Genomic DNA, 59928 nt, shown 5'->3' with positions numbered 1-59928 from the left:
GTGGCAGCTCCATTATTTTAGAAGCTAAAAGGAAATTGGCACTGAGATGCTTTGTTTGTTTGTTTGGTTTTTTTTTTTCTTAATTTGGAGTATTCTTTTGGGGTAGATTGCGAGCGTTTCATGTTCCTATTCAGACCAATTCTGCCAGTTGGGTATGATGGGAGTCGCCTGAGGCGCGTCTGTCTGTGCACGCTGCGGGCTGGGAACCGAGCACACAGGATCCCGAGTGGAAATGGGATAAATGTTACTTAGATGCGAGGAAAAACGCAGCAGCAGATAAACTCCTGTAAAAGTGTACTCGTAAAATTCTCTAGTCGCATTTGGGGCTCTGAGGGGTTACACAGGAGAAGAGGCTTTTCCTTTCTTATACTCTGTATAGATATGTAAATATCCAATGCCTGTATATTCTAGGGTTATATATATATATGTATATAGAGGAATCATATATCTATTATATATAAATAGTTGGTAGACACATACATATAAGACATATTTACATTTTTATAAACCTGAAATATTACTTTTTCCTTATTTTGAGGTTATTTACCAAGGTTTTTGTAGTAACTCATTAATAGTTGTATGAACGTACGAACACCTTTCAGTACTGTACACGTGGCGCTCTTGGTAATCTTGCTCCAGAAACTTGCTCTGCTTGTGAACGTCACTAATATCCATGGATTTAAAACAGCTGTACTTTTGTATTTTTATATATTTTTATTAATACTTGCAGATGTGGTGTTAGAACTGACAGCCTGTTTGAGAGCCGGCTGCTGGATGGGCTCAGGAAAGGCGGCAGCAGCAGCACAGGATTCCTGCATCCATGTGCTCCCCTGCCGGCTTCCCTCGAGTGACTCCTGACTGCGGGACCTTTCCGTTCTCAGTCTCCCAGCAGCTGGTGCCGATAGGGAATAGCGGTGGTTGTGTTGCTCCGGAGGAGCTGGACTGACACCGGCAGCTCCCTCCCAGTGGGGGTTATTAATCATTCTTGCATAGCGAAGGATCCTGGCGGCTGCTGCTCAGCTGGGTTGTGTTTGGATCGGGAAGGCGAAGCTCAATCTGTCATTCCTCTTCTCTTTGTTCTCATAAAGGCAGGCATCTTTAATTTTTATTTTTTTTTTTAAAACTGATATTGTATTACGACAGTCGCTATCTAGAAAACTCTCTCCTTGAAAGCTGGTGAAAGCTCTCCTTGGTTTCTGGCTGTGAGGAACCCTGCCCCAACTTGTACTGATTTCTTACAGATTCCGTGAGAATCACAGAATGATACGGGGTTGGAAGGAACCTCTGGAGATCATCTAGTCCAACCCTCCTGCCAAAGTAGGTCCACCCAGAGTAGGTTGCGCAGGAACGTGTCCAGGTGGGTTTTGAATTAAATTCTCTTAACAGAAATCCAGATCATAAAATCAATACCACGTGTGTTGTCCTCCATGGCCCTTCATGTCAAATCAGGTGTGTTCCACTGCAACTTGATACGAGGTTGATTGATAGACGTTATTGCCCTGGAACAGACTTTATCAGAGCACCTCCGCCAAAGCAAACGTCCGTATTTCTTCTCTGTGAGCCATCAGTTTGCAGGTCTGTTCCCAGAGATCTGGAATTTTTGCTGTTACAGTTCGTGAAATTGCCTCGTAACATTCAAGGGTATCGGGACAAGGCGGGGGGGAATCTGAGGATTTCCCTCCTTGCTGGGGGTCACTCACCGACACTCTTTCGCAGGTGCTTGGTCAGACTCCATAACTCCGACGCCCAGCAGCCGCCCGCTGTAAAATATTCCAGTTGTTTGCATTTGCTCCAGGACTCAGGTTAGCAAAGGGTCCCTGTGTTCAGATCACGTAAATGGCCGTCGCTTCTTTTTAGTCCCTGGAGCTGCCCCTCTGTGAGTGGGAAAGGTTTGGCCCAAGTGTCCCTTGTGCCAAGCGGGTCCTCCGTTATCCCCGGAGGTCAGGATAAGGGTGCTCGCTCAGGGGGAAGCTCCCCTTTGAAAGTAGAGTGTGGTACTTGTGGGTGTTGCAAAACTGGGAACAAGTTCCAGTATCCTGCTTAGAAATCCACAGTATTCCCAAAGCTTTTTTTTTTTTCTTTTTTTTTTTTTTTTCATTCTGGATGCTATTTGCAATGAGGCGATTTGAAATCTTTACATTTGAGCTCATTATTAATGAGTAAGCTCCAAAAAAAAAAAAAAAAAAAAGTCAGAGCAGAGCTTTCTACCTCTGTCACGAGCTGCATCTTTGAGTGGTTTTACCCGCCTTTCTGCCATGCGTTCCTGGGGCGCGCCGATCGACCGCTGAGCTGCCTCTTCCACTGTCCTGCAACGTGAAAGTAGCACCAGATATTCCTTTGTGCATTTCTGTGTATATGGCTTTCGTAGTTGGGATTTTCAAAGCACTGATTCCCGGTGTTTTCAGTTTGTTCTATGAGGGGATATTTCATTTGCATCTATGTTTTTAGCTATCCTGTGATAACTTGTTGAATATTAAAAAAATAAAAATATTTTGCTTCTATTGGGACATTTGTATACTCGCAACTATATTTCTGTAAACAGCTGCAGTCAAGAATAAAACAATGAAAGTTTTCATTTTGCAGTGTAAAGTCTTGTTGTGTTTTTTTCAAGGGCATCTCCCCTCTGCCAGGAGAAAGTGTCCATTCTTCGGTACGGAGTAAACCCATCTGGGAACCATATGGCGCTCGGGTCAGGAAATCCTGGGAAGGCAGGAGCCCGTGATGATTTGTGCCTGTGGTGTATCCCGCTGGAGTGGTTGCGTAAGAAAAGGCACTGTGTCATTGTGTGCACTTCTAAAAAAAAAATAATACTGCATTCTTTCTGATTTTGTGGTGTTAAGTCCAAAGTAACCATCTTTATCATCTTTACCACCCAAACCCCAGCCTGCAAATTACAGAGCGTTCCAAGAAATTGTTTTCATAGTCCATCAAAAGCAGGGCTCTGTCCGTGAGGGACCGGGGGCTGACGCAGAGCTCTCTGCCAGGTGGTCTGGGGGCTGTGAGGCCGGAAATCCTAATTAACTGCCTCTCCAGAATTAACACAGTCCCAATTCATCTGCCTCTTTGGTGCGCTTATGCCAACATGCTACAAGATGCCATAGGGGTTGCTGAGGTTCAGGTGCGTGTCCCCCTTCCTGCTGCCCTCCTGTGGGGCTGTAACCTCCCATAGGACCATGGGGCAATTCTGTAATACTGAAAAAATACAACAGGGCTAAGAAGAAACGCTGAGAGCTGGGCAGGGCGCTGTGCTGTGAAAGGCTTGAGCAGATTGATCCCTACGGCTTTCCTCTGGTGCTGCCCCACTGCCTCCCCCCCTCCAGCCCTGTGCCCGCTGCCAGGCTCAGACATGGCCGTGCTGCAGGGGGGGGCAAATGCAACCCCCCTGCTGCTGGCTCTTGCCCCTCCAGAGCTGCCAGCCCTACTGCAGGCATTCATTAGCCACCCTCCTCGTTAGTGCCATGGTGCACAAGAAAACACCCCGAGAAACCCTCCTAAGCCGCCTCCTCCTCTCGAGGCTCAGAGGAAGGCACACCCCAGCCTGCGAGCCTGGCACAGGGAGCTACAGAAAAAAGACTGAGCCATGGGGCTACGGGTTTTTGTGTTTATTAGCAATGTAGCCACTGCGTGTGGCATCCTGGGGGGTGAGCAGGGAAGCCACTGTCTCACCCACCTCCCCCCTCATTCTGGCAGTCCCGATGACTGTCACCCCCAGTCACTGGGCACTCCTCAGGCACCAGAAAAGCACAGAAAGAAAGGCCCTGCCCAGGCAGCTGCCTTCAGAAGGGTGCTGGGAGAGGCCTCGCCCTCCCAGAGCCACGAAGCCTCGGGCAGCAATGTGCAAGGCCCGGGCAGATGGTCCTTCCCTCGCAGCAGCGGCTGCCAGGGGCCCCATCCCGCCCTTCACCTCCTCTTCACAAACTTCTTTGTCACGGCGTTGGGGTTCAGGCGCCTCCTGCCAGCGCCCAGGGCGGCGTCCCGGATTTGCAGATTGGCCGCCCGGCTGTAGATGTCGTTTTCCGCAAAGGGCGAGATCCCAGCGATGTAGTCGGGGTCAAAGACATTGGTCTTCTGCCTGGCCTTGCGGGACAGTCGCTGCTGGGGGAAGGGCTGATCTTCCACCAGGTGAGGGTTATTCGCATGCTTCCCTCCTTTCGGGGCTGGCAGCGGGTACTGCCAAGAGAAAAGTGGTTAAAACCCACTTTAGGGGTGACTTTTTCTCAAAGGGACTTCAAGGTGACCGCAGCCCTCTAGAGAAGAGCTGAGCAAATGAAGAACTGACCACAGGCCGGGCCCTTGACCCAGCAGCAGCTGCCCAGCACGCGGTGCACAGCTACTCACCCTCAGCCCTCGGGGGTTCAGGACCTTGGGGTTGCGGGAGAAATGCATGTGGAGGCTCCCGTCATCGCTGACGCTCACTGCGACCTTCTTCAGGGTCTTGTTGCCGCAGTGGGGACAGAAAACCTTGGTCATATCTGACGTGGTCCTGCAAGACAGGAACGGGGCGGGGGGTTACTGCTCCCTGGGCTGTGAACACAAGCTCAGCCCAGGAGCACGATCACCCGCGCGCCCAGCTGAGGGCAGCGCCGCTCTGTGCCCACACGCTCACTTGAAGCAGCCGTGGCAGCGGAGGATGTAGCTCCTGGCCTGGCGGATCAGCATGCCATTCACCGCCAGCACGTGGAGGCCCATCTGAAGCAGCACGTTCTGCAACGAGAAGGGAGAAACCGGGACACCGTGAGCTGGGACTTTAAGCTGGGTCTGCCAGCCCAGGCAGCGAGAGGCCGACAGAAGCAACCCCAATGGGCTTCACAGAGGTCTCTGCCAGGGACAGAACTGGCTGTTTTTAAGATAAAAGGAGCTGTCGCAAAGCTGGTCTCATCCCGCCCCAGGGGACTCGGCAGTGCGCTCCTCTGTCTTGGTCTGCTGGTTTAATCAGCCTGGAGGTTTGGAGCCCACCCTGCCAGCCCCCTGTACGGGCAGAGGAGATACAGCACCCACGTGGCATCAGCTGAGCCCAAGGCTGGAGCCCGTCCCCTGCAGGGCAGCAGCCAGCACCCACCTGCATGGCAAAGTCAGTGGTGACACAGCCGACCTGGACGCCAACGGGAGCGGTGTCAAAGTGGCCCGTGTCTTGCTGGGCCTGCTTGAGGTTGCTGGGTGTTATCCAACCCTCATCATCGCTCTCCTCTTCATCCCCCTCTTCCTCAGCGCTGGCCCCATCCTCAGAGCTCTGGTGCTCCTCAGTGGACTCTGGGCTAATGGAGATGGCTTGAGCTTTCTGGGGTGGAGAAGACAGTCAGCTACGGCACATGCAGCACTCCTGGTGCAGTCCAGCGCTGTGCAGAGAAGTCAGGAAAAGCCATCCAGAAACCAGGATAGCAAGGACAGCGAGGAGATGAGGCTCCAGGTCTCACCAGCAGCTCCTGCAGCTCATCCTCAATGCTGGGCAGGGGTGCTCGCCAGTAGAGAAAGGAACTGAATTCGTCACCCTCACATGGGACCGTGCTCCTCTCAGGGCTGGGCTGACGCTGGCCTTTCCCCGGGTGCTTGTGCTGTGGGGGGACACAGGACAGGGGGTCCCTCACCCTCTGCTGCCTGTGGGCTCTGCGGGGCTGCATCCCCGTCCTCAGGGCCTTACCTCGGGGTGCTGTGTCCCCGTCCCTTACCTTCGTGGGCAGGTGGAAGCCGGCGAGGTGCAGGGGGGCCTCAGGGTGCCGCGGGGTGGAGCTGAGCTGCACCTGGTGGAGGCAGCACAGGGGGTCGGCAGGGCGCCCTGGGGAAGTATCCCCATCCCCGGAGGGGGTGGCCCTTACCTTGTCCTGGGGTTCCCAGCGGAGGCAGCCGAGGCCGTCAGTCTCTGCCTGCAGCTGGCAGGTGAGGGCGAGCACCTGCAGGTCTGCCGCCGAGAGGCTGGGGTAGTCCCCGGTTTTCTTGGAGAAGTCGGTGACTGCGGGGGGGAAGGAAGGGGAAAGAGGAAACGGGAAGGGGAAAGGCAAGGGAGAAAGAAGCCGTCGGGCCGGGCCAGGCCGCAGGGAGCCGGGCAGGCCGGGCCTCCCCGAGGTGTAGGATGCCGGTCCGGGCCGCAGGGCCCCGGTGGGCCGTTCCGTGACTCACCGAGGCGCAGGAGGTCGGGCCGCGGCCGGCGGAGATGCAGCTGGCAGGGCAGGGCGGCCAGGCGGCGGCGCGTCGGCCTGTCGCGGATCTCGGCCAGCACCTCGGGCACGGTGTAGAGGTTCTGCGCGATGTCCTGCGGGCAGCGTCGTCACAACGGCCCCTGTCCTTCCTCTCCCGGTCCCCTCGCCCCCAACCCCCGGTTCCCCCCCGGTACCTGCAGCGGGGCGGCGCTGAGGAAGGCGCCGGTGTCGGCCACGACGTGCGCCACACGCGCCATGTCCGCCCGCCCCATTGTCCCCCGCCGGCCACCGTCCCTGCCGCGCTGCCCGCCGGGAGGTGTAGTCTGCGCGGGGCAGGCCGGGAACGGCAGCCCCGCGTGACCGCTTCCGGGCGGCGAGGTCAGGTGACGGGCTCGGTGTCACATGACGGCGGGCGCCGGAGCCGGAAGCGGGAGTGGAGCGGTCGCCGGTAACTCGGGTGGCGGGAGGGGATAGGACGGGATGGGTGTGGGGAGGCCGGGGTTTCCCGGTACGGTCCGTCCGGTGCCCCGGGTACTGCTCGGCCGTGGGCTCTGCCCACCCCGCGGCGGGACCGGCCCGGTGAGGTGAGGCCTGGCCCGGTGCGGGGCGGTAGGGCTCGCGGGAAGGGCTGTCCTGGCCGCTCCCTCCCCTTCGCGGAGCCTCTCTGGTGGCCGTCGGTGCCCGGCCCGGTTCTGTGCGGGGGCGAACCGGCACCCGGCTTCAGCTGCGGGACAGGAGCCCGATACCTGCGGTGTCGGTGGGCGGGGGGTGCCCGGTTCCCGGGACCGCCACCCCGGCTCCCACCTAGCCGGCTTCCCCGGGGGACCCTGGAGAGGGGAGGCCTTGGCCCTGTGGAGCGGGAAAGCTGCGCCCAGAGGGGTTTCCCGATGGCCGAGAGGTGTTTAAGGTGGCCAGGGGAGTTAACGTAAGCGATAGTGAAAACGGGGTAGAATCGTGAAAAGAGAAAACGGGAGAAAGAGTCAAAGACGGCTGGAGAAGAGCAAAAGCAGCGGCAGGGAGTGTGAGGGAGACCGAGGGTCCAGAGACCCCGGCTGCGGTGGGTCTTACACGGTGACTTTGTGGGTGCGGGTCACTCACGTTACTGTGGGAGGCCCCGAAGGACAAGCTGGCTGGTGGGACTGGCCCAGGGGCTGGGCACGGGCTGGCGCAGGAGGGACATGCGTGCCTGACTGTTTTTTGTGGGCCTGCTTAATGGCGCTAATGAAGTAAGTGGCGGTGCGGAGCTGGGGAGTCATAATAAACACGAGGAATAACAATATCCTAAGGGAAGGCCGGGGCGATCTGTGGGCCGGGTTAATTGGAGTAGGAGTAACTGTAGTAATAGCGAGTGCATTTAGTCTCGTGAAAGACCTCCCTACATAAGTCAGCTCTCCCCCACTGGTGAGGGGGAGGAGATGGGCATGTGTTAGTGAGCCTCCAGCCGCCATCCGATAGAACCGAGACAGCGGCAACTCTGGTACCAAACGAGGTTTTCCAGGCAGAGGTGGGGATTGTACGAGGCACTGGCCAGGTCTTGGCTGAGCACGGAGTGCTGGGAGGGGTTGTCATGGTGTGGGGGGGGTGAGGTCGAATGGGGCTGGCATGGAGAAGGGGGTGGGGAGGGGAGAGGGGCTCGCGAGAGGGGATTTTAAAAGGAACCTGGGTTTGGGATGGAGGTTGGTATGGTCTAATGAGGGTGGGGGGAGAGGGCAGGGAAGAGAGACACACACCCCTGTATGAGAGGAGAGGTGGCAGGGGCTGGAGCTGCTGGAGCTGCTCTTCTCCCCTTTTCATACTTCCCTCCCCTGATCCAGGGGCAGGAGGGAGAGGTTGGCAGGGACAGGCAGGAGGGAGAGGTTGGCAGGGACAGGCAGGAGGGGTGTGGTAGCCTGGGAGGGCGATCAGGTTTGACCACATCTGAGCCTTCACCCCAGGTTACAGGATTGAGGCTCCTCTTTGTTCCTGCCAGGGGGTGGGCAGCAAATGCCTCCATGTGCCCTGCTGTGTTGGGGGCTTGTGCAGGCAGGGGCCCTCTGATCTGTGACCTTGACACCTACTGCGGGCATCCACACTCAGCGTATCCTCTCCCTGGGAAGTGTGGAGAGGAGGACTGCTGCCTGCGGGCTCAGGAGGATGGCATGAGTCAATAGCTGACTCTGTGGTCCCAGACCGAGCACCTCGTGCTTCTGCGTGATACATGACCTCATCCTTCTACTTTGCGGTCGGTTGTTTCGGCAGAGGCACCCAGCCACGTGTACTGCCAGCATCCCGGGGCGTTACAGCCTGTGCCCTTCCTGCCTGCTCCCTGTCCCGGTGGGTGACTCCTGGGGAAAGCTGCAGCAGAAGGGGCAGAGAGAAGCGTTGTGCCTGCGGTGACAGTGACGTGGCGCTGGAGAGCGAGGAAGTGGTGAGCGCTTGGGGAAGCGGAGGTCTGGGCTTGTAGCCTGCTCCGTTGCGTGATCCTTCTCTGTGTTCAGGGCAGCTGCAGTCCCCGTCCCCTTCACAGTGTGTTAGAGTAGATGGGACTGATTTTTCTGTGGGATTTTGCTGCCAAGAAGAGACCCGGGCTGTCCTTGAGGGATGTGGCTGCTTCCCCATACTGTGACCGGACCTTCCTCTCTTTTGCCAGTGTCACTGCCTCGTCCTTTCCAAGAGATGCCTTGTGCGGTGGCCACACAGGATGCTCCTGAGCTGGTGCTGCTGCTCAGCAGCACGGAGCAGGGCGTGAGACTGCATCTGCTGAAGGCTTTGGAGGCTGCTCTGTCCTTGTGCTGGCTGTGATCAGCCCTGATCTTTGGGTCAGGGTGAGCTGCAGCTGCCCAAATGAGGGCTGAGCACTGCCCAGCTTGGCTCAGCTCGGCTCTCTTCAGGCCATGGTGATGCTGTTGAAGAGGGGGTGTTTCTCCCTAGGGCACAGTGTTGCCATTGCCTGTGGTGCGGGGTTGGTTTATCAGGAGTGAGAGGGAACCTGTGTTTGCCAGGCATGTGCCCGTCCGTTGCCAAGTCTCCTTGCCATGTGGGTCACTTCCACTAATGTCTGGGCTGCGTTTGGGCCCAGAGGGGCTGACCCAGGAGCCTGCTGCAGCCCCAGCTTTCTCCGTATGGTGGGAGCGGTGCTGAGGTGTCTCCTCTCTCTCTGCTTCCAGCCAGGGGTGATGCCATGGCCGCTGCGAGCTCCAGCAGGGCCAGGGCCGGGCCGCCCTGTGAGAAGTCTCAGCTCTCTGTGAAAGGTGGGTCATGCGGCCGGGAGCCCTGCGGTGGGGAATGTGGATTTTGGGTGCGTCTGGTCCAGGAGTGTGCTCTGCCTGCACCCCGGCCTGGGAGACCTTCTTGTGGGGAGCAGGGACTGGGGAAGGCCAGCACTGCTCCATGTCTCATGGGCGCCTAGGGATGTGGAGCAGCCATCGGCTGGGCTCCGCTGCCCCCTCTCCCTGGCTGCTGGGACGTGGCTCCGTGGCCGCGAGATGGCTCCCAACGCGCGGAGCTACTTCCCCTGGAGCTGCGTCCCCGGGGCAGCCCTGGTGCAGGACATCACTGGCCTGGGGGGCGGCTGAGCCTTGCCTGGTGGGTACCTCTGCCCAGCGGCTCCAGCAGAGCCCCTTTGCCCCCACCTTGCCCACAAGCCCTGGGGTAGGGCGGTGTCTGTGGGGACCGTGACACTCCTGCAGCCTTTGGGTATGGGTGAAGCTGGGGACAGGCAGTGATCACGGGATGGTGACGGGAGCACCTGAATCCAGCCATTGCTGCCATCAGGAGAGTCACTTCTTGCCCCCCCTCTCCCAAAAGCAGTTTGACTCTGTGGTGAGTTGTGGTACTCCAAGCTGGCAGGGATGGGGGGCGTGTAGGGGGGGCAGGGGTGAGGGACTCCCCTGCAGCTGCCTGACCCTCTGCCTCTCCCCCCTGCTCAGTCGTGTCTGTGAAGCCCAAGGTGCACAGCCGCCCGTCGCGGATGAACTGCTACGTGGAGGTGGCAGGTGATGGGCTGCCCAGTGAGACCAAGAAGACGGGGAAGCAGATCGGGAGCTCTGAGCTGCTGTGGAACGAGATCCTCATCCTGTAAGTCTCCATGACTCCCCGGTGTGAGGCTGGTACTGGGGCTGGCACCATGCTCCCCGGTGTACCCCTCTGTGCCATCGGCTGGGGCTGCTCAGATGTCAGATCTCTTTGCTCCCCCCAGATGAGGACGCTGCCAGGGACGGCCAGGCTGGGAGGGCAGCAGGAGGGGGTGGTCTCCCATTGCCCCATGGCCCTGCCCACTTCTTTCTGTTCCCTGGCTTTGGCAGGCCTGGCACTGCCTGCTCCCTGAGCAGGGACAAGGCTACAGTGATGGCCCCCTTCTCTGGTCTCTGCAGGAACGTCACGGCTCAGAGCCACTTGGACCTGAAGGTGTGGAGCTGCCATACTCTGAGAAACGAGCTGCTGGGCACCGCCTCCGTCAGCCTTGGCAACCTGCTGAAGGGCGGTGGGAAACGTACGTACGAGCCGGTCCCCACGGGGGTCCCTCTCCCTCTGCCCTGGCTGGGTGCCCCGCGCTCCACAGGGTCCTGCCACCTCGCCTGCCCTGTAGGTGTGCAGCGGGGAGGAAAGATGGTGGCCACAGCAGCTCCCATGCAGTCCCCCGCCCCAGAAGGAAACAAGGTGCCATTGTGTGCCCTGGGCCGCCTGTCAGGGCTGGGGTGCCGGGGTGTGACGGAAGCCATACCTCTGTTAGCCAGGGTGCCGCAGCCTGCATGGAAACACAAACCCCTCAGCTATTTGTTGCCATTTGTGGTCGCCAGAGTGTGGCTCGTGATAGCAGCTACTGCATAAAGGTGGCCATTCAGGGCTTGGGCCGCGCAAGCGGCTGCGCGGGGCTGGAAAAGGCTCGCTCTGTCTTTTCCAAGCAAAGCTCTGCCGCTCGCAAGAGACAGACCTGGTATTGAGTGGGGAGAGGGGCCTCCTGTGCCCTGAGGGGGGATATGGGGCTGGTTCAGACTTTCCCCCGTGCCAGGGGCTGGGGTGGGTTCCTTACCCTGGCACTGCCAGCTGCAGGCTACGAAACCGCAACGGTGTCCCTGCTGTGCTCCCTGTGGTGGGCAGGCTACCGTGCCCCAGGGTGGCATCTTGTCCTGCCGGGGCAGCGAGGGCCAACGCAGGCAGCTGTGCTGCTACTGCCACCGTCACCTCACAAAGCCTGTGAGGACCTGAACATCTACCCTGGGTAGCTGCAGGACTGCTTGCCTGTTGCTTGGGCTGCTGTTGTCAGGCAGCCTGCAGTGGAGGTCTCTGCTCCAGGGCACACTCCTCTGCAGCTCTTTCTTCCTGACCTGTGCTAATACCCTGCCGTGCTGGGCTCCTGGAGCCGCTGCTGCTCCCGTCCTACCTGCCTGCTTCTCTGCAGGGGCACAATCAGCTCTTTCATTAGCAGGCGTCCCAGGGGGCTGTGTGGAAAATGAATGGAAAAGGCAACTGGCTGTTCTAGCTTGTCCGTGAACATCCACCAGAAAAAACGTGTCAGATTTTTCCTTGACACCGTGAGCCGGGAGGGGAGGACTCTTAAAGCTGCAGAGCCTGCCCTGCTGGGAAGGTGCTGCCGTGGGCTGGGGGCAGTTGTCACTGCCTGGGTGAGCCATGTGCTCTTGTCTGCCTGTCTTGTCTAGCTTGTCATCTGCTCCCTCCTCTTCTCTGCAGACTCGGTGCTTGGTCTTTGGGCTTTTCTGCAGCTCTGAGTGGGCCAGAGACTGCTGCCGGTTCCCCAGAGGTCCCATGGGAGCCTGAGTGCCTGGGAGACACCTTCTTTAAGAGGGCTCCTTGCCTGCAGAGAGGAGGGGAGCTCATTCCCTCTGCTTGCCAGTGTGGGGAAGGGGCCAGGTCACACAAGGGCATGCAAATGGCATTTGGGATTTCAAATTTCTAATCATCCTGAGTTGGACAAGTAACGTCCTCATGCAACCCGTGACCCCCTGCCTGGGGCGGGTACCGAAACACATGTGCACTCTGCCTCTGGTGGGGCCCCTGCCGTCTTCTCCCCTTCCTGGGAAGCATGCAGGAGGAGTGTGCCTTCCCCAAAGGGGGCTCCTGCCAGGCAGCAGCCCCACTTTCTAGCTTAGTTGGGTTTGTTATAGTTTTGGTGAGGTTTTTAGTAAGTTACTGATATGTGAGTGTAGCTGTGGCTTTTGGTTTGTGTTCCTGTAGTTATTCTACGTGGTGCGGAAGGATTGTTCTGGTTGCTCTGCTTTTGGGCAGGGGTGGTGTTCTCGCCCCCGCTAATGTCCATGGCAGCACTCCTGCCTGCCAGGAAGACGCCAAAGCTCCCCCTTTTCTTTCTGTCCACCCTCATGCCAAGCACGCCTTGCTTCAGGTGGAAGAGTCTCAGCTCTAAGGCCTGGAAAAAGAGCTCGGTGATGAGCCTGGTCAGGCCTGAGCTCCCGGGAAGATGGGGAGAGCCTGCTGGAGCTAACAGCCCAAGCTGTTGGACAGGAGCTTCTGCTCTGGGCTGGTCCAGCCTTGCTTTCGGGCTTGCTGCACTTCCCACCGCCTTGGCAGGCGCCTCTGGGGCCTCTCCTCTGGCAGGCAGCGCCCTCCTGCTTTCGGAGGGGATTGGCTGGGGAGATGGAGAGGTGGGTAAGAATGGGCTCAATCACAGAAAATGAGCTGGAGCCTTCCACGGAGCTGCTCCCAGGGCTCCAGTAAAACAGCTAATTTGCAATGGCACAGCCCCCTGCCCCGGCCCCCGAGCTGCTGCCTGCTCAGAGGCACCTCTTTGTCCCAGGCTCCGGGAGCTCCTCTCCCGCTCCTCCCGAGAGGCCTGAGGAATGTCCCCAGCCGGCCTCGCACTAGCGTCTGCCACTGGAAGACGATAACTGGGTCTCGCTGGTTTTTGGTGGTCCCCCTGTGCGCCGAGCAGTGGATGTCTGTGCAGGCGCTGGAGTGAGCCAGGCTGCAGCTCACAAATGAAAGCACTCGCTTTTGTTGCTCGCTGCTCGCATTGCAAGTTACATCAACAGGCTCCTGTTTCTTGAGTGGCACCACATGCCAGGGTTTTACAGATCCTGCAGAGCCTTTTCTTTCCCTGCTGCTGCTGCGCCCCAGGCAGAGCTGCTGGAGCTGTGGCCTCACGGGACCCTCCAGGAAGCTAGCAGTAAACTCCCAAACCTTTGGAAAGCTGCAGCTGCCTCCATGCCACGGATACACTGTCAAAGGAGCTCCGGTGCATGGCCCGGCAGCAAAGGCTCTTAGCGAGGAGTGTGAGGGCAAATGCGCAGACTGGCTGAGGTGACTGTTCAGTGAGCAGCTGGCTCTGCAGCAGCTGGGCAACAGTCCCGTAAAACTGGTTGTCCAAGCCAGTAAGTGACAGTGGGGGTCGGACCGTGCCTACCCTGTGTCACCTTTCATGTGTCGTGTCCTGAATGTCCTACAGAACTGATGGGGCTGTGACCACCAGCACTGTCCCTGTTCCCTGGCTGCCTCCAGGTTCTATTTGGATGGGAGACTGCTCTCTGTGCCCAAGGCAGCGAGTCGACAGGGTCCCTGGCTCCTGTCCTGCCATGCTCTGGCCAGGCTGTTTTGCAGACAGCCAGCTGCCCCCGGTCAGAGATAGCAGGCTCTTTGACTCTCTTCCCATCTTGCCTTCCTTCCCAGGCCTGTGATGGTTCAGAGGAAAGAAGCAGAAGTCTGAGGTCCTTCTAGTTATACCTGGCAGATAAATAGAGTGGGACGCAGTTGTCTCTAAGCTGTGGTGACTCAGACTGGGTCAGCAGCAGGAGCAAAGCTTCCCATTTTTACTTTTTACCTGGGACAGTAAAGATTATTCCTTCCCCTAAACCCTGGGTTCCTCCTTGGTTTAGGGATGGCTGTGGAACATCTAACTTCCCCCTGTAGCCACAGCACGGGGTCATTCCTTCAGCTGCAGGCATGCACAAAGGTTAAGCTGGTCTTAACTGGCCAAGCACCAGGGAGGTGGGTGCTGCCAGCCTGGCAGCCCTGAGCTCTGGGGTAGCCCTGGGGCAGCTCTGGGGCCTCAAGACCCAGGGGAAGCCAGCATGGCTCAGTGCTCCCACTGGGGCTGAGAGTGGCCCCGCTGATGTTATTTTCTGCTCTGTTTTTTCTGTCTAGTGCCAGGGTGCTTTCAGGGCAGGGTTCTGGCTCTGGGATTTGATTCTTCGGTGGATTGGTGGAGGACAAGTAGGTTGCTGGCTGGAGTGCGTGGTTTTGAGGGTAGCCCAGAGGATCTGCTTATCTTCTATTTGCAAAAGTGGCAGCTGCTCTGCAGGGGGCTGCTCTTGAGAGGTGATGATGGATACGGCTTTGATCACCTGGAGCCATTTGGGTGGAAACTGGCCTTTGCATCCAGTGGAACTGAGCGAAGAGAGTTTGGGGAGCTGAGAGGGTGGGAAGCACCATCCATCTGTCTGTCTGGAAGTCTTCCTGGCTGCGTGTGTGAAGACAGAGCCACGCAACCCAGGGAAGAGGCAGAGGGGCTGCCCGCTCCCACACGTCAGCGCTCTGGCGCTTGTGCCCATGGGCGTCAGAGGCGTGTGGTCCCTGGAGGTCCCGGAGGGCTTGGGCTCGGGCTCAGCCCGGGGCCGTTATCGGGCTGGCTGCTCCCAGCCTCGCTTCGTGGAACCGTAAATCCGCTTAATGGGCTGGGTGGGAATTCCAGCTCACCTCCGCTAAATGGGAGCTCTGATGCTGCGTGCGGGGCACTGGAAGTAGCTGAACTGAGACCTTATTCAGGACCAAATCACCCCCCGACCCCCTCCCAAAATAATAATAATCCCTCTGACATTCTGGCTGCTGACGGGACACAGGCAGCCTTTGTGCTCAGCCGTTCAGGGGACCCTCTGTTGGTGCAACAGTAATGTCCCTTTGTGCGTCCCGCGTGCTGGACTGGGACAGTGAATGGAAGGTTCTGCTAGTGTTTATTTTCTTTAAAAAAGCTGAAGGGGGTGGAGAGGGGGAGAAGGAAGCCGGCTGGGAGGTTCATGTTCACATCCTCCACTTGGAGACACCTTGTCTTTGCTCCTGCGCTGCCGCCCCCTCGGCTGGCCGCCTGCACAATGAGGGCTTGTGCAGCTCCGGCGGGGAGAGCAGCGTGCTTGGCTGCCGGGCGCTCGCAGAGGGGGATGGAGGGGACCCCCGGAGCGTGCAGGCACAACTTCCGCAGGGCTTAGAGAAAATGCAAATTCCTATGGCTTGGAGCAGCCAGGGAGAAACAGGGTCTGGATTTGTCCTGGTTTTTGGCTGCACTCAGTAGCATCTTCTGTCTCGGGCTCTTAAAACTGTCTGTGAGATTGTTTCCCCTTGGAAGCAAACTGAGGACAACTCCTGGTCTTACCCATCTGCCTAAAGGCTTAGCAGAATCCCTTGTCTGATGATGGGCAGGTAACAAGCGACAGAATTGGGCTCCAACCTCTGTGCTGTGTCCCCACGAGCATGTGCTCCTGCCACACTTGGACCCTGAAGGGACACCTGCCTCCTTGGCACTAAAAACCTCAGATGCTTTCACAAGATCCCTGAGTGCAGCCTGTCCAGCAGACCCTGTGGCGCTTCCAGCTTCAGGATGCCTGTTGAGAGCCCAGTGGGGCAGCAGCCACTCAGAGCTGGGCTCCTTGTTGCGGTGCTGGTTGGCTTGGAGGATGGATGGCTACCAGCCATGGGCTGGCATATGTGATGCGAGTGCTGTGCCAGACCCTTCTCTGTCCCCTTTGTGTCCCTTCCCAGTTGTGTGAGGCCAACAGGCGTCCTATGGGGAGGAGCAGCTCCGCACGGGGAAGGATGGCAGAAGGCACTTTCTGGGCTGGTGCGAGAGGTGTGTGGCTGCTTCTGGCCCTGGCAATGGCCAGGCCAGTGCGTAGGGGCACCATGAGCTCTGCACCTTCAGCCCTGGTCCTGTGCAGGGGCTGGTCTGGCAGCTGGGAGCTGTAGGTGCTGTTTGGGTGGCAGTTGCACACCCTGGGGCCCTGCCAGCATGTCTCAGCCTGGAGCTGGAGATGGAATGAGGTGTCCGTGGGGAGCGTGCTTCCGTCCTCCTGCTCCCGCTGACAGGTACCGCGCCCCGTCCCCACGGCAGACCAGGACAAAGCAGGATGCTAAAAAATGGTGCTGTTGTGTCATGAGCAATCTGTGTATAATAAAAATATTATTTGAGTAAATGAGTCAGGAAGCATCTGGGCCAGTGTCCCAGGCTGGTGCAGCCAAATTTTTCTGGCCTTGTGTGGCGGAGCTGGGTGTTTCGGTCCTGCTGGCTCCAGCAGGCATCACTGCGATGGTGTGAGAGCCCTGCCTGCCCGTGGGCGCTGAGGGTTGTGTTCTCTCGTTACTTGTGGGGACACAGCTCTGCAGTAGGTGGTTTGGTGTGAGCGGCTGGAGGAGGTTGTGGGAGGCATGCAGGCAGCCCTTTCACACTGTGCCTTGTTCCAGCAGTGCTGGTGGCTTCCAGGGGCACCTCTTGCTGCTGTCCGTGTGCAGTAGGGAGCTGTCAGGAGGCCTCAGAGGAGCTGGAAGGGTGGCGGATGTCCTGAGGTGCAGGGAACCAGAAAGCTGTGGCTGCCGATGTGTATTGGTGAGACAGGGCAGGTGCTGGTTCTTGGTGTGGCACGGTGCAGCTTGTTGGCTCCTCGTCCCTGCCACCCCTCGCTCTGTGCCCAAGGGGAAAGCGGTGAGCGGTGTTCCCGGGGCTGTTACAGCTCAGCAAAGCCACCGTGTCCAGCTGTGCCTGGAGCTGTGACTGACATAGTCTCATTAAGCTGCTGCATCCAAATTGGCTCACGAGGGGGGGGAGTGGAGCTGGCAGCTGTCTCCAGGAGCCTCCCAGCCCATGCCACCCACTCCAGAAGCTTCTGCGAAGGCGGTCTGATGCCACGGCAGAGCATTTCTGTGTGTTTGGAGGTTGTCTTCAGTGGAACTGATACACGGGGATGAGAATAAAGGGATGCGCCTGGAGTTTTCCTTTGCTGCTTACCTGAGTTTTCTAGGTGGTATGAGGATACCCCCGATTCTGAAAGATGCTGCTTGCTCCTCTGCATCAGGCCAGGGCTTCAGGCACTGTTGGGCATCTAGCTATCAATCTGCTTTGTGTCCCAGATGCCTGCTGGTGATCACACTCATGCAGGACCCTTCTTTCCCCATGTGTCGTGTCAAACCAGCCAAATCCCTCAGCTTTCCTGTTGTGATCTCCCCTACAGCCCCAGTTTCTGGATCTATGAGCGATGGTGGTCTTGGCTGTATTGCTGCCAGGGGCCCTGGGGCAGCTCCACCCCCATGGAGCCATCCCACTTGGCGAGCAATGGCTGGTGAAGGAGGGTCTTCTCAGGAGCTGGTGGTGGGGCTGGCTGGATGTCCTCTGCCGATGCTGGTAGCTACGTATAGGTTTGGTGCCAATGTTAGTGGTGCTCGCTCGGACAATTGGCCCTGAGGGAGTGGGCACATTGTCCTTTAGGGGTGAGGGGAGGCCTGGAGGGGACCAGGAGTCTGATGTCCTATCCCATGGGGGAGCCAGGGTGGTAGAGCCATCATGGCTGGCATCCTTAGTGGTGACTACTTGGTCTCTTTCTCCATGTCCCCTCGTCTTCCACAGTGGAGAACAGGCAGCTGACCCTGGACCTCCAGACAGAGAACAAAGGCAGCGTTGTCTCCGGCGGAGAGCTGACGATTTTCCTGGACGGGCCTGCTGTTGATCTGGGAAGCCTGCCTAATGGCAGTGCCGTGACAGAGGGTGAGTGCCGCCCCTCTCCGCATGCGTGCGGTGGCTCTGAGCACGAGGCGGTGGGGAGAGGAGTGGGGCTGAGAAGCACGGCCCCCGCCACCTCTGAGCCAGCGTCCGAGTGCCAGCAGCCACCTCCTCTCCCAGGTAAGGCTCCGGCCCCTGTCCGCCCCGACCCCGGGGCTTATGCACGGGCTCCCACGGGAGCGAGCGTGTGGTGGGACGGGAGCGTCGACAGCCTCACGCCCTGCCTCCCCGACGGCGTGAGAGGAGCAGCCCTTCTCCAGGCCCCCCGCCAGCCGCCCGTGCGGCTCGGCCCCTTCCTGCGCTCTCCTGTGTGGGCTGGGGAAACGGCTTCTGTATTTAATGAACCGCTCCGAAAAGGGCTGCCTGTGGTGGAGGGTGTACGGAGACACGGACGGATGTCTGACCTGTCGGGGCTGCCAGGGGAGCCAGCAGAGCTTGTGCTGGAGAGGGGCATTGCTTTCCCTCGCAGGGAGACGAAGCCTGTGGAATCTGGAAGCCTTAAATACAGCTGCTCTCCTGGTGCTGCCGGTTCCACAGAGTCCTGCATTTACCTTCCCTAGTGCTGCGGTCAGAGCCATGGGGTGCTGTGGGGACAGGCTGTGCCATTGCACAGCGGTGGGAGAGGAGAGCACCAGCATAAGGGCAGGATGTCCTTGTGTGCTGGTAGGTCTGTCCTGTTGAGCTTTTGGGTCTCCTATCCGGAAGGAGGGAGGAAAGGAAGGAAGGAAGGTAGAACTGGTAGGTGCCTTTGTCATTTTCTTCACCTGCTTTTTCTTTACCCATTCAGGGTCCCAGGTGCCTGGACGGGACCCCAGCAGCACGACTGCAGCCACGGAGAGCAGGCACCAGCTTCCCAGTACAAACTGCTTTGGAAGCAGACCAAGGTAAGGGTCCTGTGCTGGCAGCACCTGTCAGGCTGTTCCTGGGTGGTTGCTGCAGTCGTGAGGCAGCTGAGAAGTGTCTAGATCAAGCTTGTGCAGTGGACCCCGCTCTGGATCTCCCAGTGAGCCTCCAGCAAAGCAGCCCGTAGGAGGTGTGGAGCAGAAGTGGGCTGGCCAACCTGGATGACAGTATAGCTGGGAGGTGGCCATACAGCTGGGGTGTGGCTGACTCAGGCCTCTCTTTAAAGTATTTGTTTCTTGAGGGGTGTCAGGTCTGTGATGACCCAGAGAGTTTCCACCAGTAGCTCTACTGGCACCTGAGGACATGGTCTACCAGAGAGGTGTGGGGCAGGCTATGACCAAAGGGCTGGTCTGCAGGGGTCCCTTCAAATGGGGATTATGGGGACCCCAGCTCTTGCCTCAACCCTGGCCAGGCGCTGGGCCAGGCTGGGAAGTGCAATCCCCCTCCGGGGAGTGGTCATAGGGGGACGCTTCCGAAGGTCCAGGGAGAGCAGGAGAAGCAGAGCTGCAGGGAAATAACAGCTGCTTCCAAAGGAAGTGAGATGCTTGGGCACCAGGCCATCCTGTGCCTGGCGCGGTGCCCTTCCTTGCCTTCTCGCTGGGCTGGAGTGGCTCAGCGCTGCTCCTTTTGGAGCTGTGGTTATTGAGAGACGTGTCACACTGTCAACATGGAGTTGAATTTAACACCTATTTATATTTCCAGAGCATGGCAGTGTCCCAGCAGCCTATACAGATGTTCTGGTTAGAAGCATGCCTGTAGAAAGGGCACTTGCAGCCTGCCCAATAAGAGGTTCTGCGTGCCCTCGGGGTTAGGGGCACTCTCAGCAACAAGCCCCACACCTCAATTTTCTGCTCCTTCTTCATCTGCTGGGCACATAGAAGAGATAACCAGAGGGGAGACGTGTTTTTGGGTCTAAAAAGTGCCCGTGTCCTTGCATATCGTGTGCTCATCTCCCACCTGAGGAGGGAGTGGGATGGGAAATTGGGAGCGGGTTGTTGAATACAGTCTGTGCCCTTCTGTTTTGGCCGCTCCTCTTGATTCCTACTGTCCAGGTGTTAAAGGCCCCTAAGGGGTGAGAGAGCGCTCAGTGTCCTGAGAAGGAGCTGGGCTTTGCAGCCACTTAGCAGCTATCAGTAGGTGCTAGAAAGCCTGCAAAAAAAGTTCTGGTTTGGAAGGCTCAGCCTGGTAACTGCTTACTTTTGATTCCTGACTGCTTTCCGATTGCTTGAAGTCTTTCTGATTCTGCTTTTGGTGTCCTCTTCACCTATGAGCATGCGAGGGAAGTGTGGTGAGGTCCAGCCAGTACTTCTACAGGGGACATTCAGAGACCTTCCAGGTGTGCTTCCAGTCATTAAAAATTCCATGGCTGCTCTGGTATGGGAAACGCCCTAGTTAGTTTTCAATTCATCCTACACTCACCTGAATTTAGAGTTGTTCTGGACATAACTCCACAGTTTGATGTAGTACCGCTACATGGGGCAGAGCATTGCTCTACGTACCCACCATGGAGGCAGCTCCCTTCCCTGGAGTGGAGTACAGGTCCTTTGCTCATGGGAATGCTGTTTGATGTTTGCTCTGTTTATACGCAGAGCCGTGTTTATTTTCATGGCCTTGGTGATGGATGCTGGCAAACTCGCTCGCAGGCAGGACGGAAAGAAAAGGGTCATTCTTTGCTCCTCAGCTATTTCTACACTGTCCCCTCAAGGGAGACTGCTTGGTCAGGGCTTCTCTTTCTTCTCCTGAACAAATGTCATCTTGGGATTTGCTGCTAATCTTGGTGACGGGGTGTGAAATTCCACAGCTTTCTGTGCAGAGAGAAAACAGAGCCCAGAGGTCCCCGGCTGCGAGCTGGTGCCATGGGTGCCGAGAGGGTTGCTACAATCTCTGTTTGTTTTGTGGTGGCCAAAGGGGCCTCTTCTGACAGCAGGGAATAAAGTAGCCCAGTTTGCTGCTCGCCCTATGGAGAGGCTCTGGCTGGTGAGCCATGTTGGGTATTGCATGCATCTAGGCATGGCTGTGAGGAACTGCTGTCACCTGTCACAAGCTCTTACAAACCCAAGTGATGTCTTCTGTGCAGCATATTTTGCTTTCTCTGCTTGTGTGATGTCGAAAAGTCACCGCTCAGCTAGTGACGGGCCTGAGCATCCCTGAGGGCAGGCGGGAGACACGCCTCTGGGTCACTCAGATGGAGTATTTCCCTTCATGAGACCCCTTGCTCTGCAAAGCTCTGCATGTCGCTTCTGATGTGACGCAGCAACAGCAAAGGCCGGGTAAGGTGCCATCACCAGTTGCACCCTTGGCACAGGCAGAGAGGCAGGCAGTGCTGCATGGCGGGTCTGCTGCTTGCTTCCGCAGAGGGGCCGGGGGGCTGCTCAGGGCCTTGGAGAACATGAAGAAGCCATGAGATGGGTCCTGCTTCAGCTGGAAGGGGGTGGGTAACAGAAATAAACTGGGTTCGAGGTTTCGGAGCCGCTCGCCTCTTTGGCTATGTCTCCTGCTGCTGTGGGGCGAGGGGGTGTTCCTCCTACCCCAGCTCCAGGGTGATGGTACCAGGGCTGCCATCGCTTCTTCTGGCTCTTCAGGCATGAGGGCTGGGTGCAGGAGGATGTGGCTGCCTCCTCCCCACTTTGTAGGGGCAGGGGGAATGTCTCAGCTCTATGTTTTGGGAGCTGAGACCCCACTGTCCACGTGGCGCCAGGACTCTCCTGGTTTTGTTTCCCAGTGGTGGTGCCTCAAGTCCCCGCAGCCCGTGCTGGCTCCCGGCTGCACGCTCTGCCCTCCCTCCTCTTTGTCCACAGTTTGTGATCTGGACTGCCTGGTGAGGCTGAGACTGGTGCTGCCACCTCTGCTGGCATCTCATGCCAGGACCTTCTGGCCACCGCAGCAGGAGGAGGCGGCTGTTCCTGTGTTTCATGCCCAGGGCCCACGTCAGCCTCTGCGGTGTGGGGGCTCTGCCTCGGCAGAAGGGGGGGGAGCTGAAAGGTTGATGTCACCCTGGATGATGCCGCTTTCCTCTTCAGCATCATCCGCTCCCTCTGGCCCAGGGGGGGCGATGGGGCAGAGCACGTAATGGGGCAGCCATCCAAGGTCCCCGATCGATGGGGGACGGTGGGGGTCTTGCCAGCCACTGGGGAGGTGGGCTGCCCTCCGTTCCACCAGCGTGGATGCAAGAGGCTGTTCCCATCCATGCTGTGACTTGTTTTCTCTCCGCTCCTATTTTAAGAGCGTGTTCCCAGCCCCGCCGCTCTCACGTGGCCTCCCTGGGTTTGTTTCCACGCGTCTATTAAAAGACAATGCCCAGATGGGAGCACTCGTAGGAGGGCTGGGCTGGGCGGCGGGCCGGCTAATTCAGGCCTGGTAACCCTGTGCGGCCGGCTGGCAGCCTGGAAACATCCTGTTTTGGTTTCTAAAAACTCTCTGGGCAGCTCTGAGCTCATCTGTGCTGAGAAGGGCAGGGACCAGATCTGTCCCGTGCCTTGGGACCTAGCTCTCAGTGGGACTGGCTCCTGCTGGTGGTGCTACCTGCCCACTCCCCTCCGGCCAGGGCTCTGGGGGTTGCACTGCCTCCCAGCCTTGCCATGGAGCGAATGTGGGGAGGTGGGTCCCAGCCAACTTTTGGGAGGCGTGTGGTGCCATTGTGCCCCTCTGAGCCCCATGAAGAGGCAACGAGGGGCAAATTTCACCTCACAGCCAAGAGAAGAGGAGCCCATTCTGCTCCTGCAGCTGCTTTGAGTCCCCAGGTGCTGATGGCCCAAGCAAAATCCACACTAACATGTGTGGATGTAGTACTAACAACCTTTAACCATTCGTTTTCTGAATCAACACCCAGTATGTAGAGGTGTCCTGAGGGTAGCCAGGGTTTCTGGGGTGAGTTCACCATATGTGCCTTGAGGAGCCCCTGTGTGAGGCTGTCCTCCTGGGAAGGTCCATGGTTGGTTGAAGTGGCCATGGCAGCTCCTGCTCGCTGTCTGCTGTGTCTGTGGCTCTTATCTGATCTATTTTCAACAGCAGCCATCTCATGCTTTCCCATGTCTCCTCCCGATCCCAGCCCTTCCTCTGCCCACTGTCGTGAGCTGCTCCCTAAGGACAGTGACTTTGGAGTGAGTGGGAGGAACCGAGAGCTTGCTGGAGCTGGTGAGGGTGGCATGACTGATGCTGTGCCCTGTCGCTGCCAAGCTGCTGTCCCCTCCCAGCTCCAGCCCTAAGACGTGGGGACAGTTTGTGGGTTTTGCCCTTTTAAGGGGAGAACTTGGCTGGGGCAAACCGACTTCCTAATCCCTGCGGTCCTCACCCTCTGTGGTCGCTGCCCCAGCCCAGGGTCCTGGGCAGAGGTGGCTGGGCTCTGCCTCTGCTCCCCTGGCCCCTGGGATACAGGAAGGCAGCATCCCCCACTCCCACCCTGCCCTGTGCCCCTCTCCACTTGCAGTTACGACCAGGTTTCTTAATCAACATGAAAACCCAGCTTTTTCTTGAATGCCTTTGGGCTGCCTCAGGGGCCCAGGACGGTCAGAGGAGGAGAGTTTGCTTGTGGAGAGCTGCTGGCGCTCTGCCCGCAGAGGCCAGGCTGCCCTAGCCATGGGGATGTGGTGGCAAGGGAGCTCCAGCGTGGCACAAAGTGAAGACCCCCTGAGAGACAGAGCAGCCACATCCAAGCTGGTCTCAACCTGTGCTGTGGTTTCTATGATTCTATGATTTAAGCTCCCTTCTTTCCCAGCTGCTTGTTCCCTCCTTTGCAGGAGGCCACGGCTGTCATAGTAGCAGTAAGCACTTGGACCTTCCTCATCTGCTTTTGTGCAAGGCTTGTAGCTGGGCAGGAGGCATGGGGAGGGTTCCCACCATGATGCAGGAGGTGATGATGGTATGGGATCTCCCCTGGGAGTTGTATTGCAGGGGTGGATGGAGCAAACTGCCAGTGGCATTGATGGCTTGCTGCTGCAAGCAGTTTTCCAGCTGTGAGTGTCTGGGGTCATTCCCAGGGGGCACCTGCAAACAAAAGCAAGGTCATTGTCACCCAGGTTACTCCTCCATGAGACTCTGCTACCAGCAGGCAGGTGCCAGGACCCGTGGGCAGGCTGGCAGGTCCGAGTAAGCAGCATGAAGTTCAGGGCACAGCCAAAGGAGCAGAGGTGCATGGCTGCATCCTGGCCATTCTCAGTGGGGACCGATGGCTGTGCTAGGGGACAAACAGCGCAAGATGGAGGCAAAAAGGCAGGAGCTGGGTTTTCTTTGTGAGGCCAGAGGTGTGTGTCAGCTCCCGTGTTTCTTTCCCTTGCAGGACGCACCGACATGCGGCTGGAGCGGCCAGGCAAAACACGGGGAGTGGAGAGCAAAGTCCCAGCGCCAGGAGCCGGCACCGGCAGCAGACCAAGAGCACGCAGCACTCCGGCATGGCCAACGGCACAGCCAACGGCACAGGTAGAACTGGCACTCGTGGGAGGTGGTGGGGGGAGAGAGATCAGGGCTGCGTCTGGTGGGAGAAAATTACTTTCTGCTAAGACCACAGATCTTGTAGTGTCTGGGAATTTCCTCCTTGTGAATTGGTTGATTTTTATTGATTTTACTCTTGATAAGCTGGGCAGCTCTGCAGAGCGCACTGGTAGGATCTATTCTGCCTATTGTGAGTAATTTCTGTGGCCCCTCTCTGGAGTCTCCCTGACAAAAATACTACATCCAGCTCCAGGTTTTTAAAAGGATATTGGGACAGCAATGTCACTGGTGCCACTGTGAGGACAGTTATCACCGCTGAATGGGCTTTCTTCAGGGTTGGGAGCGTTCAGCTGTACTTGCCTATCTGTTTTGAGCTCTTGCCCACTAACGCAGGGAGGAGCACCAGAGAAGGAACAAACCCACCTCCCAAAGTGCGCTGATTCTTACACCAGAGGGTATTTCTGGAAGGGTTTCTCTTGTCCTTTCTTGGGTTTGTGCACAAAACCATACATACCTTGTAGAGCGGGGACTGGAACCTGCAGAGTGCCGGCCTACGAAGCTACAAGCAGCTTATCTGTTTCCCTTCTCTGGCTCTCATGGAGCCGGCTGAGCAGAGCGACATCTCCCGCTCCCTTGCACTGTTTTGCAGGCAGTGCCGTTGTTTCTTTTGCTTTTGTCAGAGACCTGGAAGGAGAAGCAGAGTGCTTTGTTTTGGGTGGAAGGAAATGTTTTGTTCAACCCAAAAGGAAGATTTTTTTTTTATATTTTTTTTTTTTCCGTTTCATTGGAAAAAACCTGGAGCAATGCAATTTCAATTTTGCCAAAACCCATTTTGGGAGGGAGATGGGGGAGCGGAAGGCTGACATGAAATGCTGCCTTTTCAGCTCTCGTTCCTGGTCTGTGCTCCCTCCCTGGCTCGTCTCTGCCCTGTTTGGTGCAGCACTATACTGGGACTGAATGCTGCGCAGTGTCCCCTGTGCCCACCCAGCCCTTCCCAGTGTCCTCGCTCTGCGGGGGACACTCCCTTGGGCTGTGGACAGAGTTTTTGTTCCCAAGTACAGCTTGGCCCCTTGGCTTTGGTTTGTTTAAAACACGTTTTATTGGCCTGGCCCCAGCCTTCCCGGTGGTTTTATGACTCCGCCGTCCTCATTGCTGTTTACCACTCACCAACCTCCGTGTCTCCTGCAAGTCCTGTCGGCGGTGATTTTGCACTTCAGGATAGGGAGATGAGTGTTTCAGGTGTCTGGGATTAGTGCTGGACACCCTGTCTTGTCTTGTGGAACGCCTTTAGAAACCATCCTATTCCTCCTTAATTTGGTACCTTTTGGTGACGTTATCATGTTTTTTGAGCAGACTCTTGCAAGGACATCTCCATTACATTTGTCACTCACAGCTGTAATTGCATCTGACAATAAAAGGAGATTATTTCATGGCGTGTTTTCTCTACAGCCACATTGCTTACCCTTAGCTGTGTTCCCCTTGGAGCCCTTCCTTATCAGGTGAACTTTGGATCAGCTTTTCCCCTGCTTTGTCCAGGATCACAGATTAGTTACCTGGGTCATTCTGCGGGTTCCCTTTGAAGATTGGCACAACATGTTTGAAGCTTTTAAAATTGCCCTTTCCAGGGCTTGCTAGAAATGAGCAGCAGTCAGAGACCTCCTCACTCGAGACTTGCAGGATGCCAGTGGATGTTGCTGTGAGCCTGCAAAGCTGGAAATTTTCATTGCCTGTAGATGCTGCCTGAGGGGCTCCTTACTTGCCGATGCTGGAGAATGCTGTCCTGTTACCCTCTAGCTACAAAACAAAAGTGTCCTGAGTAGTCTGCCTCTTAGAAGAGTGTCTGTAGTTCTTCTGTGGTTTATACTGTTTTGAGGCTTTTCCCTACAATATTTCTAAATACTTGGGCTTGTAGACACAGTTACTTGCCTTACAGTTTTCCACGTTTCTCAGCTCTAACTTGTGGAGCTCTTACTTCTTTGTTACTTGTTGCTGATTTGTTTTTAATGCTTTTGCTTTGCCACTGAAGCCAGGATGTCTTGTAGCAAAAGTTATCCTCTGCTGGACTGCCAAGTCTCAGGGTTTTTTGTCTATCTAATAAATATTTGTCAAACAAATTCCCTTTCATTTTTTTTTTTTTGGTCTGCATTTTCCTTCTCATCAGTTTTCTTTGTAATTTTCCTTTGCTCTGTCTCTTCCCCTTCCCTTTTCCAAAAGTTCAGTGGAATCCAGCAACCTTTAGCTCTTACCAGTGCAGCTGATTTGCTGAGCCTGGACTTCCTTCTGCCTTGGGGGGGGATGCTGCACCAGCAGTTTCTGAGCTCCTGCTCGTTACCTGAACTCCCATCAGGCAGGCAGCATGTTTGCAAGTGGCAGAAGAGATTCTGAGCACAAATGCCAAGTACCCTCTGCTTTTGTCTCAGGACAAAGGCAGTGGTTCCCAGAGGGATCTGACTGCTGGGTGAAGGAGGTGCTGCTTTGCTGCAGGCTGGGAGCACCGTGAGTCCTGTGCTTGGGTGGTAGTGTCTTCCACCCACCACGTGCCCTGCTTCCAGGGCTGTGTGGCTGCAGTAGATCAGCCAGATGCCCGTTATCCTTTCTGGGTGCTAATGTCTCTGCCTTTCCTCTGCCTTTCCAGTGAACGGAGATGCAGCGGTTGCTACAGACATTGAAGAGGAAAGGCCAGCAGCAGGAGCGAGCGTACCAACCCCAGCGGCGTCGAGCGCGGCTGACGGCTCTGTCACTCCCGCCCTTCCTGCCCTGACCAGCTCTGGAGAGGCAGAGGAGGCAGCCTCCGGCTCTAGTGCCCCACCGGCCCGGGCAGCGGTGCTAGCCCTGGATGCTTTGCCCCCCGGGTAAGCTCTGCCTTCTGCTTGAGACTTCTGTTCCCCTGGCAGGGGTGGCACGACAGAGTGCCTGTGGTCCTCGGGGAGGGAGACACGGCCCTGGAAGGACAGCTGGGGGGACATGGCCAAACTGGGGCACTGCTGTGTACTGGAAGAAGAGGATGTTTGAGGGAGGGGGCTGTGCTGCACTAGGAGTTGATGGAAATGATGGTGATCAACAGAGCAGAGAGGGCCTGAGGGCGCCTGTCAGGGATCCCTCTGCCCTGTTCGCCTGGCACAGCCTGTCCTCATCTGAGCTGTCTGACTGGGGCTTGACTGTTGTGGATTCCTCCTCTGGGGTCTGATCTGTGTCCACTGCGGGTCTCTGGGTAAAAAACAGTGAATTGCATCTCTGTGACAAGCAGCCTCTCAGCTTCTGTGCCCAGGGGAGCAGCAGAGTCCTCTGCTCTCCTGGGGCTGCTGAAGGGATCAGTCAGAGGAAAATGCAGGAGGGAGTGAGTGAATTTCCAGGGAGTTCCCACTGAGCAGGAGGGCATGAACGTGTGCTCCAGAGACACCATGGAGGCATTGGCCACTGCTGGTGGGAGGTAGGCAGGACTCTCAATTAGCTGTGCCTGTTCTTCTCCCTCATGCCGATGTTCCACATCCTCCTCCTCTGTCGGACGTGGGGAAAGGGCTGGGAGAAGAGATGGAGCTGGCTGAGCCGTGCTGGTGGGCGCGCTGGCTCATGGTGTGGGTGGTGGGCAGGCTCTGGGCTCAGCCCCCACTCCTTGCTGCAGCTGGGTTGGTCTCCCCTTGTATTTCAGACACCTTTTAATTCTGGGCTGAAAAAGCAAAGCGGCGAGAAGGGGGCGTTGAAAATGGCTTGTGTGTCGTATGAAGGGAGCTGTTTATTTTCCTTTGGCTGAGGCGATGCCTGGAAGGTCAGGGCCTCGCTCGTGTGTCAGTCACAGGTAATTAGGGTTAACGGCTCAGTGTGCCTTTATGCGGGGTGTGTGAGGGTTTCTGTTCTCTGGCCTGGGCGCTTCCTGTTTCCAAGCAGCTGGAAAAGTCCAGTGCTCTGAAAAAGGTCTTTATTCCAGCCAGAGCTTGTGCCCCTTTCTGCTCCTACCAGGTAGACTGAAGGTCTCCTTTTCCCCACCTCTGCGCAGCCCGAGGTGGAAACAGGCTGTTGTTTCTTTCCCAGGGCGGAGAGGAGCCCGCGGATATCTCATGATTAGGGTTTCCGGAGGCTCGGGGAGGTTGCAAGCTCTGCTTTCTAAGACACACCAGACTTGCGTTTACCTGGTCCAGCTGGGTGGAAGGGTGGCCCCATGTCCTCCCCGTGCCTGTCTACCTGCGGTGCTCACACACCAAAAAATCCTGCACGTCATAGCAGGGAGGATGATAAAGCCGTTGTGTTTTTTGGAGAAGAGCAGTGAAGGGGTAGTGAGCCATTCTCCAGGCTGAGCCTGTGGAATTTGGATCTCTGGAGAGACCTTTGATTTAGCACCTTGTGTGTATGTCCCTCCCTGTCCTGTAGTGGGGAAAGAAGGCAGCAAGCCTCTTTCCTGTGCCGAGTTAAATGCTCCTGCTGGGCTGGCTTGGGTAGCAGCTGACCTGCTTGGTCAGGTGGAGACCAAGTATCAAGGCCTTTCCAGGTGAAGGAGAGCAGAGAATTGAATCCCTTGACATCTCCATGGTACACGCCCTGCCCTGAGCTGCCAGACCAGGTCCTGGGCTAACAGGGATTTGCACAAATGGGGATTTTCTAAACAGGGATTGCACAAAACACTGTGGCTCTGGGTGGTATAAATGAGGTTCTGGGGATCTCTTGAGACCTGATCCAGGACAGCTGATTTTTTGGCTGGCTCACAACACTGGGGGATTGCTTTGCCTAGTGGTTTGGGGCCCAGCTTGGGAGATGGGGATGCGGCTGGCTGGGCTGGTGGAGGCAGCGACGTCTGAGGCAGAAGGGATGCAGGCCACTTCAGCTCTGGCAGCAGCGTGTTCCACAGAAAGCGGTGCAGGATAGCCCCTCGCTGGCCCAGCTCCCATGGGGACAGCTATGCAGAGAGAACTGTGGAGCCCAGGAGTGATGGCTCTCGCTTTGCCACTCGCAGGAGCGACGTCTCCTGCAGAGCGGCCAGTTGCTTTGGCGCTGAAGAGCCAGAAAGCCATTATGTCCCTCCTGCTTTCTGCAGGAGCCCTGCCTCATTCTCCAAATGTCTCCTTTCGTCTGTGGGAGAATGGAGACCGCTCATGCTTGGCTTCCCTTCAGTCTCTGGAGGGGTAGCAGCTTCTCCTAGCTGCGTGCGGGTGGGTGCGCTGAGCCCCAGCCTCCCTGCTCATGCTGGGCTGCGTGCAGATGAGAGTCAAGAGTGGCTGGGTTCATGTGGGGATTCAGAGCTATTTATTCTGCTCGGATAGCTGTCTCAACATCTGCAGCAGATGTGGTGGGCACAAAGGCATCTCTCATACAACTGTGAGTCTGTTCTAGGGGCTGGAGGGTGCTGGAAGGTGTTCTGAATAATTCCAGCCCCAATGGTGCCCAGAACCTCCTTTGCAACCTCCTGGCTTGGGCAGAGCTTGTTTCCTTGCGAAGCTGGGGAGTGTGTGTGGCACAGGAGCAGCCAGTCGCAGCACTCGAGGCCCTTGGCGTGGGGTCCTGCTTCTCACGTAGGGGTTTCTGAGCGGACCGATAGTGAAAGGGGGGAGGGCGCAAGAGCTGTTGGCTCCTGCATCTGGTTCCTATCAGTGATGATCCTGCGCGGGGGACAGACGGTCGTTAGCGTGGTGTGTATACACAGCGCTGTCTCGCCGGTACAAAGAGGTACATTATGCTGCCTGGCAGAAGGCACGGGGCTGTGGTTTCTTACATAAGGAGGGCGTTTTGTTTGGACTGCAGGGTTGCCTCAGCGCTGCCACTTCCCACTGCCCGTGGCTCCCCGTATCCACTGCTCTTGCAAGCCTTGTGGGCAGGCGGAGGGGAGCTGGTGGGGGCTGACACGTCGTGCGCTTTGTGCTCGCAGCAGTGGTGCATGTGGGTGAGAGCTCCCACCATCTAGCACTTGCTAAACCACTGATCTTCCATTCTGGTGGTGATGTGGCAGTGCGCACAGGGGAGGAATGCTGGCTGGACTGAGATTCTCCAGAGGAAGGGCCTGTTGTCGTGCATCCCCCTGAGCTGTGTCCCTTGTGGGATGGCAGATGGGATGCAGGGAAGGCTGCGAAGAGCTGGGCAAGGTGGTCTGAGCAACGATGGGTTGCACCCAGTGCCCCTGTTTGTGAGGTCTTTGCTGTGTGTCTGCAGTAATAAGTTTGTCACAGCTTGCTGTTTAATGGTGGTGATTCGTTGTTTGTAGGGTGAGGCAGTCTTCAGCAAATTTACTTTTCAGATCACCAGGGAGCTGCTGACCTGAGGAGCATGTGAGCTTGTCACCTGTTTGTATAGGGTGTGAGATGGGGATAGAGGACATCAATCAGTAGCTGCCACCACCAGCAGCTCTTCACAATCCTGTGTGGCTCCTTGCAGTCATGAGGGCACCCAGAAGAGTATCTGAGGGATCCAGAAACCCTCTGCCCTGGTGGAGTCCTCATCATGGGATTTTTGGTACTTGAGGGCTTGAGAGCCTCTTGTCATAAACCACTTCCAAGTCCTCAGAGCCATACGATAAATCATCTTGTGGATCTGTTATTAATGAATCTGGAGGATTTGTCCCCTCTCGCAATGACTGATGGCACCACTGGTTCGGTCTGTATGGGGATGAGGTCCTGTTCATCTCTAAAGCACTGCATGTCAGTGTGGACAAAATGGGTGAGATGTCTGGCTGCAGTTGTCTTGCACCCTGAGTGGTGCTGCAGTCTCTAGATCTGCTCAAAGGACACCGTTACGTACAACCAGCCTCAAAGAGATGATGCTTAAAGGGTTTCCATGGGATGCTGACTCCTGCAAAGTCTCATGAGCGGAGCTGTGCCTTGGAGTTTTGTTTGCAGATAGCATTCCTCCACCTGAGCCTTGTGCCGTGTCCGTATCTGGTTGCTGGTGGTGATCTGAAGTGCCTGCAGTGCAAGTCAAGGAAGGGGCTTCCCAAAGCTCTGGCTGCAGTGGGCAGCTCTCTTGCCAGTGGCATTTCCACAGCCCTTTCTTCTCCCTGAAGATGCCTGGGAACCTTCTTCTGTCCATCTCACGGGGTGGACATGCTTCTGTCTTCAAGAAAATCCCAGCTATGCTGATCTTTCTCTTTAGAGATTTCAGTCTTTTTTTTTTTTTTTGAGCTGTCCTGGTGCTTTTATGCTCATGAAGCACTGAGTTCATCATTAGTGAACAGGAAACTTCAGCTGTTTACCCTCTGACAACGCCCAGCGCTGCCCAGGGGTAACCCAGGAAAAGGGCTGACCATGGGGTGGAGAGACAAATATGTCCTGATCCCAGAGCAGCACCAGGTAGTGCCAGCTCCGCTCTCACGTGGTCCCTCCTTTGGGCGCTGTTATGCTTGGCAACCCCTTGCTGTCAAAGGGGTACAGGTGCAATATGTCCTGCTTTGGACTCTTTCCACCAGAGATAACCATTGGTGTCCCTAGGTCTGTTCCAGGGATGAGAAAGATCCAGTGCTGCTGACTGGTAGCTTTTAAGCTTTTATCTGCAGACTTGGTCTCTGCAGATGCGTTAAGTTGACAGTGCTTTTGAGAAGCCCATAGGAGCAAAGCCAACATCTTTGGTTTGGGTTAGACAATCTCTTGGCTAAGTCCTGAGCCTGCCATTCACGTTCTCCTCCTGCTTTTGGGGAACCGACTCTTATCTCAGAGTACAAGATTGCCTTCTGCCCAGGGCAGGGGTTTTTCAGGCTGCCCACGTGGCTGGTGGGGTCCCCAGCTGATGGCACGCTGCCAGGGCTCAGAAACACGGCTGAAGCTTTCCCTGTTTCTGCCTTCCCACCTCTTTTGAGAGTGGTGTCAAGGCTGTGATGCACGTGGACCTGTGATCAGAGGTGTGTGGCTGTGGCTGACGTCACTGTTTGGTAGCTTCATCGTCCCCTGGGGAAGTTTGAGAGTGAGCAGAGACAGCGTGAGCCCCAGCGATGGGACATCGGTGCTTTGTGTCTCCTCCCCAAGGCCTTCTTTCTGCAAGCCCAGATTTGTTCCCTTGCTGTCACAACAGAAGCTGTATGTTAATTTCCTAGGGCTTTTTGTGATGATTAATTGAGGTAGAAAATTGAATCGGGAGGGAGACCTGTGGGAGCAGAAGTGTGGCAGGAGAACACTTTATCTGTCAGCAGCTGCTGGTTCGCCTCTCTCTGTTGCAGAATAAAAGCTGACAGGAAAGCACGGTGCTCCACGGAGCTTTTACCTTTGCCAGGGCATACACTTTCATGAATAAATTGGGGCAAAGAATGGTTTTCAGTGTAGCCGTGTAAAGCCAGGCCTCCCTATCGCACCGGCTCCCCTTAGGGGCCACCTCCGAACCTTGTGCCTTGTGGCCACGCGATGTTTTTAAGCGATATCTGTCAGCAGTGAGGAGGAGGGCTGCCGGGGAGAAAACTCAGCCTCACCCCAAACTCAAAGGCTCCCCTTTAAAGATGTATTATGAGAAACCAATCAAAAACTACATCAAAAACTCACGGGGCATAAAACTGACCCTGTGTGAAATCTGATGCCGACTCTTCTACTTTCTGGGAGGAAATTAGGAATTTATGCTCCAAATTATGCCTGTTTTCAGAAAGCAGACTGCTGCAGCACCTCTCCGTTAGTCTTGATCTAGCAAGCCAAAGGACTGCCGTGTAGACCTGCTGTCATTCGTGATTTTAAATAAAGGTTAGAACAGCGTAGCTAAGCAGTGCGAGGAGGTAGGCTTGCTAATCCACCAGATGCAGCTCTCTGGACATTCTTGGTAATAAGGGTGATTATTAATTATTCACAGCTCGCTGATCTGCGGGGGAGGCTGGGCTGTACAGCTGCAGTCCCAGCCTATGGGCGCACATGCAGACAGTTTTCCTAGGGAGGCTGTTCGGGCATGATTTTAAAGCAGATAAAGGTACCTGCGAAGTGTCCTACATGTAGCAAGGCTCTGGCTCTCGCTGTCCTGCAGATTTAGGGGCTGAGGCTGCTGGATCCCCATTGCTTGTTCCAGCTGAACCCCTTCGCTTCACTTCTTTGTGTGAGAAGAGGACAGGCACTGTCTCGTCTGCCTCGGGTTTCCTCCATGTCCTCTCCTGAGGGGTTCTGCTCTCCCCAGCTGGCCCTGGAGCAGTGCACAGTGGGGACAGGCACCCGAGGAGTGCTGCAGCAGGAGGCACGGTGCTCTGGCTGGCATCGCAGAGGGCAATTTGCTTTGGTAGCTCCACCTTGGCCAGGGTTTGGTCTCTGTGCTAGCAAGTATCAACTGTCTCATGATTTTTAGTTTTGTTTGTTTTTTTTTTTTTGCTTGCAGGTGGGAACAGCGAGAGCTGCCTAATGGTAGAGTCTACTATGTAGACCATAACAACAAGACCACCACGTGGGAGAGACCTCTTCCTCCAGGGTAAGGAACTCTGGGGCCAGCTGGCATCTCAGATACTGAATTAACTTGTAACAGACACACTGGAGTCAGCGCAGAAGGGGAGAGGTGGGTTAGTGGCAGGAAGGTCTTTTCATTCCTAAAAAGAACTGGGGTGAGATGACCAAGTGTTCACTGGCCTGAAAGCACACCCTGTATCCTTAGATCTTTTTCAGTGTTTGTAAAAAGGAAAAGGCCTTCCGTTCCGTTGTGTTTTGACCTCTGTTAGAGGATTATTTTTTAAACAGTCCACGGAAATCACTGAACACTTGTGGGCAGAGCAGAGGAGTGGGCCTTTGAGACGGGGCACCAGCAAAGTCCTCCTGAGGACCAGGAGAAAGGGAGAGGATGGGTCTCATGTCACCTGGAAAAACAAATATTTCTAGGTGAGGGCTGAGCTCCTGGTGAGCAGAAACAGACACATTTAGTGTGCCTCAAACCTGGAGCTGGACCCTGGACTCTATCAGAGGGGGCTCTTATGTTTTCAGCCACACTGGGGTCTGCTTGTGCTTGAGAAGATGCTGCTGCTCAGCTCCATGAGCCCTGTAGGAAGTATTCTGCCAAGCTCATGTCCAGGAAGGCCACACTTTCACTTGTGGAAGTAAAGTCCTCAGGTCATAAAGGCTGCGTACAGCCCTGGGAGCCACATGCTTTCCAGAAGCTTGTTGAATTCTCACCTCTTTGTGCTCCTGAAAGCAGAGAACTCAATACAGCCCAACTGTTGTTGTTCTCTAGACTGAGTTTGTTCAAGGCTGGAATGAGTGAAGTGTGCTTTAACTGCCAGTGTAATATGTGAAAGTGAAATACAAGCCTGCCCTGTTTTCCTCCACGGGAGCCTCCAGGTTCCTGCGGGCACACGTTACCTTCAGTTAAGTTGTGATCTCTGCAGCCACTTTCTGATCCTACAACAGCTTGAAATTTGTCTGGAGTTAAGAGGGAGGCTTTTCCCTGGAAAGGTAGCTTTGGGAGTACCCCAGGTGTGCTCCTTCCCTCCTGCTCAGGTCTCCAACCCAGTGCCTTGCCTCTGTCAGAAATCAGCTGTCTTGGAGAAATGCTTACAGCATCCTGGTGCAACCTCTGCCAGTGTCTAGGCATCCCATCTAGGCTTCATGTGCCCTGGCAGGGGAGATGCTTCAAATCTTGCTAGTCTTTTGTATTTCCTTCTGGTGGATCTTTGTCCAAAAGAGCCCCTTCAGCTGTGAAACTGGTGGTTATGCTGGAGCTGGGAACAGAGCCCTTGTGTTGAAGGTTATCTTAGTCTTGTGAGAGGAGCCAGAGAGCAAGTGTCTGAAGTCAGCCTGTAGTGTTAGAGAGAAATGAAAAATCACCGTCTTTGTAGCTGGACCCTTGGGCCCCAGCAACTCTCGGTTCTTCCTCCGTTGGAGGACTCTGAGCTGCTTTTTCTCACCTGCATTTCTGAGAGGCGGCACTCAACCACAAATCCTCTGCTGAGCCACTGCATGGGGAGCTCAAGGGGACCGTGGCAGCTGGGGAAGGGGCTCACAACTCACTGCTTTTCTCAGTCGTGCTTTCAACAGGTTCTGGGGCAGCAGCTGGATATTCTCAAGCCACTGCTGCAGGGCCCCGGGGACAACCCTCAGATGAGGGCAATGGGAAGTTTGCCGCTGTAGGACCGTGGTCTGTGTCTTCTGCTGTGTCTCCAGAGGACAGTGACATCTTCCTCTGGTGTTTCCAGGTGGGAGAAACGTGTGGATCCTCGAGGCAGGTATTACTACGTGGACCACAACACCCGGACCACCACGTGGCAGCGCCCCACGGCTGAGTACGTCAGGAACTATGAGCAGTGGCAGTCCCAGCGAAACCAGCTCCAAGGAGCCATGCAGCAGTTCAGCCAAAGATTCCTGTACCAGGTGAGAACTGGGGGCCACAGTGGTGAGGGTCTCACCCTGCTCTCCTGCCAATCTCACCTGGGCTGACTTGGGAGACCCTTGAGCATGGGGAGGTGCTCTCTGGACTGTGTGGGGTCTGTCAGCTCAGCGAGCTCAGCAGAGCAGCGCTTGGACAGGAGAGCCCACGATCTCCTCTGCTGCTTGCAGAGAACCCCGTGGGAGTAACTTTCTTTTTATAAAACAGCTTGCACAGCTCTGAAAGGTGGTGGGAGGTGTCGTCAGCAGCCTGTCCCTGGTGTCCCTTCGGTGCCAGCGTGGCTAGGCACACACTTTCTCCCTTGGCTTCAGCGAGCCAAGCCTTGCTGCTGACCTGCGAGGCTTGCAGGACTTGCTGCATGTTGTTGGAGCTGGTCACACGCTGAGGAAGCCATGGGAGCCTGGTCTGTAGCAGCAGGGGAGGCTCTTGGGGCTGAGTTCATCCCTCCCCATGTCTTTGTTGGGCTGAGAACAGGGGGTTGGATTCTGGGTGGGAGCAGGAGTCAACAGCAGTAGCTGAAGGCCCAGGGTACAAGTGCTGTCACACTGAGGGCTGCAATAGCCAGGGGACCAGAGCACAGGGAATGAGTGCTGCTGGGCTTGGCGAGCTTCCTCTGCTTCTTCCCTTCATTCCTGGTTTGGGCTGAGTAGCTCCATTTCCTTGCTCAGGGAGTGATCTCTCAACAGCCCCACAGAGCAATAGCTCCTGGGCAGAGACCACTCTTGTCCTGGTCTTGCCTTTGCTGCTGGAGCTGGGACATGGTTTCCAGTGGTGGTGAGCACCCTCTGATAACCAGGACTGTGCTGGTGGCCGTTGTGCTGTGGGGTGAGCAGTGCTTGGGAAAGAGCCATGCTGGAGCGTCTCCACCTCTTGGAGCAACGATGTCCCGGTGCTCTCTGCCATCAGCTGGCCACGTGCCTCGCCAAGGCTGTGCCATGGTGTAAAACCCGTCTCTTGCCAGAAGGCAGGGAGGCCTGGTGGGGCAGGTGTGGAGTGAAGGTGGGGAGAGCAGGGTGACCAACTTCCCATCAAAGTTTATCTCCTTTCGGAGAAAACCAGGAGGCTGATGTGTCTCAGCAGCACTGCTAGCACTGGTGTGAGCTCTGCGCTCCAGCAAGGAGCTCAGGTGCTCTCTGGGGGGAGAGCAGAGTGTGGGAGAGGGGGGGAGAGTGTGTCCTCCGGTGTTGCTCTGGGTGAGATGCAACCAGGGCTGCTCCCCAGGGGGGGCGGGAAGCTGCTCTGCCCCTTTCCTCCCCCTGCCCATCTCTCCCCGGACAGCTCACCAGCCCTTCCAAGCCTCGCAGCAGGAGCCGGACCATCATGGTTTTGCTGCCCTCCGCCCACCTACGCTCCTCAGCACGCCTTTCGCAGCTTTGCTGTGGAGGGGTGCGCGGGAGGGGGCTTCCACTGTGGGCTGAATGGGGCTCCAGGCCTGTCACTCACTCGTGTCTCTGCCAGCGCCAGCCTTGGAGCTGCTCCAACGCTGTGGGACTCGCCCTGGCCGGGCTCCGCGGAGCACAGAGGGAGGGACTCGAGCTCCAAATTTAGCCTGATGAAACGATTGTACTTTTTGTTTCAAGCTCTCTGCTGCCAGCAGCGATGGCTCCTACTCTGCCTCCTTCCCGGCAGGGGCTTTTCTGCTTTGCTTCGCCCTCTCGTCTCCAGCATCCACCTGCCCTCCTTTGCCGGGAGAGGAAGGTGGGGAGGTGATGAGCAGCGCTGCAGCCCTGGGCCGTGCAGAGCCGCAGCTCGGGGGGCCGGGGTGCAGCCAGGGACCGCTCTGCCAGCCGAGTGGGCTCCCTGGGCTCTGCCCGCACACAGCATCCCTTGAGGGATGAGGGTGATGACTGAGGGTCTTTCTGGCACAAGGGACCAGGTTGTTCCCAGGGGCTGCAGGAGGGCTTGTTCCTTGGAACTCTACCCCAGGTTCTTTTCTCCCTGCCCTGTTTGTTTTAAGTAGTTATTTTTAGGTCAGTGAGGTGATACCTCTGGACGTGACTCGGCTGTGTCTCTGGCCAGCCCGTCTGAGAGACTGCCCCAAGTGCGACACATGCTGTGCCGGGCAGTGACTCCTGCTCCCAGTCCGGCACACAGGGTTGGGTACAAGTGACGAAGCTCAGAGAGGCACAGACTGTGCTAGCCCCTTCCCTGACATGCCCCAGGACATCCCTGGGGTGCTGAGCTGCCATGGGGTGCCCGGAGTGTCTCAGAGTGGGGGGCAGCCCAAATAGCAGCTATGCCCGAGCCTGGGTCTGCCTCTCAACACCGGGTGGGAGGGATGGGCCTGACTGTGGGTGCCATTCCCTGAGCTCAGGGTGACTCCAATCCCCAACCCATCGTGGAGGGCTGGGACACCCACTGGGCTGGGACATCGGCCCCTCTCCAGCAGCTGGGTGTCAGGAGGTGCAATGAAAATGCCTTTTTGGTAACAATGATTTTCTTATTTAACTATTAAAAGCACTCGCAGGCCTCCATCTCCCCTGAACCCCCGACTGTCGGGGCTGCGTCTCCATCCCCAGGGTCCTCGGGGGGGGTTCAGGCACAGCGGGGCTCCACGCCAGCTTGTTTCCCCCCCCCCCGCCTTCCATCCCTTCCCCACCATCCCGGGGCATCCCCCGGTTCAGGCTGGGTGACGGCGGCCGGCTCTGCCCGCCCCGGGGAAGAAGAAAGGTGCTTTGTACGGCGGCCCCCGACCTGTCGGAGGGGGGGGGGGGGGGGGGGGACGGCGGGGCGCGGAGCCGCCCGTCTGCGCGGGATGAATGCGGGCTCAGTGCGAGCGCATCCCGCGGCCGGCCCGGGGAGGAGGGGGCCGCCGGCCCGCCAGGAAGCGCTGGGCGTGGACAGGGCTTGTGGGAATGATTTCATTGGAAAGGCCTGCGATATTTTTTCCCCTCTTGTGTGTGGTTCTTGGAGGAGGCTGGAGGTGTATCTGGTGGGGACGGCCGGCGGCAGCCCGAGCAGCCGCGCACATCTGGACCCCGCCGGGGCCGTCCCGCTCCCCTCCGTGCGGCGCGGCCCCTGCCCCGCCGCCCCCTTGGCTGCCCCAGCCTCTGTTTAGTTTGTGCTTTTTTTTGTTTTGTTTTGTTTTTCTTTTTTTTTTTTTTTTTTAAACCCCCCTCGAGTGTGCAAGTTGAGTTTTTTGGGGTTGGTTTTTTTTTTTGTTTTTTTTTTTTCCAATTCTCAGGGAGCCGTGGGCCAAGGGCAGGAGAGTGGGAGTGGAGGCTGCACAGCTCGCCTCCGCACTCTGCTCTTCCCAGGCATCCCTGCCCTGGTTTTTATTTTGTGTTTTTTGCCCTCTCTGTTGTCTCTAGTCGTCCGGCACCCCGTCCGACAATGATCCTCTCGGTCCCCTTCCTCCCGGCTGGGGTAAGTACTGAGCCACCTCACCTGCTTGCCACCACGCTCGCTGGACAGCCTGCCAGGGACGCTCCTTGGTCACCCAGAGCGGGACCCTGCCTGCCTCGCAGGGAGGACGGTGCTATCAGCAGCTTCTTCGCTCCCGTCCCTGGCATTAATGGGAACGGTGCTGGGGAGCCAGTGTTCCCTGTGCTCTTCTGCATGTGGGGCTGAGCCTGCCCGTGATTAGCACGGTCTCTGATTTGAAATCCAGCTTTTTTTCCTTTTTTCTTCTTTTCCTGGAGGAGTTCCCAGTCTCTCTCAGCTACTGAATGCAGAAGTGCTTGTGGTTGTTCTTTGGACAGGGGGAAAGGTTGGGGATCCAACTCCTCGCTCATCCCCAGACCCCTCCTCTGCTGAGCAGGGATCCATCCCGCTGCCGTGTGTGCCTCCCGGGATGCTCTGTCCTGGTCTGCAGCAGGGCTGGGAGCCAGCAGGAATGGGGCTGCCTGCCCCCATGGCCCAAGTGTCATGTGTTGGGATATTTTGAAAGGTCCCTGTGCCATTCCCAGGGCAGAGAGGCCACCCTTCACAGTGAGAGCATCCCTGGAGAGGGCAGGCTGGGATGCTTGTGGGTGCAGCTGGGCAGCAGATGGGCAGTGCTGTGCTGGGCAGGCACGGAGGGCAAGAGAGAAACTGGGGAGCTTGGAGCAGGACAGAGGGGTCCCAGGCTGTTGAGGGGTCTCTAAGGGCAGCATCTCAATGAGGACAGTGCTGCAGCCTTTGCTGCCCCACTGGGTGCTCCACCTCCTGCATCAGTGAGGAGAGGGTGCTCAGTGTTAGCTGGGCAGACTGGGGGGGAGACAGCTCTGCACAGGGATGAGCACCCTTGGGGTGGGGATCCCCAGGGTAGATGGGGTCCCTGGGATGGATGTGGTCCCAGTCATCAGATGTGGGGTCTGCTGGAGCCACGGCGTGGGGGCTGCTTCCCACAGCCCAGGAGTGAGACAGCGTGAGGGGGGCTGTGGTGGCTGGGAGGTGACAGGGGAGTGTGCGTGCAGGGCGTCCCTGCCGGCATGGAGCAGGGCCGTGCGTGCAGGGAGTGACGCAGGCACGTGGAGGGAGGAGGTGTGTTGCGTGTGGGGCACATGTGTTGGTGGGGAGGCAGCGAGTGTGCGTGGGTGTGCGCAGGGGGGCAGCTGGCGAGAGGCAGAGCAGCGTCGGCAGGCGTGCAGGCAGGACGAGACGAGGTGCATGGGGTGGGTGCAGGTACCTGGGGGCTGGTCAGGAGGGAGCAGGGTGGAGGATCACACATGGTGCCCAGCCATAGCTGGGAGGCACTTGCTGTTCTGAGTGTTCAAATAGTGTTGTGAGTGTGTGTTGGAAAGGGGGTGCCCAGGGAAGTGTGTGGCACACGTGGGGAGTATGTGCCAGGAGGCTGCTGTGCAACAAGTGTGTGAGGCTGCAGGCACAGGGGGGTTGGTCAGTGGTGCTGGTGTGAGTGGCACGGTTGTTTTATGCCTGTGCACAACAGAAGGAGGTGCGGGTGTGCGTGTCCATGCAGCCCATGCTGGGAGCACGAGCTGTGCCCTGGCAGCAGGGCCATGGAGGGAGTTCGGATACATTTGAGAAAGCACCTGCAGATCTGCTTGAAGGGATGCCGTGCTTGTGGAGCACTGCGTGTCCAAGGAGGGCACATGTGCCACCTGCCCAGTGAGATGTGTGGCCAAGCACACCTCTTGTGCCAGCCTGGCAGCACGTTGGCAGGGCTGGCCTGTGCCGTGGCATCTCCACGCACGCTGGCCTTGAGGGCACTGGAGAAAGCCAGCCAGGAGGTGCAGCAGCTTGTGCACCTAGAAGAAATATAGGCCTTTTTATCCTGCCTTTTCTAAATGAGCCGGGGCAGTTGTCGGCAGGGAGGTGGGACAGGGGGAGCCGACAAACTTCTTGTGATGCGGGAAAGGGAGGGCTGTTCCTGGGACTGTGGGTCAGGGTGCTCGAACTAATGCTTCCTCTCCCTTTCCTCTTAGAGAAGAGACAGGACAATGGGCGAGTGTATTACGTGAACCACAACACACGGACCACCCAGTGGGAAGACCCTCGCACGCAGGGGTAGGCAGCCTGTGGGGAGAGGCAGGGAGGATGCTTATGGTTTCAGAAGGTCCATGCGATGGGCTCCTGAGCGCTGAGAGAGCTGTCCATGCCAGGGGACCGAGCGAGCTGCAGCGCTGGGAAGCCAAAAGCACTGAGAACTGCAGGCAGCAAGCAAGCGGTGCTGGAGCCCAGGAGGGTTGGGCACTGAACCCTTGGCATTGCGGGGCAGCTCTCCAGCTTGCAGGAGCTGAGGGTAGAGATGAGGAAGTGATGGGGAAGACTGCAGATCTTTCTGGATAGAAAGAGGTGCTTCTTGCCCTGTCGCCTTCTTACATGGCTCTGCTTGGACTCCTGAGAGCGCTAGGTTGTGGTTCTCCGGAGACCTGCCCTGGCTGAGGACCTGGCTGAGGTCTCCACTGAGGCCACCTCTACTGCAGACAGAGAGCAAAGCTATAACTATGGCCAGTCCTGGCTGTGGCCGAGAGCACCGCCCAGGTGGGGCTTCTGTGTTGGGTTTCAGGCAGGCACTCACTAATCCCGTACCATGAATCCTTCCTTTTGCCTGCCACAGAGCTGCAAATTGAAGGTGGTTCCCAAGGGCAGCAATTTGGAGGGTGCAGTTCAGGGTGAGAGACGCCCAAGATGCCTGCCCAGTGACCCCCTTCTTTGTCGGCAGGATGATCCAGGAGCCACCACTGCCACCCGGCTGGGAGATGAAGTACACGAATGAGGGTGTGCGCTACTTCGTGGACCACAACACTCGCACCACCACCTTCAAGGACCCACGCCCTGGGTTCGAGTCTGGGTAAGCATTTTTGGGCTGGGTTTCTCACTCTGCAGCTGGGCTGTGCACTGGGAGCTGGGACTCGAGCTGTCTTCCTGTGGTTGTGATACTGAGTGGGGGAAGTAGGTCAGCTTTATTGCAAAGACACCGAATAGTGGGTTTAGGGCCTCACATTTGGTTGTGGCGGAGGTGAGCTGCACCCCAGAAATCTTCCTCCTGCCTGGCAGGTGATGAAGCTCCTGGGGCCGGGCAGCTCGCTCCAGGGCAGGTTGAGGATGCTGAACTGAGGGTCGTGTTGCTTTTGCAGGAGCAAGCAGGGTGGTTCCCCGGGGGCATATGACCGGAGCTTTCGATGGAAGTACCACCAGTTCCGCTTCCTCTGCCATGTAAGTAGAGAGGCCAGACGGGCCCAGCAGCTTGGGGGCTGCTGAGCTGCTGAGGGCTGGATGGGTGCGTGGACAGCCTGACCTTGTGGGCAGGTGTGGGTGACGAGATCCGCTGTGCCAGCCTGCACAAAGCCTTGTGTCTCTCTGCCTTGCTCATAGTCGAACGCGTTGCCCAGCCACGTGAAGATCAGTGTTTCCCGACAGACTCTCTTTGAGGACTCCTTCCAGCAGGTGAGGAGGTGCTGAGGCCACAGAGCCTGGGGAGGTGTGGAGCCAGCCCTCGCACCAGCCCGCAGTAACACTTCCCCTTCTCCCCAGATCATGAACATGAAGCCGTACGACCTGCGGCGCCGCCTGTACATCATCATGCGTGGAGAGGAGGGCCTGGACTATGGTGGCATCGCCAGGTGAGCGCCAGTGTGCCGAGCCACACGCCTGCTGCTGGACGGGTCTGTGCCATGCCTGCGGCGTGAATCCCTAAGGGACAGTGCCAGCAGGGGAGTCTGTCCGGCAGCTGCACTTGGGGTACCTCGCCTTTCTGCAGGACCTGCTTGGGCAGAGGAGCCCAAGGGTGTTTGAATGGGAAACGGCATGAGTTTTGGGAATGGTGGAAAAGCATCGCAGCAGCCTGTCCCTGGCACAGAGAGGGCTGGGGGACCTGGCTGGGACTCTCCTGCAGCCGATGAGTGCTGAGTGCCGATGCCTGCTGCCCCCGAGGTGTGGAGGTGATGGGTCGAGCAGCCTCTTTTCCCCGCAGCTGACAGGCCCTGGTGTTTCCTGGGACAGTTGGTGCATGCTGGGGCAAACACGGTGGGATACAGTTGCTACAAGGATGCAGATGCACCCGGGGATGGTGTAACCACACAGCACGGGCTGTGTCTCAGCTGGAGGGGGGGCCTCCATGTCTCCGTCAGCCCCAGCCAGCTCGCTCAGTGTTTGCCTTGGTGCTGGGCTAATGCTTCCCCCTGCCTCACGCTCTCGCCTGCTCCTCCTTCGTGGTGCCGCTGCCCCTGGCTTTGGTGCAGGGGCTCCTGCTCTCCACCTCTCTCTGTGTCCTGTCAGTGGTTTTACCCTATGGTAGGTTACGTCATGCTGTTCTACCACAGGGTAGAACCACGGACGGGATGCCGGGGCTGCCTCTGCATCTGAGGACTCCTGTCTCCCTGCGCGGCTCGGGGAGCAAAGCCAGGACGGTACCCGTCTTGCACTGCTTTGAGCTCGGTGTGGGGCTCCTAGGGGGAGCATGTGTGGGGAGGGTCAGGGTGTGTGTGCACAGTAGCGTGTGTGTGTGTGTACATGTGCAACAGCCTGGGTGGGACTGGGCCACGTGGTGCCTGCCAGGATCCCCGGTGCTCTGATCAGAGCCTCTGGCAAACCGGGGTGTTTCTTGCTGGTGTCTCCAGAAGCCCTTCACAAACCACGTGCAGCACCCCTGGGGCAGAGGACACCCTTGCCAAGGCACACCAGGCCCCAACGCTTGCACTGACACCCCGAGGAGACAGGCACCTGGTTTGTGGGAGAGGCACATGGCTGTCCCCTCCGCCGGGATGCAGGCTCCCTGTGCAGCCTCTGGGTGCCCCAGATCCTCGAGCTGCTCGTCACCGCACTCCCCGTTCCTCTTGCCCCAGGGAGTGGTTCTTCCTCCTGTCCCACGAGGTGCTCAACCCTATGTACTGCCTCTTCGAATATGCTGGCAAGAACAACTACTGCCTGCAGATCAACCCTGCCTCCTCCATCAACCCCGACCACCTCACCTACTTCCGTTTCATCGGCCGCTTCATCGCCATGGTAAGAGCCTGGGGTGATGGGAGACAAGATGCTTTGTTTGTGTCCCCCCCAGAGAGGAGGGGCCTTGCAGGGGACCGGGGTGGTCAGCGGGATGAGGGGAAGCTCTGCGTGCATGGCTGTGCTAGGCTCTGTGGCTCTCTGAACCCTAACCCTAATGGCAGCTTGGGGCTGAGGCTGAGGTCCGCGGGTGGCCTAGATGAGGTGCTCTCCTTGCCATGCCTTTTCCAGCCCCAGTGTCCCTGGAGCTGTAGGCTTGGTGGCCTTTTTCAGCCCAAGGCATGCCTAGGGGAGCACAGCACTGAACCAGCTTCGCTCCCCCTCCACACCTTTCTCGTCTGGGCCACCCATGGGGACCTCAGCCTCAGCCCCAAGGTGCTGTAGGCTTTGTGGCTCTGCTCAGCTCAGCACTGTCATCCTCCTTAAGCTCCTTCTCACTCAGGTGTGGGTCCATGGGAGACAGGCTATTGAGGGGGTGCTGCAGGGAAGGCTGTGGGGTGATGCCTTTTAAATCCAGTGAATGGCCAGGGAGCCAGAGGGGACCTGGTTTTTCAGGGGCTGTGTGGTGGGCTCCAGGTCTTTGGCTGCCACCCCAGGTGCTGTTGGGTCTGCAGCTCCAGGGGCTATTTTTAGCCCCAGCAGTGTGAGATTTTCCAGCTGCCCAAGCCCCAGAGCAGCTCCTCCTGTTTGTCTTGCATTCCCCAAGGCAAATTTGCCATGGATTGCCTGGCCCGGGGCTGGCAGGGGCTCCCTGAGCTCAGGGAAGGGTCTCTGGCCCACGGCCCTATGAGGTGTGCGTGGGAGGTGGCTGCACGCTGCTCAGGTCCCCACTCTGTCCTGCCTTGCCCTGCACGTTGCAGGATACCAATAAAACCCCAGACTATTACTCACCGCTGGGCCGTTCTAGACAAGCGTCTGCATTATTTTTGGCTGCCTTTGCCTTGGGGCTCCTGGAAGCCAGGGATTCAGGGAAGCCACAGCACAGCTCTGTTTAAACAAGTGCTCTTAATAGAGCTGTGAGGGGAGAAGGAGACGCGGTGGAATTTGTGGTGGGGAGGGGAGAGGGGCTGCGAACACACTCTGCGCTGAGCGAGCCACCCCCAGGCAGCGCTGTTGGGGGGAGCCGGCTCCTTCCCCACTGCATTTTTCAGCCAGGAGTGAGTGCTGCAGCTCTGGGATCCCAGGAGTGATTCCCTTTTGCCTTGTGGCTGCCCCGGTGGTGGAGTGTTGTCTCGCCCCACGGGTCTGTCCTGGGGTCCCCCGTGACCTGGCGTCACCTCCCCACCACAGGCTCTGTATCATGGGAAGTTCATCGATACTGGCTTCACGCTGCCCTTCTACAAGCGGATGCTGAACAAGCGGCCCACGCTGAAGGACCTGGAATCCATTGACCCTGAGTTTTACAACTCCATCGTCTGGACCAAGTGAGTGCCCTGCTCTCCCTCCCGGCCTGGGGCCCGTCCTGCTGTGGGGGCGGCAACACTCCTTCCCACAGTCCCTCCCTGCTGCCAGGTGCCTCCATCAGAAATCACATCCTGGTGTCTTCCTGCAGGGAGAACAGCTTGGAGGAGTGTGGCCTGGAGCTGTATTTCATCCAGGACATGGAGATCTTGGGCAAGGTGACCACCCACGAGCTGAAGGAGGGCGGTGAGAGCATCCGGGTGACAGAGGAGAACAAGGAGGAGTATATCATGTGAGTGACTGTCCCAAGGCAGGGGCTGGGCGCCTATCCCCACTGGCTGCGGGGCAGTTCTGGGTGGGAACATGGGGCTTGGGACGTGGCCGCTTCCCTGGGCTACGTGGCCTGTGACAAGTATGGGCTGGCGCAGGCGGCCGAGCTCTGCTGCGGTCTGGCTTGCTGCTGGCTGGGCAGTTGCCAGTACTTTCAGGAAAGAGGAGAGGGGAGAGAGGGTGAGACAGGAGAAAACCCTGTCCCGTGGCTGCTCACCCTGCCTGTCCATGGCTGGGCTGGCTGGGGGCTGCCAGGGCCAACTCCTGCTGCTGACCATAGGCTCCAGCCAGGGAACGTGGTTTGTACCCCTTGTTTCCCCACAGCTGTTGGTCTGTGCTCAGGGCTGCCTGCTGCTCTTGGGTCCGGAGGTGGAAAGAGAAACCCTCTAGTGGGAATTGAGGGGAGCCCTGGCGATTTACAGGAGCCCCTCTCCCCCTCCCCACGCACCCCTTTGGCTCCCAGGGCTCTCCCTGCTGGCGGGAGGGATGGCTGGGGTTCCCTGTGCCGGGCCAGCGGTGCTGGCTGCCTGCCGACTGCCGTCTGCCTTCCCAGGCTGCTGACAGACTGGAGGTTCACACGGGGTGTGGAGGAACAGACCAAGGCTTTCCTGGATGGCTTCAACGAAGTGGTGCCGCTGGAGTGGCTGCGGTACTTTGATGAGAAAGAGCTGGAGGTGAGTTAGTGCCTGCGCTGGGATGGGGACGTGGAGATACCGGTGCTTCCCAACCTGCCACAGGCTGTCCCGGGAATGGCACGTGGTGGCAGAGTGCACAGGCTCCGCTTGTACCCTCTGCCCCTCGGCTCTGCTGATGGGGGTACCCCGGCCCCAGGAGGTTGGGTCTGTGGGGTGGCTCGTTGGGTCCGTTAGCAAGAAAATGTCTTGTTGGAGGCAAGGAATTCCTCCCAGACACCTCCATTGCCCAGCGCTGGAGCCTGTGCCTTGTGCAGCCCAGCACCGGAGGAGTCAGTGCTCCGAAGTGCAGGCGCAGGGCCCTGTTTCTGTCCCCCTGCTGACTATCCCCTGTCTCCAGCTGATGCTGTGCGGGATGCAGGAGATCGACATGAACGACTGGCAGAAGAACACCATCTACCGGCACTACACCAAGAACAGCAAACAGATCCAGTGGTTCTGGCAGGTCAGTCCCAGCCTCTGTCCTGCTCCCCAGCCCTGGGATTATCCCCTGCCCGAGGCCTGGGACAGGCAGGGCTGGCCTGGGACAGGCAGCCTCACCAAGCTGTCAGGAAGAACAAAATACAACTGCGAGCATGTGTTCAGCAAGAAGCATTTGGCTGTGGCTGGCAGAGTCCCCTGCGCCACCGCCGAGGACAGCAGGCAGCACTTAGTGGTCAGCGTGCTTCTAGCAATAGCTGCTGCTCTTGGGCTCGTTGGCGGGAGGGGGTGACATGTAAAAGAGCTGCACCAGTTCAGGTCGTGCTGCTCCGTGCTGCCCAGGAGAGAAGGGGGACAAAAATGGCTCTGGAGGAGGTCAAGGCCAGGCAGAGCTGCTCCTTGTCCCCAAGGATGCAGGGCTGGACCACATGCCCAGTGTGCTGCACTGCCCCAGCCGTGTCAGAGCCTGCCCAGCCAGCGGGCACGGTATTTTCATGGCAGGAGCCATGCTCTAGGATGGTGCCCCAGAGCCAGCCGAGCTGCAGGTTTGGGAGTGCTGGGGATCCCACTCTCCTGCTGCATTCTCGTCGTAGGTGGTTAAAGAGATGGACAACGAGAAGAGGATCCGGCTGTTGCAGTTTGTGACGGGGACCTGCCGCCTGCCTGTCGGGGGGTTCGCAGAGCTCATCGGTGCGTGTTCCTGGATGCTCAGCTCAGGGAGGGGGTCCCAGGGAAGAGAGTGGGGGCAGCAGCCGAGTGTGGCAGCCAATGGGTGGGACCTGGCTGTCCGTGTCTCCGTCACAGAGTGCAAGGCAGCCCACAGCACGTTAAGTGGTGTAGGAGCTTCAGTGTCTGAGCACGGCGATTAATCTGGTGGCGTGCTGTACCCAGAGAAATTCCTTAGCTGTGAATTGTGCCGCCACAGTTAACTTTGTCAGTCCAGCTTGTAATCTCATTTTGAATCAGATTTGATCTTTTACATTTAATTTTGATTTTTGTGCGATGAAACCCCTTTTCCAGAAAACCACAGTGTGGCATTATTCTGCGCTCATCCTTTAATTTGCTACTTTTTGGGGCCTGTACCAGCCTTTCCCTTGCTTTCCTGGAATCGGTGTCAAGCTAACCAGCTAACTTAGACCACTCATTTATTCTTGCTGGCATATTAGCTTTTTTCCAGCCCCCTGGAACCTCTCCAGCATTCACAATCTGTTAAAAAGCGACCTCAATGACTCAGACTTCCTGAACCAGGTCCTTTAAAACTCTCAGATGGACCCACTCGGTCCTGCGGGTCTACAGATAGATAAATGTGTTTTAGCACTTACTATTTCACCATCCTGCTTAGAAGCCGTGCTGTTATCTCTCTGCGCTTGTGAATATGGTTTTCAGCTTTCTCTTTTCTTGCTTTTTGTACATCCTCTCTGCAAAGGGCTCAGAACAGGCAGCGAGTGCTGCTGTGGGTTTATGCCCCGATGTGTCTCTAGGATCATAAGAGCTGGGTGATGGTGGGATCTGCTGGCTAAAATGGTGTGTTGGAGGGTTTTCTTTTTCAGCTCCTGGTCATGTAATGAGATTTGCTGTGCTCATCATTAACAGGCAGCAACGGGCCCCAGAAATTCTGCATCGATAAAGTTGGCAAAGAGACGTGGCTGCCTCGGAGCCATACATGGTAAGTCATTTCTCCTTGGCCCTGTTAGGAGCACACGGGGACAACCATTGGCAGTCTCTGCGGGGCTGTATGGGGCCCTGGGCGCCCTCCATCCCCTCCACCCACGTTCCTGTGGGACGTAGCTGCTTTGCTGTTCCTGGCCGTGCATCTTACCGCAGCTGCTGTGCGTGGCTGAGGCCAGAGGGGACCCTGCGGTGGGGAGGAGAATTGGGATTGCGGCGCTATTCACAGCCTCTGCTGTCTCTCCAGCTTTAACCGTCTGGATCTCCCTCCCTACAAGAGCTACGAACAGCTGAAGGAGAAGCTGCTTTATGCGATTGAGGAGACGGAAGGATTTGGACAGGAGTGATGGAGCTTTGGTGCTTTCCCGGGTGCGGGGGAGGGCCCTGGAGCGCTGCCGGATGCGAGGTCCTGCCCGCTGGTGCCGGCGGAGCCCAGCGCCCAACCCTCTCCGCAGGATGGTGCACAGGCAGCTGCGGACGCTGTTGCTCTTGTTCCTGTGCGAGATCTGCACTAGCGCAGCCCCCCCGGCGGGGGAACGGGGTCCGCCTTTTCCTCCCCAAACAAATTGAGGAGGTGGATGTAAAAGCCTGGCTCTGCTCAGCTCCTGAGGGGCGCGGGGTGGCACAGAGGGGACGGGTGACACCCTGGGCCTCGTCAGCAGCGTGTGGTGCACCGAGGCTCCCCAGTCCCCTCTGGTAGGCACAGTTCAATGAGATCTGGTTTTGGCACAGGCTGTTTTGTTTCCCCATAGCGTTTTCTGCCTTTTCGTGGCATTTTAATACATGCAGGTGATGAGGAGGGGAAATGAAATGGCTCTTGAACCGACTCTCAGGTCCCATTTGGGCCCGATCCTGCACCCAGCAAAGGTACCAGGGAACTCCTAGTCCATGCTGTTGGGGCTGATGCACCACATGAGGACGGGGATGGCTCCTTTCCACGCCAGATCTGTGTCTGCTCGGACCCAGGGCCCGGCCAACCACGTCCGTTGCGTATTTTGATTTGCAAGCGTGTGGCCCCTGTGCCGTTGTATTTAATATTTAAGCGGAGCGTTGCTCGGAGCTGGTGCTCCGCAGCAGCCTCGGGGGCTCCAGTCCCATTTGGGGCACACCTGGCTTTGCTTGGTTCATGGGTTTGGCCCAAACTCCCTGTGTTTCCTCTGTCACCGGCCGGGCTGGTGGCAGGAGCTCCGGGAGCTGCGGGTGAGGGCAGGATCTGGCCTCTCCCCCTCACCTGGATGACACCTCCACTGCTGTTATCGTCCTTCTCCCCCCGTCCCCCCCCCCCCCCAACGTGCAGTGGGGAGAGGGACCCGTGTGAGCGTTGGTGTACATAGCTGTACATAAAGGAAGTCTGTGGATACAAGACATTGCAATAGCTTTTGACTGGTAACCGGATAGTTTTGTACTGCACCATCCTGCCTCAGCGACGCCGACTTCTTGTGCAATAAACAGTAAGCAGCTGCCGAGGTGTGTGTCCCTGGTCGGTGTGTCGCATGGGGTGGGGGACAGCCCCCTCCGGTGCAGGGACTTGACTGAAGGGCCAACGATGGGTGCCCAGAACTCATCAGCGGCGTCATAAATAATACGCATTTTTTTTTTTCCCCGTGCGTGCAGTGCCCAGCAGGGCCAGGCTGGGCGTGTTGCTCCTGCCTGCCTTCGCCCAACCTATAATCACACTCGGCTAAAAACATCTCCAGGAGGCTGTGCCAGGGCTGGAGCTGCCTCCCTGTGCCACCCTGTGAAACCCAGAGCAGCATTGGTGGAATGAAATCAGGTGAATGAGGCTGATGGCCATAGGCTGGCGGTGTTTAGTATAAAGAAAAACAAAAAAATCCAACACAAGCAGAACTGAACAAACCCACTATTCATATCACCCGGGGACAGCCTCCATCCCGTAATTTTGCCATGACTTTGCTTTTCAGCAGCTGCCTTGGCTGGTTGGTTCTTTGTGTGGGTTTTTGTTTGTTGTGGGGTTTTTTTTGTTGTTTTTTTTTTTTTTTTTTTTTAAATAGTCTGTACTTGTGCCAAGCGTGGCACAGCCGGTGCCAGCCCAATCCCAGAATAAATACTTCAATGGCTGTGGCAGGCTCTGGCGCTTTGCGGTCTCCTGTCCACCTGGAGCCCTGGGTACTGCTCATGCCCTGCCCTGGGAGGTGGCAGAGGAATTGGTGGCATCTTCTGCCTGAGAGAGGCTTGTCCCCCTCTGCCCCACCTCCTAGGAGATGCTGCAGCACATGTCCATCCCACCCCTTTGGCCCAGGACGGCAGAAACCTGCACTCCCTGTCCCTGTTGTCCTGATGTGGGACAGTGACATGGTACAGGGCGGCAGGTTATAGGTGTGGCTGCCCCTGAGATGTGCAAGGGAGGCTCTCCAGTGCTTCCCTGGTGTTCTGCCAGCACAAGAGGCCAGCCTGCTCCTGCCACCACAGATGTTTTAACCATGAAGCCTGAGGAGCAAGACGTGGCCTGGCAGGGCGCTCCGTGCCTCCCCAGGCAGGCAGCAAAGCCGGTTCTGTCACTGGCACAGAGCTGCGGAAGCTGTAGCCATGGGCCACTCTGCGCTACAGTGACAGGCAACGACGTGCCCAGGGACTGTGCAAATAGGAGCCAGATCAAATATACAGATGTCTGTGTTGCTTGTAATTGGCTAATTTTAATCAATTAGTCTTGAAAAATACAAATACATAAGCACAGTGCAAGCCTAATATGGTAATGACCTGATGTGTTACGGGAGGAAGGGAAGATGTTCTTCATAGCATGGAAGCACCACACACCACCTTCCCGCCTCCCTGGAGCAGGATCCCATCTCTCCCCTCTGTGTTCCCACCCCTGCAGAGCAGGAGAGTTTTTATCTACTGCTTTTTTTTTGTTGTTTTTTTCGGAGTGTGAGGTAACAAAACAGCCAACTCTGATCCTGCCACTGGCCAGTAAAAACTCAGTGTCAGGCAAGACAAGTACCCAGCACGAAGGCTAACACAGTACGTGCTAGAAATCCTCAGCTGTTGGCCTAAACGTCCTTGAAGGAGCACTGGAAGTTCCTTTTTAAAAAAAAAAAGAAAAATAAAAAATTTTCCCTCTAGCTTTTACCCCTTCCCTGCCCGATGCTGAGACCCAAAGTGCCAGGCCTGCCCTACAGTACCTGTCTGCTTGTTGCGACGGCTGTCATTTATCCAGCCACCTTCTAATGAACACAAAAGGCAGACACCAAAGTAGAAGAAAGCAGAGGACTGACCACTTCAACAAGAGAAACGAACCCAGAATCAAAGTGATTTAGTTTACAAGATTTTTAATTTACAAATAAAAAAACTACACATTTTACTTTTTCTCCTTTTTCTCCTCTTTCTTGACATCGCTCTTCTCCTTGTCTTTCTCCTTCTCATCTTTTCTCTCCTTTTTACTTTCTTCTTTTTCCTGTCCTTCTTTCTTCTCTGCATCCCTGTTGGCGATCTTGTTGTTAATGAGGTTGTGGAGGGCAACCACGGAACGGATAAGAGAAGCCAGATAAACTACCACCATCTGGTCATTGGTCTTCAGATAAAAGGCCTTGACAAACTCTTGCAGGTTGACGTCTGGTAGCAGGTTGAAGACATCTTGAAGATGGTAGATGATCTGGTGATTGATGGGGAGTTTGCCCATGGCTACTTTCTCTAGGTAGCTCCTGATGTCCAGAAGCTTGGAGTTCAGTCCCTTCAAGCCATGGACCTGATTTGTGATCCGCTGGGACAGGGTGCCCACTGTTGTATCCTTGATGTCTCTGAAACAGCCACAACAGGAAGAATCAGCATTAGAATGTTACTTTGTATTCTCATCAATGGGAGGCATGTTCACTTATGAGATCTTTCCAGCTTAAAAAGAAAAGCAGTTTGAAGCACAGCTGAAGTACAACCGAAATGGAGGCTTCAAGTCAAAAGAATGCAAACAGATGTAAGTTACAAGGTATATCTAAAATAGATCATTGTTGAATCCTGTGGTGCCTGTATGTTCTCTTTGGAATAATATTTGTAACACCAGTTAGAGGGACAGACAAATAAACAACAGGATCTGTGACTGGTGAAAAGGCGACGTGGTTTGTATAGGGTGACTGCTCGCCCTCTGACTGGAGAGCTACAGCCCCATCAGCCACACTCCCGTGCCATCCTGCTCTGTGAGCCACACAGCGGCTGGGGACAGGCCCACACCATGCAATGCTCCGCAGCTTTGAAAGAACGAATATGTAGTTTTCATCATCTCATGGGTGGGCAGCCACACTTCGCACGAGCAACGAGTGAATATGCCAAGCAAGATCGCTAAATGAGTACGCTTTTAGAATTTAAGTAGCGTGTTTAAAAAGATCTGCCTTTCCCCTGGGAAGCTGGCACTGGGAGATGCCAGATGGATCACATTCACCGCTACGCAAGTCTTGTAAAGAAGGCTTTCACGTTAAAGATGCTTACCGTAGCAAGTGTTCAACACCAACTTCCTCTGCCTCCTCTGCTCCGATCTCACTGGTGACATGCTCAAACGTCTTAGAGGTCGGAGTGCCGTCCTTCAGGTGCGGGGACAGAGGAGACACGGTCAGACTGAGCACACAGGTGACCGCAAGCGCAAAGGTGCATCCTAACTATCCAGAACAGCTGTCTCACAGGCCAGCAGCGGGGCAACTCGCACAATGTCACAGTGAGTGACATTAATTTAATTAACTTATTCCTGTGTACAGGTCCAGGAAGAAGCAATGGGGCAAATTATGGCAAAATAGAGTATCAGGGGACTGAAGTACACAGCTAAGGGCAGAAGTCCGCAAGTGAATCACAACGTCTTTTAAAAACATAGAATTTGAGATAACTGTATTAACGAAACAAGCGAAGTAGTTATAAACGGTCCACAAGAAATCAGAGAGGAAAGGCTCTAGTTGGATTTTTCTTGGTTTAATTAGTGTTACCAACTATCACAAGCCCAGAGCAATTTCTTCTTTCTTTTGCTCTGTGTAATTTTCAATTAATGTATTTTGCTGGTCTACTGGTGGGTAGAAGAGAGAGTCTCACTAAATATCATAATTATTTCCTTCCCAGTACAACCTTACTACACTTAGAGATACCTTTTGCCATCCTGACATTTGCTCTCAACCAGTGAGAAGCATATATGCAGATCTAGAAATAAAACCCCTAACATGGGGGGGGGGCTGGAACAATCACATGAAAATTACAATTTAGACACTACTGATTAAGGAAGATATTTGAGAGATTCAGAAGCCAAATTTCTGAGAATGAGTTTTACCTGCGTGATTTCAAAACCATTACCTGGACCAGTACACAGCTATAAATAGAAAGCACCACTGGGACTACTGTGAATTCACAAAACTAAGAACAAATCCTACAGATACAAGATCTGGAATAAATACTGGGAGCAGCCACTTCTCCCTAGTGAGGGCCTCAGAAAGGCAAAAGGATCAAATTTTTTTATATACATCCAGAATGTAATTTAAATCAAACAATTGCAAATGAAACGCTAAAGCTGACTTATTACTGTGTGTTGTTTGTCTGCGTGGTGCTGCAAGTGGTTCGTAAGTGTAGCTCATGCCCAGCCTACCTACTCAGCACTGGCAGGTGCACAAATGAGTAAGCACTCAATTACATAGAACACCTCTACAAACAGGCTGATGTGTAACAGTGACATCTTAAAAGCGTTCCCAATCTGTGACTTTCCTCATGGCCACGGATGGATCAGAAGCATTTACATCAGACAAATGGAGCTGTGGAATTCCTTAGGTCAAACAGAAAACGCACAGCTTTTCTTCCAAGAGCATCGGTGGATGAAAGCTTTAATTACAAAGGCTTACAGTATGACTGGGATTTAAACTCTAGATTCAGCAGATTTTGGCCACAAGTCACAGGCCCCCACTAGCGAACACAAAATCCCATATGTAAAAGGCAGCTATGTGCCATGGGATGTGCATCCTTCAGAAAATAAGGCAATCCTAACAGCCATCTTTTAATGGAAACACTTTTCCTCAAAGGACGTAGAGAGACCGTTAAATACTCACATCATGAACTTCTTCAACCGAAATATAAGCTTCTGTGGGCAGCCCCAGGTCCTTTGGCTTCACATCAATAATCACCAGCACCTTACGGGAGAAGCAAACATTTCAGAAAACCGGGTTTCATTCAAAGACTAGAACAAAAACAAAAAAGTCAGCTCTTCGCTGCCCAGCAATGGTACGCTGGCTGCTCTGAGGTGCTAACTTCAGGCACTGAGAAAAGACATCTATAGCTGTTTCAAAAGACTCTGTTCCTCAATCACTTTACGGCTACCAAGTCTTTAATACCCTGTATCACCAGTGACAAATGTGGGGGCTGAGTGTTCTCAGATCCTCCATTTAGAAAGAGGGGAAAAAAACCAACCCAAAACCAAAAAAGTGCTGCACTTACCGAGTTAGGACAGTATCTTTTCATCAGTTCATTGATGGCAATGTCGTTCTTGTGCAGTTTCGGGCCCGTGTGGTACCAACCGACTATTCTTTCTCTAGCTGAGCAAAACCAGAAAGGATTCGAAATCAGAATCGCGTGGTAAGACAACAGCAGAAAGATTTAGGCAGAGACTGAACTAGCAAATAAAGGGTGAAAAATCTGATGTGTAGAAGATGAGTGTAAAGTAGGGGGAAAATGAATTACAGTAGGCAAGATAATGACAGGGCTAGTGACAAAGACAGTTTGCTAATCATACTTATCGTAGCTCACTAATCACACATACAACTTTGCTCCTGGGTTCTTAACTAAACTGGACTACTTCATATAATTTATTAATTTTGCAGATATCAGGGTGTGACAGCTTGAAACTCTATCTAGAGATGCAAAAATTCTAGAAACATAAACTCTATCGTGAGAATGACAATTGGTCTCAGCGCTAAGAAAATTCATAGGAACTGAAGTTCTGACTGAGCATTCAGCTCTGAAGTCTCAAACTGAGCAGTAACGACACTTTTTAAAAATAGTAGTGAAGAGCAATTAGAATCATTACTTCCAAAATGCGAGTTTGTACTGTTTACATTTATAAAAACTAATTTCAAAGCACATCTGCATAGAATGGGTTATAGATGAGAAAGCTTTGAAATTCTTCAGAAATAATGGCGTTTTTGAAATCTGAATTATTCTGAAGACACAAAACTGCCAGGACACTTGGGAAAATTAGCGATGTATAAATTAAGAACACACACAACTTGCACACATTAACCCATGGAAAATCATCAGTGAAAGTGAAGCCACGCAAGGAATTAGCACGGAGTGGCTTCTTATGTGAGCAATTAACTCTACCTTACTATGAATTCACTTCCCTATATAGTCTTAAAACTTTCTAGGGGCGTATCCCTGACTGCAAGAAGACCTCAACTTACCGTTGACCTTCTTAAACATTCCATACATGTTCTCCAGATAGTCGTGGTCTAGAAACCACACAGTATCATCCTTGTCGTCCTCATCAAAAGGTACTGGGAATAAAAGAAAAGATTAATATTTAAGAATCCAACTTCCAGAATGAAAACATTTATAGAAACACGGTAGTTTAAGATATCTTTGGCTGATTTTAATCAGTTTCAAGTGTTCCGCAACACTGCACTGTGCAAGCTCACCTGCAGGGCTGTCAGTTCTCTCGGGCACAGGCTGTGTCTAAACTAACAGTTCAGAACGAGGAATGAAATGCAAAGCGTTCTGAGGGTTACCCCCAGTGGACAACATCAAGCATCGGGACAGAAATCCTCCCACATACACAAGTGACTTAACAGTGTGCACAGACATTTGATATGACAAACGGAGTACCCCAGCAGACTTTATAGCTTGTTGATCAACAGCAGTCTACGTTGAGAAAAATCAGTATTCAGCGTAGAACACACGTCATCAGCACTTTTATAGACTACTAGAACACAATGAGGCACTTTTAAGTAAGGACGATTTACCCTTGAGTAAACAACTAGTAATTTTATCAGTTAGCATGTATACAGGGACACAGGCTCAGTTCTGAGAACAAAGACTGTTCTCAGTCTTTTAATTTATAAGTACAGTGAAAACTTCACAGTTGAAAAACAAAAAAACCCCTCTTTTCAACTCAGATGGAAAAAAGTTCCTCCAAAAATTGGAAAAAAAAAATAGTCCACACTTGGGAGAAGAGCTCCGTATAAACTGTGAAACTCCATATATAAACTGAGCTAATTTTGCTTTGTCACAGAGCAGCCCCACTGGGAAGGAAAAGATCCAACTAACACAAGCGGGTCAGCAAAAGCCATGCATTCAAGAAGTACTTTTACCATCACATGTAAGTATTTAAGAGAAAACTATTCCAACACTATTCACAACATACTTAAGGAAAAAACTAGCACTTAATTGGACAAAATCTGAGGAAAAGGAAGAAATGCTTAAAATAGACATTAAATCTTTACACAAGTAGGTAATAGATACATTAGCACTGAGAGCTGCGATTTCTGCACGACACGTTGAGGTCAGCGAGTCCAATGCAGCAAAATATTCACCAGCGTTTTAGAAGAGGTTTACATCCGGCTCCCAAAACATTCCACATTGCACAATTTAACAGGGAAGGTGCAGCACAAGACTGGTTGGAATAGGTCTATTTTTGACAGCAGTCAGCATTTTTTTGTTTGATATAGGCTGATTTGTGGAGAGAAGAATCTGTGGTCTGGCAGGGTGGCTTAAAAAAAAAAACCCAAACGCAATTCATCTGTTAAATAATTCAGTAGGTTTGAACAAGGGCAGGACACCCAAACTCACCTGCAAAACTGTTGGACACATCTAGTATTTTCTTCTGCCACGAGCCCAGCAGCACACCGACGACCCGCTTCTGATTTCCAACTTTTCCTATTCTAAATGGAAAAGGCTGTCAGTTCCGACGACAAAAACCCTGACTCAGGAAAGAAGGTAACAGCGGACAAGCTGTTTCGGGCTAATTTCCGCAAGTTAAACAGTATGTGTCTTGGAACAGAAGAAAAGGTGTTATGATCGTTTTATTACTGATTGTTAATTTACATCTAGAAAAAGGCGTTCCGGTGCCCTCAGGACCAAACCTGGTAACCCAGCGATGCAGAATGTGGTCCGATGCAGCTAACGAGGGGGATGTGACCCAAAATACGCACCGCTACGGCCTCCCCGCTGGACAATGGGCTATAAAAAAGTGAGTAAGCTCTTCAAACTGCTCGGTGTCATCCACCATTTGCTTTCACAACAGCAGGCTTGTTCGCCTTGTCAGATTTATTTTTTAACATTAAAACGGCTTGTCAAGTGGCGCAATTAAGTTAAATTAGACACAAATTACACCAGGTGTTTAGAAGGGCAGGACTTATCCCCCTGCTCAGCCAGCTGCGGCTTTAGGAGCCAGCCCCGCTTCTCCCCCACTCGTGTTTTTAAGCAGCAGGACGCTGTTTCCGAGCCCCCCTCACGGCACCCAAGCGCTCCCCACACTCCTCCTGACGAGGAAAACAACGGCGACGGCGGGGCAGGGGCTCCGGCGGCTCCCGCAGGCCGCGCTCCCGCCGCCACCCGGGCATCGCGGCCCTCGGCACGGAGGGCCCGGCCGCGCCGCTCCCCTCACGGCGCGGGGTCCCTTTCACCCCCATCTTCCCGCCCCGGGGCCCCGCGCGCCCCTTCCCTCACAGCGCCGCGCGCCGCTCCCCTCACGGCCCCGCTCCCCTCACGGCCCGGCCCGTGACCGTGACTCAGCGCCGCAGCGGCGCCGCCGCGCCCGTCCGGCCCCACCTGTTGAAGTGATCGACGACGCTGAGCAGCACCAGCGGGTGCACCACCACACGGTCTACCGCCAGCTCCGGCATGGCGACCGTCCGGCCCCGCTCCGCCGCCAGCCCGGCCCGACCGACCGACCGCCCACCCGCACCAGGCCCGCTCCCCGCCGCGCGGTCCCGTTCCCAGCCTGCCCCGCTTGCGGGGCGGGGCCACCGCCGCCATCTTTAAGAGGTCGTCGGCTGTGGGACACCATCTTGGAGAGGTCGCGGGAGACGGAGGCGCCGCCGCCGCCATCTTGGGAAGGTACAGCTCCGCTGTCGGTGGCGCGGCACCATCTTGGGGAAGTCGGGTCGCTCCGCCCGGAGGTGAGGGGCGGGCAGGCGGAGCAGGGAGGCGGGCACCCGGCAAGCGGCCCCTCGCTTGGGGGGGGTCTCCGGGGGTGCGGGTCTTTCGCCCTGCAGCTGCGCCTCGACGCGCCCTGCCCGAGGGAGGGCGGCTGCGGGGCTGTTCCTGTCAGAGGGGGTCTGAGGGGGCAGGTTCGGAGGGAGGCGGACAGCCCCACCGAGCCACGTCCGGCTCCAGCCAGAGTGTTCCTTATCCAGCGCCTGACTAAATGGCCTGCAAGAGTGTTTTGCCTCATAATCTTTCCAGGGACAGAGGTGTCAGGGGCTGGCCAGCCTTCCCTGGCTCCCTCTGCTGCTCTTGTGGAAGATGAGTGTGGCGTTTGCCTTTTTCCAGTTGGCAGGAACGTCTCCTAATCACCATGACCTTTCAAAAAATGAGAGAGCGGCCTCAGAATGATGTCAGCAATCTTACCATTACCACTAGACTGCAGGTTTAAAATGCAAGGGTGCTGTCTTCTCATCTTGATGGAGCGCTAATAGCACGCACAGGGTGGTATCCTGCCCGGAGCTGTGTGCTCTGCCTTGGCTTCTGTGTTGTGTCTCTGCAACTTGGGGAATTGTTGCAGGCTGGGCTGGAAGAACTCCCATCTCCTTGCCTCTCGTTCCAGAGCTTCGAGTAACTTCAGGGTTCTCAGTACTGCAGAGATAAAAGTCTACATAACTAGGCAGAAATCTTTATTACTATCAGTGTTTGCTTTCTTCTGAGGGGACTGTGTTAGGCTAATTTGTTTGGGTTTGTAGGCAAACCCGACATCCTTCAGCCTCTCTTATTTTGTAAATATTTTTCCTTTCTGAAGCACAGCTTTCCTCAATGTAAAGGTGAAACAGACTGAACTGATCCGAGTGCTTAGGCTTGTCTTTGTAGGAGGGTTTTTACACCTTGAGAGTAGGACTGGTAGACACAGAGCTTGTTTTTTTTTTTTCTAATTTACTTCTAGCAAGAAAACAACCTGAGGCTGTTATTTCTGGATCTGCTATGGAGGAATTACTAACACAAGAACTATTAGCAAAAGGATCTTGAGGATAGTGTCACTGTTTTTAAAGCATTATGATACCCTTTATTTCCTACACTTTTCCCACATATTATGTGTTTTTCGCATATTTTTCGGGTCTCACCAAATGGCGGTATTCTGGGTGAAATCTAGTTGTGTGTTGCTGTTTAGCATCTTCTACCACTTGCAGATTTCAGCAAAAGCAGCATCAATTGACAAACTCTACGAGAATTAGAGACCTCTTGTGGAGATTTTTGGACGTTACATCCTTTAGTATAGCTCGTTTAAAAAAAAAAAAAAAATTCTGGTGGCGTTTTTTTTTTCCAGCAGAGGGAGACATCTGACCATGAAATTCAAATATAGCCAGTATTCTTGTAGCTTGTTTTATCAATATACATATAAAACTCAATGTTCAAATTAACTAGTTCAATAAGTAATTTAGCTCATTGATTTTTGGGCATATCCTAAGTGCCATTACAAGCTACGGATATTTTAAATGCC

General features: G+C 55.6%; 3 protein-coding genes across 3 annotated transcripts; 1 reads left to right on the top strand and 2 right to left on the bottom strand.

The window, feature by feature from the left end:
• Window positions 1–3588: 3588 nt before the first annotated feature.
• On the bottom strand, window positions 3589–6406 carry NOB1 (NIN1 (RPN12) binding protein 1 homolog). The gene is made up of 9 exons (XM_074157972.1): window positions 6329–6406; window positions 6115–6247; window positions 5814–5947; window positions 5667–5738; window positions 5415–5552; window positions 5060–5278; window positions 4607–4704; window positions 4339–4483; window positions 3589–4170 (listed from the first exon to the last, which is right to left on the bottom strand). Exons 1-9 carry the CDS (start codon window positions 6404–6406, stop codon window positions 3901–3903), a joined length of 1287 nt encoding a protein of 428 aa, XP_074014073.1. The 3' UTR covers window positions 3589–3900.
• A 130-nt stretch (window positions 6407–6536) lies between these two features.
• Window positions 6537–49779, top strand: WWP2 (WW domain containing E3 ubiquitin protein ligase 2). The gene is made up of 24 exons (XM_074157934.1): window positions 6537–6582; window positions 9281–9364; window positions 10043–10190; window positions 10487–10605; window positions 17692–17964; window positions 18632–18728; window positions 24023–24162; window positions 26810–27026; window positions 33427–33516; window positions 35228–35402; window positions 38730–38784; window positions 40785–40866; window positions 41525–41653; window positions 41940–42018; window positions 42178–42249; window positions 42337–42425; window positions 43647–43806; window positions 45094–45227; window positions 45356–45496; window positions 46088–46208; window positions 46567–46671; window positions 47240–47336; window positions 48240–48312; window positions 48562–49779. Exons 1-24 carry the CDS (start codon window positions 6537–6539, stop codon window positions 48659–48661), a joined length of 2826 nt encoding a protein of 941 aa, XP_074014035.1. The 3' UTR covers window positions 48662–49779.
• Window positions 49780–51587: 1808 nt separating this feature from the next.
• Window positions 51588–58228, bottom strand: PSMD7 (proteasome 26S subunit, non-ATPase 7). Its single transcript, XM_074157935.1, has 7 exons — window positions 58047–58228; window positions 57066–57157; window positions 55682–55774; window positions 54720–54817; window positions 54335–54415; window positions 52749–52840; window positions 51588–52069 (listed from the first exon to the last, which is right to left on the bottom strand). Exons 1-7 carry the CDS (start codon window positions 58118–58120, stop codon window positions 51631–51633), a joined length of 969 nt encoding a protein of 322 aa, XP_074014036.1. The 5' UTR covers window positions 58121–58228; the 3' UTR covers window positions 51588–51630.
• Window positions 58229–59928: the final 1700 nt, after the last annotated feature.

Source organism: Numenius arquata, chromosome 13, assembly GCF_964106895.1.
Source record: "Numenius arquata chromosome 13, bNumArq3.hap1.1, whole genome shotgun sequence".
Taxonomy (NCBI): domain Eukaryota; kingdom Metazoa; phylum Chordata; class Aves; order Charadriiformes; family Scolopacidae; genus Numenius; species Numenius arquata.
This window is presented reverse-complemented; position numbering and strand designations above follow the sequence as displayed.

Excerpts from the sequence above, each read along its gene's own strand:
- WWP2 (XM_074157934.1), top strand. The coding sequence starts at position 6,537 with ATGACGGCGGGCGCCGGAGCCGGAAGCGGGAGTGGAGCGGTCGCCG. Across the intron at positions 10,606-17,691 it reads GCTGAAGGGCGGTGGGAAAC|TGGAGAACAGGCAGCTGACC; the intron begins GTACGTACGAGC and ends CGTCTTCCACAG. Across the intron at positions 18,729-24,022 it reads TGCTTTGGAAGCAGACCAAG|GACGCACCGACATGCGGCTG; the intron begins GTAAGGGTCCTG and ends TTTCCCTTGCAG.
- PSMD7 (XM_074157935.1), bottom strand. The coding sequence starts at position 58,120 with ATGCCGGAGCTGGCGGTAGACCGTGTGGTGGTGCACCCGCTGGTGCTG. Across the intron at positions 57,158-58,046 it reads GTCGTCGATCACTTCAACAG|AATAGGAAAAGTTGGAAATC; the intron begins GTGGGGCCGGAC and ends TTTTCCATTTAG. Across the intron at positions 52,070-52,748 it reads GGTGTTGAACACTTGCTACG|AGACATCAAGGATACAACAG; the intron begins GTAAGCATCTTT and ends TGGCTGTTTCAG.
- NOB1 (XM_074157972.1), bottom strand. The coding sequence starts at position 6,406 with ATGGGGCGGGCGGACATGGCGCGTGTGGCGCACGTCGTGGCCGACACC. Across the intron at positions 5,739-5,813 it reads GCTGGGAACCCCAGGACAAG|GTGCAGCTCAGCTCCACCCC; the intron begins GTAAGGGCCACC and ends TGCCTCCACCAG. Across the intron at positions 5,553-5,666 it reads GCTTCCACCTGCCCACGAAG|CACAAGCACCCGGGGAAAGG; the intron begins GTAAGGGACGGG and ends GTCCCCCCACAG.